Below are 72,089 nucleotides of genomic sequence, written 5' to 3'. Positions count from 1 at the left end.
GCAGCTCAATTCCAGAAAAATAAACGACCTAATAAAAAAAATAGGCCAAAGAACTAAACAGACATTTCTCCAAAGAAGAACTACAGATGGCTAACAAACACATGAAAAGATGCTCAACATCAGTCATTATCAGAGAAATGCAAATCAAAACCACAATGAGGTACCATCTCACGCCGGTCAGAATGGCTGCTATCAAAATGTCTACGAACAATAAATGCTGGAAAGGAACAGTGTGGAGATGCCTTAAAATACTCGAAATAGAACTGCCATAAGACCCAGAAACCCCACTGCTGGGCATACCCACCGAGGAAACCAGAATTGAAAGAGACACATGTACCCCCAATGTTCATCACAGCACTGTTTATAATAGCCAGGACATGGAAGCAACTTAGATGTCCATCAGCAGATGAATGGATAAAAAAGCTGTGGTACATATGCACAATGGAATATTACTCAGCTATTAAAAATGCATTTGCATCAGTTCTTATGAGATGGATGAAACTGGAGCCTATTATAGAGTGAAGTAAGTCAGAAAGAAAAACACCAATACAATGTATTAATGCATATATTTAGAAAGATGGAATTTAGAAAGATGGTAACGATGACCTTATATGTGAGACAGCTAAAGAGACACAGATGTAAAAACAGACTGTTGAACTCTGTGAGAGAAGGTGAGGGTGGGATGATTTAAGCAAATAGGAACATGTATATTATCATATGTGAAACAGATCACCAGTCCAGGTTTGATGCATGAGTCAGGGTGCTCAGGGCTGGTGCACTGGGATGACCCTGAGGCATGGGATGGGGAGGGAGGTGGGAGGGAGAGTCAGGATGGGGAACACATGAACACGCATGGCTGATTCATGTGAATGTATGGCAATAACCACCACAGTATTGTAAACTAATTAGCTTCCAATTAAAATTTTAAAAATAAATTAAAAAAAAATCAACTGGGTTGTCTGTTTTCTCATTATTGAGTTTTAAGTGTTTTGTGTGTTTTGGATAACAAGCTTTATCAAATAAATATTTCCTTTGAAAATATTTTGTCCCAGTTTGTGATTTATCTTTTTGTTTTGTTGACAGTGTCTTTCATAGAGCAAGACTTAAAAACTTTAATGATGTCTAGCTTATCAAATCTTTTTTTCATGGGTCGTACCTTTGTTGTTGTATCTAAAAATCATTGCCATATCCAAGGTTATTTAGGCTTATCCTATGTCATCTTCTAGAACTTTCATAGTTTTGTGTTTTACATTTAAGTCTTGATCCATTTTGAGTTAAGTTTTTTGAAGGGAGTAAGGTCCATGTCTAGATTTATTTTTTTGCTTGAGGTTGTCTTGTTGTTCTAGCACCATTTGGTGAAGAGATAATATTAGCTGCATCATACTACCTTTGCTCCTTCATCAAAGATCAGTTGATTGTATTTATGTGGCTCTATTTCTAGGCTCTCTGTTTTGTTCCATTGATCTAGTTGTCTCTTCCTTTACTGGTACTGTACTGTCTCAATACCTACTGTGGTAGGTATATATGTCTTCTCCTGTTGCTTTTGAGATCTGATGGAATCATAATTTTTCTGTGTTAGAACCAGGTCATGAGGCTGTTCTTGGGTCCGTGGGGTGGGGATGGGAGGCTCTGTAGTTTGCAGGCCTATTACCAGGAACCTAGGTGTTGATCTTATCACATCTTTGGGGGGATGGGACTGCCTCTAGGACCTTATTCAGTAGGATGGCAGTGGGTCAAGGGTCAACTCCAGTATTCACAGTTAGGTCCTAAGACTGTGGGCCTATTACAAATTGTTAAAGTTGGGAGTGGTCCTGCTGGGTCACTAAGTGTCTTCCTAGGCAGGCAGGACTTCTTGCAGACTGTGGCTTGGAGGGGCTTGGGGCTACTTCTAGGGCCCTTTGAGGATCTTCAGGCATGCACAGAAGTGTCTACTGCCAGGACCCTGGGCAGGCAGGACTGCTTCATTGACTGTAGCTGGGAGGGCCCAGAGCCCAGTTATAGGGCTGTTTTAAAATCTCCAATCAGATCAAGTTTAGCAGACCTACTCCTAGGGACTCCCAGGCTATTCATAAAGGGAGCTGGAGATGGGTCATAGGCCATTTCAGTGTCCACAGCTAGGACCAACGTCTGTGGGCCTTTTCCCTGAGACACAAATGGACATGACTCCTCACGGGTCCCTTGTTTCAGGGTGCTGGTGGCAGAACCAAGGACAAATGGGGCTGAGTCAGAGTCCACAGAGGCTGTGAAGCTGTTTCTGGGTCTGTAGCCAGGGTCATGGTTGGCAAGTCTGCTGCCTGGGAGTGTCTGACTTCTAATAACCACTCTGCTTGGTTGGACCCCATGAGGGATTTGCCACTTTCTACCTGGATCCCAAAGTTCCAACAAAGGCACCTTTGTCCATGAATGACTGTCAAGTTATTGTTGCTGAGGGAGGATATGTGTGGGACCTCCTATTCCACCATCTCACTGATATCACTCCTATTGTTTTTATTTTTTTAAATCTTTTGGTCATACCACAAGGCATGTGGGATCTTAGTTCTCCTAACCAGGTATCCAACCTGTGCCCCATGCATTGGCAGTGCAGAGTCTTAACCACTGGAGCACCAGGGAAGCCCAGCTCCTATTAAACAATAGCTTTATTTCACATAACCTAAATCTCTTGAGAAATCTGTATGCAGGTCAGGAAGCAACAGTTAGAACTGGACGTGGAACAACAGACTGGTTCCAAATAAGAAAAGGAGTATGTCAAGGCTGTATATTGTCACCCTGCTTATTTAACTTATATGCACAGTACATCATGAGAAATGCTGGACTGGGAGAAACACAAGCTGCAATCAAGATTGCCGGGAGAAATATCAATACCCTCAGATATGCAGATGACACCACCCTTATGGCAGAAAGTGAAAAGGAACTAAAAAGCCTCTTGATGAAAGTGAAAGTGGAGAGTGAAAAAGTTGGCTTAAAGCTCATCATTCAGAAAATGAAGATCATGGCATATGGTCCCACCACTTCATGGGAAATAGATGGGGAAACAATGGAAACAGTGTCAGACTTTATGTTTTTGGGCTCCAAAATCACTGCAGATGGTGACTGCAGCCATGAAATTAAAAGATGCTTACTCCTTGGAAGGAAAGTTATGACCAACCTAGTTAGCATATTCAAAAGCAGAGACATTACTTTGGCAACAAAGGTCTGTCTAGTCAAGGCTATTGTTTTTCCTTTGGTCATGTACTGATGTAAGAGTTGGACTGTGAGGAAGGCTGAGCACTGAAGAATTGATGCTTTTGAACTGTGGTGTTGGAGAAGACTCTTGAGAGTCCCTTGGACTGCAAGGAGATCCAACCAGTCCATTCTGAAGGAGATGAGCCCTGGGATTTCTTTGGAAGGAATGATGCTAAAGCTGAAACTCCAGTACTTTGGCCACCTCATGCAAAGAGTTGACTCATTGGAAAAGACTCTGATGCCGGGAGGGATTGGGGGCAGGAGGAGAAGGGGACAACAGAGGATGAAAATGGCTGGATGGGATCACTGACTCGATGGACGTGAGTCTGAGTGAACTCCGGGAGTTGGTATTGGATAGGGAGGCCTGGTGTGGGGCGATTCATGGGGTCGCAAAGAGTTGGACAGGACTGAGCGACTGAACTGAACTGAACTGAAAGCTTATGACTCAGTGTATTTAAAAATATTTTACAGGGTTATGAAACCATTACCACAATTTAATTCCAGATTATTACTGTGTGCATGTTAAGTTGCTTCAGTCATGTCCATTACCATCCCCCAAAGAAACCCCATACCTATTAGCAATTATCTCCTATTTCCCCCCTTCATCTAGCAGTTCCTTTTGACTGCCTTATTTCACATATAAATTTTTCAAAATTGATCTATATTGCAATACCAATCAGTAACTCATGTTATTTTTATTGTAGAATTATATTACATTGTAGGGCTATACGGAGAAGGCAATGGCACCCCACTCCAGGACTTTTGCCTGGAAAATCCTATGGATGGAGAAGCCTGGTAGGCTACAGTCCATGGGGTCGCTAAGAGTCGGACATGACTGAGCGACTTCACTTTCACTTTTCACTTTCATGCATTGGAGAAGGAAATGGCAACCCACTCCAGTGTTCTTGCCTGGAGAATCCCAGGGACAGGGGAGCCTTGTGGGCTGCCGTCTATGGGGTCGCATAGAGTCGGACATGACTGAAGTGACTTAGCAGCAGCAGTAGGGCTATATGACATTTTATTTGTCCATTCACCCACTGATGGACATTTGAGTTGTTTCCACTTTGGGTTTATTATATATAATGCTTCTATGAGTATTTGTTACATTTCTGTGTGAATGTATGGTTTTAATTCTCTTGGGTATATACTTAGGAAGGGAATTGCTGAATCATACAGTAGATGTGTGTTTAATGAGTGTTAAGTCACTTTAATCGTGTCCAGCTCTTTGCGACTCTATGGACTGTAGCCTGCCAGGCTCCTCTGTTCATGGGATTCTCCAGGAAGAATACTGGAGTGGGTTGCCATGCCCTTTTCCAGGGGATCTTCCTGACCCAGGGATTGAACTCATGTCTCTTATGTCTCCTGCACTGGCAAGCAGGTCAGTTGAAGAAAATGACCAAGTATTTTTGGAGCCATGAATATTAGAGGCTAAATATTTTTGAAAAAATATCATGGATCTTTAACTATAAATTAATATTTACTTGTAAAGTTGATACTGTATCTGGCAGGTCATTTTGTAGTGCTTGCTTTGTGTTTGCTCACTCCTTTAGAATTGATAGTCTAGTCATTTGTAGATACTGTCTCTTGTATACTCCATCTTTGGCTCAGTCTTTTTAGTAATGGTGGGAAGATACAAGTATTATAAAATCCCTATGACTTTTTGTTAGTGTAATGTCCATGCTTTCTATTACTTACCTGTTGAAATAAGTTTTATTTTAATCTATAGCATTTCAAATTTTATATTACTCTCTAAAATTTCAATCTATCCATATCTATATGGCACCATTGCGTATCAATTCACTCAAATCCTTTAAATTTATTAGAAAACTAAAAACTGGATTTTATTTTTGGATAGCATCCTTATACATTAAACAAAAATGATTTGGCTAGATGCTTGTCTTTAACCTCTTGTACTGGTATGTTTAAGTATATTGACAGAGAATGTTAAGAATTAATTCTAGAGTAGATTGTAGATTTTTTTTTTGTTGTTGTTGTTGTTCTGTACATAATTTTGTAAAGTGAGAACATAATGTATGTAAATTTATGGCATTTTGATCAACAATGAATAACAATGACATATAACAAGATATTCAGTATTCATAAACATGTTAGGAATTTAAATATAATATTTTTGGATAATTATTACTAGAAACATGCATTATTTATATATAATAACAAATAGAATGGGATATACTAATTAAACTTTGAAAAAGGAAAAAAAATCTACTTGTTATTTCTTGATTAATTCAATTAAAGGCTTTTGTAAATTAATGTTTGTTGTTTCACACTTTGTTTCCTATTTGTCTGACCTCCTTCACTGAAAACAAATTTATATTACAGTTTCCTCTTGTTAAAACTTTTCACCAAAGATAAAAGTAGGAATAGATTTATGGCAGCAGTAAGTGGGCCAATATTTGAGAAAATAGTAATGGCACTGAATCACATGATTCATCTGATGTATACTGTAAGATATACTTTTTCTACATAGAGCTAAATATCTCTTTTAAAAAGCCCCCTCTAAGTAATATTACTTTTTCTCAGGATTTACTCACTTATATCATCTTTAATATATTCTGGAACCTCAGTGAAACATTGTATCTCTCATGTCTTGTTTGGTTTCAATTTTACTTCTTAGCCTTTTTTCAATGTGTTTTTCTATTATCAATCTCAAATAAAATATGATAATTGCTCAGTATGTCTTGGAGTACAAGCTCATCTACAAGCAAACCCTTTTTATTATCATTGCTTGAGGATGTATATGTGTATTGGTATATGTAAAAGGTAACACTGAATGAAAGCGTTGAGTGTCTAATTGTTGTTGCTCAGTGGCTAATTGTGTCCAACTCTTTGCAGCCCCATGGACTGCAGCACACCAGGCTCCTCTCTCCTTCATTATCTCTCAGAATTTGCTCAAATTCATATCCATTGAATTGGTGATGCTATCTATCTCATCCTCTGCTGGCCCCTTTGCTTTTTGCATTCAATCTTTCCCAGCATTAACTTGTTTCAAAAAAATGATCAAAGTTTTGAAAATATTATTAATAACTTCAGAAACTATATAAAGGCTAATACAAATTATAACATTAACTATTAGAAAATTTGATATATGAAATATTCTGAAATGTTATTTTAAATATTGATATGGTCCACAGATTTGCTATTTTGTGGAAACAATCTTACCCTAGACACAAATAAAAGAAACATTAAGTCTTATGAGTCTCCATGAGCCACATATCCCAGAAAAAAAAGTGTGGATTTTATATTAATATTGCATTTAGAATCATTGGGCCATTGCTTTTGATGAATTGCATTAAGTTCATTGTTACCAGGGCCCTCAATCTGCGTCATCTGAATTTCAGAATTAAATTAAATTAAATTTCAGAATTTCTCCCATGTATCTATGCATCCATTCATACAGTCTTCCAACAGGTATTTATTAAATTTTTGTAAGTTCCAGGCACTATTATAGATGCTGAGCATAAAATTAAGAGCAAGAAGTTTGTGTACACTGTATATACAAGGAGATTGCATTCTTTTGAGAGAAGGGAACAGAAAATAGAGTAAACCCGAAGTAAATGTATTGAAAATTATTTTGGATGGTAGTGAATGGCAAGAAGAAAAGAAATAAGATGTCACAAACACATTTACTCAAGTTCTTCTCAATACACATAGTAAAATAATGCCCAACAGCTGTTTTAAATTTAAACAGTTTTATGCTTTTCCCAAATTCAATAAAATTAACATTAGAGAAAATTTGTTTTCCTTTTATAAAGCTTATGCATCAACACTTATTGTACATAATCCTCATTATAGTAGTAGAACTATGATTATAACTCTCCAGTGAACTGAATGAATTGAGCAGAATAACTCCTATGTAATCCTTAAAGTATGTAATTTAATACTGTAAGAAATATTTTTAATTGTTCACAAAAGATAAATGTAAATATAGCCTCCATTAAAATTTTCACTAATTGTAAATTGTATAGATGAGATGTAGCATGGTTCTGTTGTGTATCCATTTAAATTTTTCAAAACTTCCTTATTGCAAAAGAAAACCATCCCTATACATAATCTATGTGTAGAAACTGTACTGGTATTTCATTGTTCTCCTCAAAATAATATCTAATAGGGATATAACAACTTCGATTTTCAGACACTCTTCTAACTACTTTACATATATAAAGTTCTATAATATTCAGAATGACATTACAAAGTAGGCCCTACTATTATCCATGTTTTAAAGGTGTAGAAACTGAAGCCTTGAGAGATTAGGTAACTTGCTCCAAGTCACAATTAAGAAGTGTTGGACCTGGGATGCTACATCCTGCTTGGGAGGTTTCCTAATTCTGCCATTCAAAATTAATCTTTTTTTAAATTTTTATTGAAATAGAACTGCTTTACAATATTGCATTAGTTTGTGCTGTACAATGAAGTGAATAAGCTCAATGTATACATATATCCCCTCCCTCCTGAGCCTTCCATCTCCCCATCCCACCCTTTTAGGTCATCAAAGAGCACCAAGCTGAAGTCCCTGTGCTATACAAGAACTTCCCACTAGCTATCTGTTTTACACATGGTAGTTTGTATGTCAAACCTCTTACAAGCCATTTGTGCTTGTATCATTGTTGGGCAAGGGAGAAGCATGGAGAATTTTTAAAAGAGGTTATTATAGCAATATAGGCTACAGAAGTCCAGGCTAGAGATAATGGGGTATTGAACCAGGGTGATATGAGTGTGGGTAGTTATTAGAAATAATCAGATATAAATGAAAAATAGAGTCAAAAAGACCTCTGTCAAGGGGGGAGGCAGGGAATGAGAGGATGAAAGATTCTGTCAAAATGTTTGTCCTTGAGCATCCTATTCACAGAGTTGCCATTAATTAAGGTGAGAATGACTGTTGAAGGAGCAGGTTTGAGGGAGAAGAAAAGAAGGTCAGATTTGCATATTAGTAGACATCCAAGTGTGGAGAAGGCAATGGCACCCTACTCCAGTACTCTTGCCTGGAAAATCCCATGGACAGAGGAGCCTGGTAGGCTGCAGTCCATGGGGTTGCTGGGAGTCGGACACACTGAGCGACTTCACTTTCACTTTTCACTTTCATGCATTGGAGAAGGAAATGGCAACCCACTCCAGTGTTCTTGCCTGGAGCATCCCAGGGACGTGGGAGTCTGGTGGGCTGCAGTCTATGGGGTCGCACAGAGTCGGACACGACTGAAGCGACTTAGCAGCAGCAGCGGCAGACAACCAAGTCGGAGAAGGCAATGGCACCCCACTCCAGTACTCTTGCCTGGAAAATCCCATGGGCGGAGGAGCCTGGTGGGCTGCAGTCCATGGGGTCGGGAAGAGTCGGACACGACCGAGCGACTTGACTTTCACTTTTCACTTTCAGGCATTGGAGAAGGAAATGGCAACCCACTCCAGTGTTCTTGCCTGGAGAATCCCAGGGAGTGGGGAGCCTGGTGGGCTGCCGTCTATGGAGTCGCACAGAGTCGTACACGACTGAAGCGACTTAGCAGCAGCAGCAGCAGACATCTAAGTAGGGGTGTTGAGTAGGCCATTAGATTTATGAGACAAGAGTTCAGTTGAGGGGTATATGCTCAGGATACATGGTGTTAAAAACTATAACACTTGCTGTGATTACTAATTGAATGAGTATAACTAGAAAAGGGAAAAGATCCAAGTTCTGAAGTTGAGAGATCCGGAAGATAAGGGAAAAGTAGTACAAATTAATGAGAAAGATTTTACTGTAAACTAAAAGAGTTTTTTGGAAGCCTGCTAGAGAAAGCATTTCAAGGATAAGATAATGATCAATTGTGTTAAATGCTATTAATATGTAAAGTAAGATAGGCATCACATTGGGCTTAGCAATTTGGGGGTCATTGCTTTATAAAAGCGGAGAAGGCAATGGCACCCGACTCCAGTACTCTTACCTGGAAAATCCCATGGATGGAGGAGACTGGAAGGCTGCAGTCCATGGGGTCACTAGGAGTCGGACATGACTGAGCGACTTCACTTTCACTTTTCACTTTTCACTTTCATACATTGGAGAAGGAAATGGCAACCCACTCCAGTGTTCTTGCCTGGAGAATTCCAGGGACAGGGGAGCCTGGTGGGCTGCCATCTCTGGGGTCGCACAGAGTTGGAGACTGAAGTTGTGCTAAGTCGCACGACTGAAGTGACTTAGCAGCAGCAGCAACAGCAACAGCAACAGCTTTATAAAAGCAGTTTTGGTCAAGGGAATGGATATGAGAGTGGATTCAAGGGGAATGAGAAGAGATGAAGACAATGACTATAGACCACATATTTGAGCTGTTTACTGTAAAAAGAGACACTGACTAACAGCTACATAGAGAACTGTGTGTTAAGAGCTTTTAAGTGAATTTGGGAAAGGGATAGAAGAAAGAGGGGGAAGAGGATAGAGAAGTGAGAATTGCTAAATATAATCAAGAAGTGATAATCCAGTGCCCAGTTGTAGTGATTGGCCTTTGCGAGGCACACCATTATTTCAGGTACTACTGTAACAGGAGAGACAATATATATAGGTTCAGATATGAGTAGCAAATTGTGATAGTGGGGGCTTTTGGAAATTCTCTTCTGATTTCTTTACTTTCCTTAGCTAATAGGAAGTGAGGGAAGGAAATAAGCATTATAAGCAGATGATGAGGATGGGGGATGGTGTTGGGGATTTTAAGAGAAAGAAGATAAAAATAATTTTATGAACAGTGACTGTGAATATGTTAATATTACTGCTAAGTTTCATTATATGCCCACTTGAGATAGTGATTCTCACCTTAAAGTGAGACCACTCACCAAAATTCTGTGTCCACCAGAATAAGCTTCATGGGGAAAGGGGAGGGCAGACAGAGTTCAATTTAATCAGGACATGAGTTTTGCCCAACATGTAAGAAAAAGAAAGAAGATGAAACAGGTGAAGTCTAGGAGAGCTGAGAGCATAGGTACCCAAATGATTGTATTGATGGACCATGAATTTTAAATGGATTAAGGATTAAAATGATGACATGATGATGATAAGGGACAGTGAAACTCTAGTCATTTCAGTGAAGTGTATGTCCTCATGGGAGTCAAAAGATTATTGGACTTTGAGTATTAATTAGATTAAGCTGCAACTATGTAGATGGTGATTGGAAAATGCGATGCTCTAAAATGAGGTGATGGAGGGACTCCAGATGTTGGGAATTCTAAGGCCTAGGGTATGCCTAGGCCAGGGAAATAGGTGGCCTCACCTATATATAGGTAGGCTTTTGTTGTTTAGTTCCTTTATAGCTCAGTTGGTAAAGAATCTGCCTGCAACACAGGAGACCCTGGTTCAATTCCTGGGTCAGGAAGATCTGCTGGAGAAGGGATAGGCTGCCCACTTCAGTATTCTTGGGCTTCATTTGTGGCTCAGCTGGTAAAGAATTTTCCTGCAATGTGGGAGATCTGGGTTCAGTCCCTGGGTTGGGAAGATCCTCTGGAGAAGGGAAAAAAAATACCCACTCCAGTATTCTGGCCTGGAGAATTCCATGGACTTTATAGTCCATGGGGTCACAAAGAGTCGGACATGACTGAGTGTTCACTTTCTCTCACTTTCTCTAAGTCATGTCTGACTCCTTTATGACCCCACAGACTATAGCCCACCAGGCTCCTCTATCTATAAGATTTCTCAGTCAAGAATAGTGGAGTGGGTTACCATTCCCTTCTCCAGGGGGTTTTCCTGACCCAGGCATCGACCCCAGGTCTCCTGCATTGCAGGAGGATTCTTTACCACTGTGTCGCCTGGGAAGCCCTATATGGGTAGATAGGGAGGAATAAAGGGCATCCAGGAGAAGTTAAATGGTTTGAAAAGTTTGAAGGATCATTTGGGTAGATGATGAAATAACCATTGTTCATTACAAGACTAGTGTTAGAGTATGTGTCAGTGAGACTGCAGTTAAAGCCTCAAGAGATGAAGAGGAGTGCCCAGGGATATGGAGACTGTTCTAACGAGGAGGAAGAGTAGGTGGCTTTGTCTAAGAATGTGTGATTCTAAACTGAGTATTTTAGGGAAGTGGGAGGAAGAATAATCTGGAAGCAGTAAAGATCAAGAAGGACCCCTAAAACATCTTCAGGCCTAATAGTAGTAGGGCTGTGGGAACAACATGCATAGGGTTAAGTGATGTCCTAGAGAGAAATCCAAGATTCCATAAAGAAAGATTCAAAATCATTAAAGAAATTGAATCAGCAGTTAAAATTTGCTCTTAACTACCTTGCTATTCCCCCTTTGCCATACAAATATATGGAAATAGACTGGTGGCTTTATAGCCGATTTCAATTAAATATTCAAGAAATAGTTCTGTCAGTTCAGTTCAGTTGCTCAGTCATGTCCGACTGTTTGTGACCCCATGGATTGCAGCACTCCAGGCTTCCCTGTCCATCACGATCTCCCAGAGCTTGCTCAAACTCATGTCCATAGAGTCAGTGATGCCATCCAACCATCTCATCCTCTGTCGTCCCCTTCTCTTCCTGCCTTCAATCTTTCCGAGGATCAGGGTCTTTTCAAATGAGTCAGTTCTTTGCATCGGGTGGCCAGAGTATTGGGGTTTCAGCTTTAGCATCAGTTCTTCCAATGAATATTCAGGACTGATCTTCTTTAGGATGGACTGGTTGGATTTCCTTGCTCTCCGAGGGACTCTCAAGAGTCTTCTCCAACGCCACAGTTCAAAAGCATCAATTCTTCAGCCTTCAGCCTTCTTTATAATCCAACTCTCACATCCATATGTGACTACTGGAAAAATGATAGCTTTGACTAGATGGACCTTTGTTGGCAAAGTAACATCTCTGCTTTTTAATATGCTGTCTAGGTTTGTCATAGCTTTTCTTTCACGTAGCAAGCATCTTTTAATTTAATAGTTAATATCAATCTTATATGAACTGTTATGGAATTTTTACTATTTTGCTTACTATATACAAGGTGAAGATATTTCTTGGACAATAATAAACACATAAATCAGGATAGGGCTTCCCTCGTGGCTCAAATGGTAAAGAATTCTCCTGCAATGCGGGAGACCTGGGTTTGATCCCTGGATTGGGAAGATCCCCTGGAGGAGGGCATGGCAACCCACTCCAGTATTCTTGCCTGGAGATTGCCCATGGACAGAGGAGCCTGGTGGGCCACAGTTCATGGGATCACAAAGAGTCGGACTTGACTGAATGACTAAGCACAGCACAAGTTAGGATATACGGGATGGGAGGTGGAGGGCCATGGGATCAGGTTGGTACACACAGCATACTTTAACCATTGTGATATTTTTAGCTTAGTCTAGTTGGTGAGTATATGGGTATGTTTTACTATTTTTATGCACATAATATATTTCAAATATATATATATATATATATTTCAATATATTTCATAAATTATATAAAAAAACCTTGTTGCTGAGAAAACTGATATGTCATTTGCAGAATATTCTTTTGAAGACCTTAACTGTGAATCAAAGACAAGAGAGGAGAGCAGTAATTTAAAGGGCTATATAGTCCAAAAAGATGTACAATGTGTTATATTTTTTTACAGTAGGAGGTTCTTGAACATGCCTAGTTTTTATAAGGAAAAGCTAAATAAAGGGAAAATTTGAAAATACATAGGGAAAGTCTTCCAACATGCTGGATGAGATGGAACAATACTGAACAATGAGGGATGTTTCTCAAAACAAGGGAATGGGAACCTCATACTCTGAAGTATGAGGTAATTAACAGGTGGTTGGATACGAAGTTAAAGAAATGTATGTCTAATATTTTCAGATTTCTCTATGAAGTGGAAGGCATCCACGTTATAAGACAGTTCTTATGTGCATCCATGTGTGAATGTTCAGTCACTAAGTCGTGGCTGACTCTTTGTTACCCTATGGGCTGTAGCACACCAGGCTCCTTTGTCCCTGGAATTTCTCAGGCTAGAATACTGGAGTGGATCGCCATTTCCTTCTCCAGGGGATCTTCCTGACCAGGGTTCAAACCTGTGTCTCTTGCTTGGCAGGTGGATTCTTTACCACTGAGCCACCTGGGAAGCCCCGTAAAAATTGTGAACCTTTGCTCAAATCACCTGTAGTCATTAAATGATACTACTTCCTGAGTGGCCTAATCAGTGTTTAGATACTTCTGGGTCCTGAACCTGTTTGTATTTTTGCTCTAAGCTGTAGCATCTGATAGCAGTTCTATGTCTGTTCTTTGGAACATCACATAGGAACAGGCCATCACTTTCTGCAAACTAGTATCTTACTTGTCACATCTTAAAATATTCATATTTTCTTTCTCCAATAACTCTTTGTAGTGAACAAAGAAAGGAACATTTCCTCTCATTAATTTTAATCACCTTAAACTTGAAAGATTCCTTAGCCTTTGTTACATCCCTGGAAGTTATATTGAATTTTATAATTTGATATGAATTGCATATTCTAAGTATTTTATTTCAGTTGCATCTATACTAAAATTATCAATTGGTTTTGAAATTCCTTGAGCTATAATGGTTAAGTTTGGAATGCTTTTATGGATTTCAGTTAACAGAACTAAAATTTTTGAATTTGTTGAAATAATTTTTAAGTGATTTCAAAGCTATTGCATTCAATAAAAATGACTTCACATGAAAAATACATTTTTAATATATTCAAGTACCAAGTGCTAGTACTACATTTATGTATATATATCAATTGTCACCACATTTCTATATAGTTTTGCTGTTACCTTAAAGATTTAGAAACAACTGCATTTCCAGTCTGTAGTACCATCTGAGCCACCAGGGAAGTCCATTTATTATATTACTTTCTACTTTTTGTGGGGTTGATATTCTGAGATCTCTATTGTTATTCTCTTTCAATAGTGTTTTACTGTTTTGCTTAGAAAACTAATTTAGAGTCATGAAAAACCATTTGACTCCTATGGAATCTAAATACAATTTATGGGAGGCAATAAAATAATAGATTAACAGAAGAAAAGTACAAGACCATTTTTGCTCAAATATCGCTGTGTTTATTTGAATATACACATTTATTTCCCTAAAATTAACCTTTAAATTTACTTCCTTCCACATCATTATCTCGTTCTGCCTTTTCTCCCTCCATATTTGTTCTTTTGCTGTACGGTTGCTTACATCTGTTTCCTCATTGCCATCATCACTGTCACTGCCCTATTTCAGAATAATAGTACTTGATATCCTACAGGATCTCTGTCTTTAATCACTTCCTCCCTCCTCAATATATTTATTTTTTTACAATACCATGGATGCTTTCTTTAAAAACAGGTAAATTGATAACATTCCACTGCTCTAAAACCTTCAAGAAAATGTCCTCAATCTTTCAAATAGGGTTCTTTACTATTTTGCACAAGCTTGCCTTGCCAGCTTTACCATCTGTTACATCGTCCAATGCAGTATACTTTCTCTGTAACCCAGTATATTAGTTTTTCTCCCAAATCAACTGTAACACTCTGGCTTCTGTGACTTTTCTCAAGCTTTATTCCTCTTGTTTCTCACAGATTCCTGTTAAGTCAACGATCTTTTTTAAGGCATGGCTTTGATTCTGTTTCTCCCAGAAAGACCATAAAGTATAAATATTAGTGTAGCTACTAGTGTCACACTGGGAGAAGGCGATGGCACCCCACTCCAGTACTGTTGCCTGGAAAATCCCATGGATGGAGGAGCCTGGTAGGCTGCAGTCCATGCGGTTGCTAGGAGTTGGACACGACTGAGCGACTTCACTTTCACTTTTCACTTTCATGCATTGGAGAAGGAAATGGCAACCCACTCCAGTGTTCTTGCCTGGAGAATCCCAGGGAGCAGGGAGCCTGGTGGGCTGCCGCCTATGGGGTCACACAGAGTCGGACACGACTGAAGTGACTTAGCAGCAGCAGCAGCAGCTACATTTTTTACCTGTATACTTTTAGATAAACCACTTACTTATTGCCTATGATGGTTATTGAGACTCATTTAAATTGCTCTTGCTCAAAGACAACTTGGGAAAAAGCAAAACAAAATTTTTTTCTCTCTTTTTTTTTTAATTGGAGGAAAATTTCTTTACAATATCATGTTGGTTTCTGCTGTACAGCAACACGAATCAGTCCTAATTATATTTATATATCCCCATCTGGCTTTGAGCTTCCCTGGCAGCTCAGCTGGTAAAGAATCCACCTGTAATGCAGGGGACCCTGGTTCAATTCCTGGGTCAGGAAGATCTGCTGGAGAAGGGATAGGCTACCCACTCCAGTATTCTTAAGCTTCCCTGGTGTCTCAGCTAGTAAAGAATCTACCTGCAATGTGGGAGATCTGGGTTTGATCCCTGGGTTGGGAAGATCCCCTGGAGAAGGGAATGGCTACCCACTCCATGGGGTCACAAAGAGTCAGACAGGACTGAACGACTTTAACTTCACTTCACAGTAAAATTCATGGTAAAAACCATATCTAGTCAAAAATTACAAGTCATAACAACAACAACAAAACAATTAAAACCAACTCAGAAATGACAGTTTTGTTTGGGGAGGTCTGTCGTGTGTTTTTGTGGGGCCACAAATTGACACCCTTGTTTTAAAGTTCATATGGAAATCTAAAGGGCCTAGAATAACCAAAACAAGTTTGTTAAAGTAGAACAAAGTTGGAATACATACACCACTTGATTTCAAGATTCAGAAAAATACAGTGTGATAGTGGTATAAATGTGTAGACTGGTGGAACAGAATAGAAAACCCATGGAAAAAACCCTACACATATGGTTAACTGATTTTCTGCAAATGTTCCAAGGCAATAGAAGGAATAAAATTATTTTCAGGAAGTCATGTCATAATGAGTGTCTTCAGTTCAGTTCAGTCCAACTCTTTGCAACCCCATGGACTGCAGCACAACAGGACTCCCTGGCCATGAGTGTCTATCCCCATGCAAAAAATGAACCACAGCCCCATATAAAAATTGAGTCAAAATGAGTCAAGACATAAACATATAACCTATAATTGTAAAACATTTAGGAGAAATTTTGTGTGACTTTCATTAAGGGAAAGATTTATACACCAAAAGCATACCATAAAAGCCCAACTCACATGAGCTATTGGGAACACACCACAAAAAGTTAACACACCTGTTAACAGTTGATCTGTGGCCTTATTTTAAATGGATGGTAAAGAGCATGTCTTTGTTTGGTTTTATTTGTTTTGCTTTAACTCTGGGAGCAATTGGCAGATAGTCATTTACCATTTTAACTGAACAATATGATAGATGAAAATGCTACCCTGAGATCAGAATGTAGAGGAGATTTTTATGATTGGCTAATAAATGTGAACATTATAAGTACCTTGAGTTATTTTGGGAAAAAATACAACTTTATTGTATCAATGGGCCCTAAGTCTAAAATAACTGATAGAATTCCCTAAGACTCCAATAGATCTCTGAGCTTTACACTAAGCAGACTTTACACACCTTAAGTCTACTTGGGAAGAAAATGTGGCCTATTTAATATTAGCTCATACCTACTGGTTGTTTGCAAACCAGAAGCTGTAGATGCGTGATGAACACAGGCACTGAGCTAATAACATGGCCCTGGTTCACTTGTGGGCTTCCCAGGTGATGCTACTGGTAAAGAAACTGCCTGCCAATGCAAGAGATACAGATTTGATCCCTGGGTCAGGATCAATTGGTTCAACGATCTTTTTAAGTATAATATGCCAGCCACTGAGTTGAGGGTTCTTGGTGTGCATCAAGGATGAATTAAAAAGTTTCTTTCTTTTCTTTGAGTTTGCAATAAAGCAGATGAGACAAGTATGTAAACAACTAGGAAAAATACAGAGCAGAATCAAAGAACACACTAAGCAATACAAGCAATTTTCTGTGGGAATATAGAAGGAATAATTCTCATAAGATCATAGTAGTTCATGAAGCCCAAGAAAATATATTTCTCATTAAATATGGCTATTATTTTATTTCACTAGTCATGAAACAAAGACAGCTGTCAGGTGAATGAAATGGCATGGCTTTTTTGTTGTTGTTGTTGTTGTTGTTTTGTTTTTACTTTCTCTACTATTGCCACTGGAATAATATTCATGAACTCTGTCTCTGTCTAGGTTCTTTATTTTTAGTAGGGAAAATAATATCAGTGCCTTTCAAAGAGCTTTTATGATATGAATTTTTATCACACAAATGACCACTGAATGCCAGAGCACAAAGGACAGTAGCTAGGGAAAGTTAAACATCTATAACCATGGGAAAATGACTTTCAAATGTCTTCTGTCCTCATACTTGAAATTAGTCATAAATCACATAAGAAGCAAAGAATAGAATGATTGTTGCCAGGTATTAGAAGAGAGGGTGAAATAGGGAGTTGCCAGTCAATATGTATATAATTTTAGGTATGCAAGAAAAATGAATTCTAGAGATCTGATGTATAACCCCATGCCTCTAGATAACAATACTGTATTTTATCCTTAAAAATCCATTAAGAGTGTAGATTTCACATTAAATGTTTTCACCATAGTAAAAATTTAAGAAAATTTGGTAATTAGATGCATAGAAGTTAATGTCTGTGATTGCATCCTGATGTGTTATACCATTTATTTTGAAAGATATAATTGCTTATCCTTTCTGTGTTTTTTAACCTTGAATCCTATTTTGTTGAGGATGTATAACAGCCCTTTGCTTTGATTCTTTTAGCATTTCATTGATAAATCTTTTTCCATTCTTTATTATTAAGCTATCATTAAGCTTTAAGAGTGTTCTTTGTAAACAGCTTATGGATGTTTTATTTTCATATGTTTTGCTTTTACTTCTATTTTTTTAAATTTTATTTTATTTTTAAATTTTACATAATTGTATTAGTTTTGCCAAATATCAAAATGAATCCGCCACAGGCATACATGTGTTCCCCATCCTGAACCCTCCTCCCTCCTCCCTCCCCATACCATCCCTCTGGGTCGTCCCAGTGCAACAGCCCCAAGCATCCAGTATCATGCATCGAACCTGGACTGGCGACTCATTTCATACATGATATTTTACATGTTTCAATGCCATTCTCCCAAATCTTCCCACCCTCTCCCTCTCCCACAGAGTCCATAAGACTGTTCTATACATCAGTGTCTCTTTTGCTGTCTCGTACACAGGCTTATTGTTACCATCTTTCTAAATTCCATATATATGTGTTAGTATACTGTATTGGTGTTTCTCTTTCTGGCTTACTTCACTCTGTATAATAGGCTCCAGTTTCATCCACCTCATTAGAACTGATTCAAATGTATTCTTTTTAATGGCTGAGTAATACTCCATTGTGTATATGTACCATAGCCTTCTTATCCATTCATCTGCTGATGGACATCTAGGTTGCTTCCATGTCCTGGCTGTTATAAACAGTGCTGCGATGAACATTGGGGTACACGTGTCTCTTTCCCTTCTGGTTTCCTCAGTGTGTATGCCCAGCAGTGGGATTGCTGGATCATAAGGCAGGTCTATTTCCAGTTTTCTAAGGAATCTCCACACTGTTCTCCATAGTGGCTGTACTAGTTTGCATTCCCACCAACAGTATAAGAGGGTTCCCTTTTCTCCACACCCTCTCCAGCATTTATTACTTGTAGACTTTTGGATCGCAGCCATTCTGACTGGTGTGAAATGGTACCTCATAATAGTTTTGATTTGCATTTCTCTGATAATAAGTGATGTTGAGCATCTTTTCATGTGTTTGTTAGCCATCTGTATGTCTTCTTTGGAGAAATGTCTATTTAGTTCTTTGGCCCATTTTTTGATTGGGTCATTTATTTTTCTGGAGTTGAGCTGTAGGAGTTGCTTGTATATTTTTGAGATTAGTTGTTTGTCAGTTGCTTCATTTGCTATTATTTTCTCCCATTCTGAAGGCTGTCTTTTCACCTTGCTAATAGTTTCCTTTGATGTGCAGAAGCTTTTAAGGTTAATTAGGTCCCATTTATTTATTTTTGTTTTTATTTCCAATATTCTGGGAGGTGGGTCATAGAGGATCCTGGTGTGATGTTTGTCAGAGAGAGTTTTGCCTATGTTCTCCTCTAGGAGTTTTATAGTTTCTGGTCTTACGTTTAGATCTTTAATCTATTTTGAGTTTATTTTTGTGTATGGTGTTAGAAAGTGTTCTAGTTTCATTCTTTTACAAGTGGTTGACCAGATTTCCCAGCAACACTTGTTAAAGAGATTGTCTTTAATCCATTGTATATTCTTGCCTCCTTTGTCAAAGATAAGGTGTCCATATGTGCGTGGATTTATCTCTGGGCTTTCTATTTTGTTCCATTTATCTATATTTCTGTCTTTGTGCCAGTACCATACTATCTGGATAACTGTGGCTTTTGTAGTAGAGCCTGAAGTCAGGTAGGTTGATTCCTCCAGTTCCATTCTTCTTTCTCAAGATCGCTTTGGCTATTCGAGGTTTTTTGTATTTCCATTCAAATTGTTAAATTATTTGTTCTAGCTCTGTGAAGAATACTGTTGGTAGCTTGATAGGGATTGCATTGAATCTATAGATTGCTTTGGGTAGTATACTCATTTTCACTATATTGATTCTTCCAATCCATGAACATGGTATATTTCTCCATCTGTTAGTGTCCTCTTTGATTTCTTTCACCAGTGTTTTAAAGTTTTCTATATATAGGTCTTTAGTTTCTTTAGGTAGATATATTCCTAAGTATTTTATTCTTTCCGTTGCAATGGTGAATGGAATTGTTTCCTTAATTTCTCTTTATGTTTTCTCATTATTAGTGTATAGGAATGCAAGGGATTTCTGTGTGTTGATTTTAAATCCTGCAACTTTACTATAGTCACTGATTAGTTCTAGTAATTTTCTGGTGGAGTCTTTAGGGTTTTCTATGTAGAGGATCATGTCATCTGCAAATAGTGAGAGCTTTACTTCTTCTTTTCCAATTTGGATTCCTTTTATTTCTTTTTCTGCTCTGATTGCCGTGGCCAAAATTTCCAAAACTATGTTGAATAGTAATGGTGAAAGTGGGCACCCTTGTCTTGTTCCTGACTTTAGAGGAAATGCTTTCAATTTTTCACCATTGAGGATAATGTTTGCTGTGGGTTTGTCATATATAGCTTTTATTATGTTGAGGTATGTTCCTTCTATTCCTGCTTTCTGGAGAGTTTTTATCATAAATGGATGTTGAATTTTGTCAAAGGCTCTCTCTGCATCTATTGAGATAATCATATGGTTTTTGTTTTTCAATTTGTTAATGTGGTGTATTACATTGATTGATTTGCAGATATTGAAGAATCCTTGCATCCCTGGGATAAAGCCCACTTGGTCATGGTGTATGATCTTTTTAATGTGTTGTTGGATTCTGATTGCTAGAATTTTGTTAAGGATTTTTGCATCTATGTTCATCAGTGATATTGGCCTGTAGTTTTCTTTTTTTGTAGGATCTTTGTCAGGTTTTGGTATTAGGGTGATGGTGGCCTCATAGAATGAGTTTGCAAGTTTACCATCCTCTGCAATTTTCTGGAAGAGTTTGAGCAGGATAGGTGTTAGCTCTTCTCTAAATTTCTGGTAGAATTCAGCTGTGAAGCCGTCTGGACCTGGGCTTTTGTTTGCTGGAAGATTTTTGATTACAGTCTCAATTTCCGTGCTTCTGATGGGTCTGCTAAGATTTTCTATTTCTTCCTGGTCGAGTTTTGGAAAGTTGTACTTTTCTAAGAATTTTTCCATTTCTTCCACATTGTCCATTTTATTGGCATATAATTGTTGATAGTTGTCTCTTATGATCCTTTGTATTTCTGTGTTGTCTGTTGTGATCTCTCCATTTTCATTTCTAATTTTATTGGTTTGATTTTTCTCCCTTTGTTTTTGATGAGTCTGGCTAATGGTTTGTCAATTTTATTTATCCTTTCAAAAAACCAGCTTTTGGTTTTGTTGATTTTTGCTATGATCTCTTTTGTTTCTTTTGCATTTATTTCTGCTTTAAGTTTTAAGATTTCTTACCTTCTACTAACCCTGGGGTTCTTCATTTCTTCCTTTTCTAGTTGCTTTAGGTGTAGCGTTAGGTTATTTATTTGACTTTTTTCTTGTTTCTTGAGGTGTGCCTGTATTGCTATGAACTTTCCCCTTAGGACTGCTTTTACCGTGTCCCACAGGTTTTGGGTTGTTGTGTTTTCATTTTCATTCATTTCTATGCAAATTTTGATTTCTTTTTTGAGTTCTTCTGTGATTTGTTGGTTATTCAGCAGCGTGTTGTTCAGCCTCCATATGTTGGAATTTTTAATAGTTTTTCTCCTGTAATTGAGATCTAACCTTACTGCAATGTGGTCAGAAAAGATGCTTGGAATAATTTCTATTTTTTTGAATGTACCAAGGCTAGCTTTATGGCCCAGGATATGATCTATCCTGGAGAAGGTTCCATGTGCGCTTGAGAAAAAGGTGAAATTCATTGTTTTGGGATGAAATGTCCTATAGATATCAATTAGGTATAACTGGTCTATTGTATCGATTAAAGTTTGTGTTTCCTTGTTAATTTTCTGTTTAGTTGATCTATCCATAAGTGTGAGTGGGATATTAAAGTCTCCCACTATTATTGTGTTATTGTTAATTTCTCCTTTCATACTTGTTAGCATTTGTCTTACATACTGCGTTGCTCCCGTGTTGGGTGCATATATATTTATAATTGTTATATCTTCTTCTTGGATTGATCCTTTGATCATTATGTAGTGACCTTCTTTGTCTCTTTTCACAGCCTTTGTTTTAAAGTCTATTTTATCTGATATGAGTATTGCTACTCCTGCTTTCTTTTGGTCCCTATTTGCATGGAAAATCTTTTTTCAGCCCTTCACTTTCAGTCTGTATGCGTCCCCTGTTTTGAGGTGGGTCTCTTGTAGACAACATATGTAGGGGTCTTGTTTTTGTATCCATTCAGCCAGTCTTTGTCTTTTGGTTGGGGCATTCAACCCATTTACGTTTAAGGTCATTACTGATAAGTATTATCCGGTTGCCATTTACTCTATTGTTTTGGGTTCGAATTTATACACCATTTTTGTGTTTCCTGTCTAGAGAATATCCTTTAGTATTTGTTGGAGAGCTGGTTTGGTGGTGCAGAATTCTCTCAGCTTTTGCTTGTCTGAAAAGCTTTTGATTTCTCCTTCATACTTGAATAAGATCCTTGCCGGGTACAATAATCTGGGCTGTAGGTTATTTTGTTTCATCATTTTAAGTATGTCTTGCCATTCCCTCCTGGCTTGAAGAGTTTCTATTAAAAGATCAGCTGTTATCCTTATGGGTATTCCCTTGTGTGTTATTTGTTGTTTTTCCCTTGCTGCTTTTAATATTTGTTCTTTGTGTTTGATCTTTGTTAATTTGATTAATATGTGTCTTGGGGTGTTTCACCTTGGGTTTATCCTGTTTGGGACTCTCTGGGTTTCTTGGACTTGGGTGATTATTTCCTTCTCCATTTTAGGGAAGTTTTCAACTATTATCTCCTCAAGTATTTTCTCATGGTCTTTCTTTTTGTCTTCTTCTTCTGGGACCCCTATGATTCGAATGTTGTAGCGTTTAATATTGTCCTGGAGGTCTCTGAGATTGTCCTCATTTCTTTTAATTCGTTTTTCTTTTATCCTCTCTGATTCATTTATTTCTACCATTCTATCTTCTAATTCACTAATCCTATCTTCTGCCTCTGTTATTCTACTATTTGTTGCCTCCAGAGTGTTTTTAATTTCATTTATTGCATTTTTCATTATATATTGACTCTTTTTTATTTCTTCTAGGTCCTTGTTAAACCTTTCTTGCACCTTCTCAATCCTTGTCTCCAGGCTATTTATCTGTGATTCCATTTTAATTTCAAGATTTTGGATCAATTTCACTATCATTATTCGGAATTCTTTATCAGTAGATTCCCTATCTCTTCCTCTTTTGTTTGGTTTGGTGGGCATTTATCCTGTTCCTTTATCTGCTGGCTATTCCTCTGTCTCTTCATCTTGTTTAAATTGCTGAGTTTGGGGTGTCCTTTCTGTATTCTGGCAGTTTGTGGAGTTCTCTTTATTGTGGCGTTTCCTCACTGTGTGTGGGTTTGTACAGGTGGCTTGTCAAGGTTTCCTGGTTAGGGAAGCTTGTGTCGATGTTCTGGTGGATGGAGCTGTATTTCTTCTCTCTGGAGTGTAATGAAATGTCCAGTAATGTGTTATGAGATGTCTATGGTTTTGGGGTGACTTTGGGTAGCCTGTATCTTGAAGCTCAGGGCTGTGTTCCTTTGTTGCTGGAGAATTTGCTTGGTATGTCTTGCCCTGGAACTTGTTGGCCCTTGTGTGGTGCTTGGTTTCAGTGTCGGTATGGAGGCGTTTGATGAGCTCCTGTCAATTAATGTTCCTTGGAGTCAGGAGTTCCCTGGAGTCAGGGTTTGGACTTAAGCCTCCTACTTCCAGTTATCAGTCTTATTTTTACAGTAGTTTCAAAACTTCTCCTTCTATACAGCACCATTGATAAAACATCTACATTAAAGAGGAAAAGTTTCTCTACTGTGAGGGTCACTCAGAGAGGTTCACAGCATTGCATGGAGAAGAAAAGTGGGAGGAGGGAGTTAGAGGTGACCCAAATGAGATGAGGTGGAATCAATAGTGGAGAGAGTGGGCTAGCCAGTAGTCACTTCCTTATGTGCACTCCAAAACTGGACCACTCAGAGATGTTCATGGAGTTATACAGAGAAGAGAAGAAGGAGGTAGGAGACAGAGGTGGCCAGAAGGATAAAAGGGGGAAATGAAAAGGAGGGAGACAGATCCAGCCAGTAATCAGTTCCCTAAGTGTTCTCCACCGTCTGGAACACGCAGAAATTCACAGAGTTGGGTAGAGTAGAGAGGGGTTAGGGAGGAGATACAGGCGACCTGGTGGAGAAAATGGAGAGTCCAAAGGGAGAGAGAGCAGTCAAGCCAGTAATCTTGCTCCCTAGTGAAAAATGGGTCCTGAAGATTGGGTTCTTAAAGGTACAAAATTGGTAACAAATACATAAAAGCAAAAATTAAAAATCTAGAGTTTGGAATTTCAAAAATATGATGTTAATGAAAAGAAGAAGGAAAAGAAAGGAAAAATGAACAAAGAAAAACAAACAAGGTCGTGAAAATTATAAAGAAACTACAGGTACAAAATTGATAACTAATACCAAAAAGCAAAAAGGGGAACACATGTATACCTGTGGCGGATTCATTTTGATATTTGGCAAATCTAATACAGTTATGTAAAGTTTAAAAATAAAATAAAATTAAAAATAAAAAATAAATAAATAAATAAATAAAAATCTAGAGTAGAGTTTGGAATTTCAAAAATACAATGTTAAAAAAAAAGAAGAAGAAAAATAAAGAGAGAAAACAAACAAACCAACACAAACAATGTCGCAAAAATTATAAAGAAAATACAGGTACAAAATTGATATCAAATACCAAAAAGCATAAATTAAAAATCTTGAGTAGAGTTTGGAATTGCAGGTATACGATGTTATATAAAAGAAGAAGAGAAAGAAACAGAGGGGAAAAAAGTCACAGAAATTATAAAAAAAACTATAGGTACAAAATTGATAACATATACCAAAAGGCTAAAATTAAAAATCTAGAGTAGAGTTTGGAATTTCAAAAATACAATGTTAAAGAAAAGAAGAAAAAGAAAAAAAAAAAAACACAGTCAAAAAATTATAAAATATATATATGAAGTTTGCTGAAGAAGAAAAAAAATAGGGTCTTTTTTTTTTTTTTTGCAAAGTAATAGGTTATAAAAGTGGAAATTAAAGGACAATAGAGGACTTAAAATTAAAAAAAAATTTAAAAAAGAAAGAAAGAATGATTGTAAAAATAGTAAAAATATATCTAGGTCTTTCTCTGGTTTTGTTGTGAGTATTGTGGGTTCAGTTCATTTTTGGCTAGTTCCTTGGTCCGACTTATATTTCTCAAGATCTATAGGCCCCTTCCTATGTAGTCTGTAGTAACCACAGGGTTTTAATCTATGGCCTGTAGCTTCCAAGGCGTTTCCCTCTGTTATAGCTTCTGTTTGCTGGTCTCTTCAGTGTCTGGTTCCCGCCCTGACACAAAGGGGACGGTGGAGGACACTTTTTTTTTTTTGGCTCACTTGTTCAGTCGCGCTGTGAGGAGGCAGGGAGGGATGCTGCAAACAAATAACACTGGCGTGCGCTCGCAGTGCCTCAGCCACACTGGGTCTGCCCCTGCTCACGGGGCGTGTAGCCTCCCTGCCCACACTGCTCGGGCTCTAGGTTGTTCCGCCGGGAACAATCAGAGGCCGGCCCTGGGCTGACATCCCAGGTCCAAGCCGCTCAGGTTCAGGCACTCGGGTAGTCCTCAGAGGCGCAGACTCGGTTGGGCCTGCGTTTTGTACTTTTCCCAGGTCCGAGCAGCTCAGGTGATGAGGTGTTTGGCGAGTGCCAATGCTGCGACTTATCGCCTCCCCGCCACTCGGTTATCTGGGTGTAAAACCGGCGCACCTTCTCAGGCAGATGTTGACCGTCCAGACCCCCAAGAAGTTTTAGTTAGCAAAGAAGCCTGCTTACAGTTTTATAGATAGTGTCTCTCTGGGGCTGCGATGTCCCCCTTCCGGCTCTGGCTGCCTGTCACCGGAAGGGGAAGGTCTGCAGCCGGCTATCTCTGTTCAGTCCTTTGTTCCGTGCGCGGGCCTGGTGGTGTCTTAGGTTAGGGCTGGCTTTTCGCGTGGTAGATATCCCACAGTCTGGTTTGCTAGCCCAAATTATTTTGCTCAGATAGCGCTCAGGACATTCGGGCCAGATTCTTACTCTAAACAACGCAGCCCGCGCTGCGCTTCCCTGCCCAGCCCCCGCTTGCTAATGGTGTGTGCAGGCGTCTGCGCTGCTTCTCTGCTGGGGGAGTTACCGTTGGACTCGCAATTTGCGAGTTTTAATTGTTTATTTATTTTTTTCTCCCTGTTATGTTGCCCTCTGTGCTTCCAAAGCTCGGCACAGATTTGGCAGTGAGAAGGTTTCCTGGTGTTTGGAAACTTCTCTCTTTTTAAGCCTCCCTTCCCGGGACGGAACTCCGTCCCTCCCTCTTTTGTCTCTTTTTTTGTCTTTTATATTTTTTCCTACCTCCTTTTGAAGAGTTGGGTTGCTTTTCTGGGTGCCTGATGTCCTCTGCCGGCATTCAGAAGTTGTTTTGTGGAATTTAGTCGATGTTTAAATGCTCTTTTGATGAATTTGTGGGGGAGAAAGTGTTCTCCCCATCCTACTCCTCTGCCATCTTGGCTCCTCTTCCTTTTTCTTCTATTTTGAAATCTCTGAATTTAATAGGGGAATTTAATGCATTCACATTCATTATAACTTCTGGAATCTTTGGTTTTAATGCTTATTTAAAAAATTTATTTATTTTTAATTGAAGCATAATTGCTTTACAATATTGTGTTGTGTTCTGCCATATATCAACATGAATCTGCCATAGGTGTACATATGTCCCCTCCCTCTTGAACCTCCCTTTCACCTCCCACCCCTTCTCACTCCTTTAGGTTGTCACAGAGCCCCAGAATGAGGTCCCTGAGTCATACATTAATGCTGCTATCTTATGTTACATACTTATTATGTTCATGTTTTCGTGTCTTAACAAATTCTTGCTGAATTAATGGACTTTGCTTTGTTTTTCTTCTAATGGTTTAGAATTTATACATCTTACATTGTTTGATAAAGTACCACTTAAAAATGACATACATATTTAACTCATACTTTTTGTCAGCATCTAGAATTAATTCTTGTATCTTATTCCCAAAGACAAGACATCATGAGATCATTTTCCTCTGCTATATTTCCTTGGTGATAAATCCATGTATATGGACAGGTTAATTATAAAAGTGATTGTATATAAAATGCTTATATCTTTAAATATCAGTGAAGGCCAAATTAAACTTTTGCATCTGTAAGTATTAACACAGATCTGATTAAAGCACAAGTATCCATGTAAGGAGCAAGTTGAAAACTACTCTGAATTCACTATTGTTAATAACATTATTTTGGAATTTATTTTCTCAGCAATTGTATGACTATACTATTAATTATTAATTTATATAGAAATATAATTTTATTACTGGTTTTGAAATACTACTCTCAATGGTAAGACTGACATACTCAGAGTTATGGAATAGCTTCTTTATCCTCAGTGAGCTTCTATAAGACTATTTAATATTCATGTATGTTCCAAAGACAATGGCCAATGATTTCTGCTACCTTACAAATGGCTGAATTCATGCATATGTTGAATATAAATATGAGATTTGTTACATCTCTAATCAAGAGGAGCAAATGTTCACTTTAAGACATAAATCTGATGTACCAAAATATGCTAAAAATATGTACAGCATGAAGGCTATAAGTATGCATTTTAATTTTCTCACTTGTAACAATGATTGTGCTAAAGGACCAGTAAGAAATTTTAAATAGATCTAAAATAAAATGAATGAATGGCCATATGTATAATTTGATGGACTAATCGAAATTTATCTAAATCTGCTATTTGTAGAATGTTATAAATGGGATCAAAGCTTTTCCTATATTTTAAAGCATGCTTGCTTATAGTTTCCTTTGTTGTACAGAAGGTTTTAATTTTAATTAGGTCCGATTTGTTTAATTTTTATTTTATTTCTAATATTCTGGGAGGTGGGTCATAGAGGATCCTGCTGTGATTTATGTCAGAGAGTGTTTTGCCTATGTTCTCCTCTAGGAGTTTTATAGTTTCTGGTCTTATGTTTAGGTCTTTAATCCATTTTGAGTTTATTTTTGTGTATGGGGTTAGAAAGTGTTCTAATTTTATTCTTTTACAAGTGGTTGACCAGTTTTCCCAGCACCACTTGTTAAATAAATTGTCTTTTCTCCATTGTATATTCTTGCCTCCTTTGTCAAAGATAAGGTGTCCATATGTGCGTGGATTTATCTCTGGGCTTTCTATTTTGTTCCATTGATCTATATTTCTGTCTTTGTGCCAGTACCATACTGTTTTGATGACTGTGGCTTTGTAGTAGAGCCTGAAGTCAGGCAGGTTGAGTCCTCCAGTTCCATTCTTCTTTCTCAAGATTGCTTTGGCTATTCGAGGTTTTTTGTATTTCCTTACAAATTGTGAAATTATTTGTTCTAGCTCTGTGAAAAATGCCGTTGGTAGCTTGATAGGGATTGCACTGAGTCTATAAATTGCTTTGGGTAGTATACTCATTTTCACTATATTGATTCTTCCAGTCCATGAACAGGGTATATTTCTCCATTTATTAGTGTCCTCTTTGATTCCTTTCACCAGTGTTGTATAGTTTTCTACATATAGATCTTTTGTTTCTTTACGTAGATATATTCCTAAGTATTTTAGTTTTTTTTTTCTTTGTTGCAATGGTGAATGGAATTGTTTCTTTACAGCCCTCAGAATGGGAGAAAATAATAGCAAATGAAGCAACTGACAAAGAATTAATCTAAAAAATATACAAGCAACTCCTGCAGCTCAATTCCAGAAAAATAAAAGACCCAATCAAAAAATGGGCCAAAGTCCTAAACAGACATTTCTCCAAAGAATACATACAGATGGCTAACAAACACAAGAAAAGATGCTCAAAATCACTCATTATCAGAGAAATGCAAATAAAAACCAAAATGACATACCATTTCACGCCAGTCAGAATGGCTTCTATCCAAAAGTCTACAAGCAATAAATGCTGGAGAGGGTGTGGAGAAAAGGGAATTCTCTTACACTGTTGGTGGGAATGCAAACTAGTACAGCCACTATGGAGAACAGTGTGGAGATTCCTTAAAAAACTGGAAATAGAACTGCCATACGACCCAGCAATCTCACTGCTGGGCATACACACCGAGGAAACCAGAATTGAAAGAAACACGTGTACTCCAATGTTCATTGCAGCACTGTCTATAATAGCCAGGACATGGAAGCAACCTAGATGTCCATCAGCAGACGAATGGATAAGAAAGCTGTGGTACATATACACAATGGAGTATTACTCAGCCATTAAAAAGAATACATTTGAATCAGTTCTAATGAGGTGGATGAAACTGGAGCCTATTATACAGAGTAAAGTAAGCCAGAAAGAAAAACACCAATATAATATACTAACTCATATATATGGAATTGAGAAAGATGATAACGATGACCCTATATGCGAGACAGCAAAAGATACTCAGATATCTAGAACAGTCTTTTGAGCTCTGTGGGAGAGGGAAAGGGTGGGATGGTTTGGGAGAATGGCATTGAAACATGTATCATATGTGAAACGAATCACCAGTCCAGGTTCGATACATGATACAGGATGCTGGGGGCTGGTGCACTGGGGTGACCCAGAGAGATGGTATGGTGAGGGAGGTGGGAGGGGGTTTCAGGATGGGGAACACGTGTACACCTGTAACGGATTCATGTGGATGTATGGCAAAACCAATACAATATTGTTAAGTAATTAGACTCCAATTAAAATAAATAAATTTATATTTAAAAAAATCTGTAAATAAAAATAAAAAAAATAAAGCATGTTTGTGGTACCTATTACTTACATGGCTAAGAAGTATCTGTTTATAAATTTATAAATTTTTTATTATATCATAAGGAGATCCAACCAGTCCATTCTGAAGGAGATCAGCCCCGGGATTTGTTTGGAAGGAATGAAGCTAAAGCTGAAACTCCAGTACTTTGGCCCCCTCATGCGAAGAGTTGACTCATTGGAAAAGACTCTGATGCTGGGAGGGATTGGGGGCAGGAGGAGAAGGGGACGACAGAGGATGAGATGGCTGTATGGTATCACTGACTCGATGGACATGAGTCTCAGTGAACTCCGGGAGTTGGTGATGGACAGGGAGGCCTGGCGTGCTGCGATTCATGGGGTCACAAAGAGTCAGACACGACTGAGCGACTGATCTGATCTGAGCTGATACTTTTATTTTTGTGATATGCTTCATTTCCTCTTTTTCTCACTCCCATCGTTAGTATATTTAAAATTTACTGAGAACTTCCATATGTGTTTGGCCTGAAAGTAACAGTGAAAATGAGTTACTGCTTTTGAAGAAGGCATTCTAACAAGTTCTTCCAAGGATATTCTCTTCCTCCTCTTAAGTTTAACCCATTCCTTCATTCCTACTCTTCCAACAGAATTAAAACTACCAAAGTAATGAATTTGGAAGGGGGAGATACTTTGAGTCTATGCAGATATCTTGTTTCTCTTAAAACTTTTGCCAACTAATGTTACTTTTCATACTGGATTGCGCCTAACACAATTATCACTGTTGTTCTAATGGTGAGTATCTATACTTTGCATTCCTTCTACATTTATTAATTGGAATTGCTTTGTAAGCAAGAGTTGTCTTTTCACCACCATTCGTTTGTGATTCAGTCATTTATATCAGCATGCCTCATGAATATTAACTTTATTCTTTGGGCTTTAATCCAAAACTACCATTATTTTATTTTTCATACTGTTCCACCTTTGGTCATTTGGATCTCTTCTAAATTGGCACCTTTGTCCTTTTGACGTTACCCCTCATCCACTCCCCTCTCCTTTTTTGTTTATCTGTGCTTTCTGGCATCACAACATGTTGTCTAGGTGTACCACCAAGCCCTGGAATTAACCATCACTCAAGAAACCCTGGCTTTTTAAATTAGGAAATGGTGTTTTAAAGACCAAAACCTGGGAACTAGGTACATGTATTGCTGCTGGTGTGTCATTGTTTCTGGGTCCCATAGGCAGACAGAGCTGTGAATTAAATGTATGTAAACTGATTCAAGTGTACAAAATATATATTTATCTATGTATTTATGTAGCTGTATACATACTGAAATAAACATGAGTTTCTTAATGATATTTTCAACTCTAATCCACCACCACACAAATCATTATAGCAATTCCTTCTTTGACAATGAGAAACTTGGCTCTCATTACCTGTTTTTATGTATTTATTTTTGGCTGTGCTGGGTCTTTGCTGCTTCCTGGGTTTTTCTCTAATTGAGGTGAGCAGAGGCTACTCTCTGGTTGTGGTGCTTGGGTTTCTCATTGCAGTGGCTTCTCTTGTTGCTGAGCACGGGCTCTAGGGTGCATGGACTCAGTAGTTGTGGCACACAGGCTTAGTTGCTCTGCGGCATGTGGGATCCTCCTGGATCAGGGATCAAACCTGTGTCTCCTGCATTGGCAGGCAGATTCTTTACCACTGAGCCACCAGGGAAGCCCCACTTATTTTTTTAAATCTAGTATAATGTACAGCAATTTCAGATGTGAGAGTACAAGGCTTGAGTGCATATGTTTTCTCTTTAACTTTATGATATCTAGCCAAAACATTGTTTTCCAAGGCTTCTTAAGTCAACTCCTTTCTTCTCTGCCTCCTTCAGTATGGTTAATATAGTTAGGTTTGTTTATTACAGTTTTCATTCCATTTAAAAAAATATTTATGTATTCTTTATTTATATTGTTGCATTGGGTCTCAGTTGTGGCACATGGGATCTTCAATCTTCACTGTGTCATGCAAACTCTTAGTTGTGGTATGTGTGAGCTTGTTCCCCAACCAGGGATTTAACCCAGGTCCCCTGCATTGGGAGCTCAGAGTCTTACCCACTGGACCACCAGAGAAGCCCTGCATTCCATCTTGAGTTCCTACAACATCTTGGCTTTGATTTTTAAAATTGTTTTCACTAAAGTTCAATTTTTGTAGTGTATGGTTCTAAGTGTTTTGACAAATGCACAGATTTGTGTATCCACTCTGATATTATTATAAAGAACAGGTCCCATGCCACAAAAAAAATAAAAAAATAAAAAATAAAAAAATTAGCCTGTGCTAACCCATTGTAACCTACCTCCTTTCCCCAGTCCCTGAAAGTCCTTGGTGCTGTTTTGCATACCTACACATTTGCCTTTTTCAGAATGCCATCTAAATAGAAAAATACCCTATGCGGCTGTTTTGTATGGCTTATTTCAATTAGAAAAATGCATTTGAAAACCATCCATGTTGTTGCATAGAACAATGGTTCCTTCCCTTTTATCTCGGAATAGTTTTGTATGTTATGAATATACTATAGTTTGGTCATACATTAACTTGTTGAGAGACATTTGGTTTGTTTTCACATTGTGGCAATTATGAATGAAGCTGCTATAAACATTCATGTACAGGTTTTTGTGTGAACATAAGTTGTCAATTCCTTGGGTAAATGCCTAGGAGTGGGGTGCTGGGTCGTATGGTAAGTGTTTGTTTTACTTTGTAAGAAAAAGCTAAATTTTACATTACCCACCAACTGTGTGTTAAGAATTACAGATACTCCACATCCTTAAAAGTATTTCTTTTTTTTTTTGTATTTTAATCAATGTGTGTGTGTGTGTGTGTGTGTGTGTGTGTGTGTGTGCACACTCAGTTACTAAGCAGTGTCTGACTCTTTACAACCCCATGGACTGTAACCCACCAGGCTCAGACTCTGTCCATGGGATTTCCTAGGCAAGAATATTGGAGTCGGTTCCCACTTCCTTCTCCAGTAAACATGTAGTGATACCTTGTTATGGTTTTAACTTTCATTTCCATAGTGAATAACAATGCTGAATAACTTTTCCAATGCTCATTTTCAATCCATATATCTTCTTTGGTAAAATGCCTGTTCAGATTTTTGACCCATTTATGGGTTTTGTTGTTATTTTGTTTTCTTAAGATTACTCCACCATCCAAAATTTTAAATTGAAGTATCGATGTACACTATTATGCTAGTTTCCAGGGTACAATATAGTGATTTTGCATTTAAATACATTATGAAATGATCGTCACATGTCATTGTTGTATTTTAACTGAACTCTCTATTACTTAGGTAATATGTAATCACATGCTGCTGCTGCTAAGTCACTTTAGTCGTGTCCGACTCTGTGCAACCCCACAGACGGCAGCCCACCAGGCTCTGCCATCCTTGGGATTCTCCAGGCAAGAATACTGGAGTGGGTTGCCATTTCCTTCTCCAATGCATGAAAGTGAAAAGTGAAAGTGAAGTCGCTCAGTCATGTCCAACTCTCAGCAACCCTATGGACTGCAGCCCACCAGGCTCCTCCATCCATGGGATTTTCCATGCAAGAGTACTGGAGTGGGGTGCATTGCCTTCTCCGATGTAATCACATAATTAAATGCCATTTGCAAATTTTCTTCTCAATCTTCAGCTTGTCTTTTTATCCCATTATCAGTAATTTTTGCAGAGCAAAAGTTTTTAATTTTCATAAAGTCCAATTTATCAATGTATTATTTGATGATTTTGCTTTTGGTATTTTATCTAAAGGCTCTTTGGCTAACCTGAGGTCCCACCAAATTCTAGTTGCTTTTCATGTATTTTGCACAGCATGTGGTAATGTTCATTTTTATACTTATAAATGTTCTATTGCTCCACCAACTTTGTTGAAAAGATTATCTATTAAGTTGCCTTTGCACTTTTGTTAAACATCAATTGATGTGTGTGTCCCTTGACACTGGGATTTTCATTTGTTACTTTGATAAAAATGTGGATCCTAGTGCCAATACTATAGTGTACACTGTAGCTTTATTGTAAGTCTTGAGATTGAATAGCTTGAATCTTCAAACATTGTTCTTTTCCAAAAGTGTTTTGGATATTCTAGTTCCTGTGCCATTAAACATAAATTTTAGAATCAAGTTGTCAATATCTGCTGAAAGTTTGCTACAATTTTGATGGTTTAAGTTGTACCTATTTAGATCAAATCAGACAGAGCTAGCATTTTAACAATATCATCTTCCAATCTATGACAATTGTATATCTCTCCATTTACTTATGCTTTCTCTAATTACATCATTATGTGTTTTGTAGACTTCAGCAAAATTATCTGGTGTCTATTTTGTTAAATTCATACCTAATTACTTATTTTTATCTTGTGTTAGTGTCAGTTATATTGTATTATTCATTTCAAACTCCATTTTTTCATTCCTATTATAAAAACATGCTTTACTTTGTATTTGACTATGTATCTTACATAGGCAATAATGTTATCAGCTACTAGAGACAATTTGCATTCTTTATTTGAAATTATTTTTTCTCAACATGAAACAGTTTAGAATTTAAATCAGTAATGAAAGAAGACAACTTTGCTTTGTTCCCTTGAAGCTGAAGATAGCCATATGTCATCAATCCAAAGAAAATTCAGATGTAAAATGAGGATGTGGGAGGAAATTTTGTTTCTCTAATGCAGGCACAACTTCTTTTGATCTTTATTCTTCACCCTAGAAGAAGATATAATGCCTGGAAATACAATGGTATTCTTAAGGTCACTAGTAACTAAACTAGTAACTAAAGTAGTTATGAACAGGAAAGTGTAAGAATGATTTTTGATGACCTCTTTGAGCATTTATGCCAACTCTTGTTTGCCTACCTCCATACTTTTGGTTGTCTGAGGGAAGCAAATTTGTCAAAACTAATACAATTATGTAAAGTTTAAAAATAAATTAAAATTAAAAAAAATGAAATGAAACTTTAGATTTTCTTTTATTTCTTATAGAAGAGTCCAAACAAACCTCACACACAGGTGCTGTTTTCAATTTCCTTTTACAATTGAGGACCTGATCACAAAAATCTTTGTTCCTGGTTACACCTTTAAAAAATAGAACAGCTGAGGTTAAAACCAAAGCACTTTTCTTATATGTTGCCCATGCATATTCAGAACTCTTCCTGGGCTTGAAACTCATTTTCACTAAGGTCTCTGTTAATTCCTGTTAATTCCAAGAATGTGCCAATGCCACAGTCTTGATTTAAAGTGCTTTATATTGTATATTTTAATTCCCTTGCTATTTTTTTTAAATTCTTCATGTTTCTCATAAATATCCTTTCATATTAGCTCTAAATTATGACAATGAATGAGTCTACATATAAATTTCAACATTTAGGTGAAATAAACCAATATTTAAGAAAACATCCACTTCCAGAACTCATTCAGTATGAAACAGATAATCTGAATAGTCCTATAACTTTTAAGGAAATTTAATTCATAATTTTATGGCTACTTTTCTTTCAAGGGCCTATAATGAACAAGCATAAGAAATAAAACGGCCAGCTTAAATGAGATGTACATTAATGAGGTCACAGTCTGTTGGAAAGTCGTAGATTGTCTGGAAATAATCAGCATTGTTTATTGATAGACTCGTATTTGTGTTTTTGAGAGAGTGTGTTGGGGCATCACGTAAGCTAAGAAAAGTTAGAAAATCCAAATATCTATTATACAAGGTTTTCCTTGATTACTGATACATTTTATATACATCATTTGATAGCTTTATATTTATCATTTCATTTGTCTCCCACAATCCAACAGTGTAAATCACCGTTTTTATTGTCTCTGTTTTATGCTGCTGCTGCTGTTGCTAAGTTGCTTCAGTTGTGTCTGACTCTGTGCGACCTCACAGATGGCAGCCCACCAGGCTCCCCTATCCCTGGGATTCTCCAGGCAAGAACACTGGAGTGGGTTGCCATTTCCTTCTCCAATGCATGAAAGTGAAAAGTGAAAGTGAAGTCGCTCAGTCATGTCCGACTCTTCGCGACCCCATGGACTGCAGCCCACCAGGCCCCTCCGTCCATGGGATTTTCCAGGCAAGAATACTGGAGTAGGGTGCCATTGCCTTCTCCAGTTTTTTATGCTAATGATAACATATTCTTATATAGTGCTTATCATTTCTCAGGTACTATTCTAAGCCTTTACATGTATGTTAATTTAATCCTGAGAGCAAGCATTCCATTCAGTACAGTTCAGTTCAGTTCAGTTGCTCAGTTGTGTCCGACTCTTTGCGACCCCATGAATTGCACCACGCCAGGCCTCCCTGTCCATCACCAACTCCCGGAGTTCACTCAAACTCATATCCATTGAGTCGGTGATGCCATCCAGCCATCTCATCCTCTTTCATCCCCTTCTCCTCCTGCCCCCAATCCCTCCCAGCATCAGAGTCTTTTCCAATGAGTCAACTCTTCGCATGAGGTGGCCAAAGTACTGGAGTTTCAGCTTCAGCATCAGTCCTTCCAAAGAACACCCAGGACTGATCTCCTTTAGAATGGACTGGTTGGATCTCTTTGACGTCCAAGGGACTCTCAAGAGTCTTCTCCAACAACACAGTTCAAAAGCAGCAATTCTTCAGCGCTCAGCTTTCTTCACAGTCCAACTTTCACATCCACACATGGCCACTGGAAAAACCATAGCCTTGACTACATGGACCTTTGTTGGCAAAGTAATGTCTCTGCTTTTGAATATGCTATCTAGGTTGGTCATAACTTTCCTTCCAAGGAGTAAGTGTATTTGAATTTCATGATTGCAATCACCATCTGCAGTGCATTCCATTAGGTACACCAAAAAATTCTCCTGTGTGGAAAGATAGACAGAAGAGAGGCAGTGGAAGGATATGTTTTTTTTTTTTGTTTGTTTGTTTGTTTTATAATCAGCATGAGCATGTCCACCAGGGAACCAATTTTTACCTCCCAGGAGGATTCCAGGGTTTAGGAATTCAGCCTAAGCAGATATTTATTCCACAGTCATTTTCATGGCCTTCCCTCATATACCATTTATGAGATGCTTTCATTTTGAAATGTCTACGTAAGCTCATTCATCTGTGGATATGTTCACTGGCCAATTTAAAAAATATATCCCTTTAGAATCTTACTGCAAATATCTGAGTAGTTTTTTTTTTTTTTTTTAACTCTCTAATGTACAGCCCCAAACCAGTAGATGATGTGCCAAGACTCTACTCACCAGCACTTTTCAAAAACACTTTGTGTGTGTGTTCAAGAGGCTAACGGGGAACTGCTAGGCATCTAAACATCAGAGTCCAAAGTGAACTTTGAAGGACTTTCCTGATGGTCCAATGATTAAGACTCTGTTCTTCCAAGGCAGGGGGTGTGGGTTTAATCCCTGGTTGGGAAACTAAGATCTCCTATGCTGTGTGGCCAAATAAATAAATAAAATATAATTTAATAACATAAAAAAACAGATTTAAAAAATAATAATTGTTAAAAACAAGCAAAAATGAACTTTGAAATTGAAGGAGCTATTGCTATCAGAGAGGTTCCAGGGTAAAGGATAGGACAGCAAGGGAACTTGTACAAGGAGGAAGAGTGCTTTTTATCTTCATGTCATAGGAAGGGCAGGCGAATCTAGGCTGTTCCTTTAGAGGAAGAGAGAGTAAAGAGCTGATAAAGTCGACCAGGTGGCAGAGTCTGACAGGAGGGCACGCTGAGTAAGAATGGGGGAAGGGTGCTGCAGATCAGAAAAGTGCTGATGGTGGACAGAAATCCAGTCTGCTTTCAAGGAAGCCTGGGGGTTGGAGAGGAAAACACTAGGTTCACGAAGACCAAAGACAGCACCCAAATCGTGTTTGATGTGTGTTGTCATTTTTTCTTCTTTAGGCCTCTTTTTGATATCTTGGTGCAGAGAGCTTCTTTTCAAGGCCTGAGAGACACGGTGGAGAACCAAGATGAGAAAGGAATTAAGAGATGGAAGGTCGACTTCAGGCTGGGAGGCATGGGAACAACATGGGCTCAAGGTGAATTTAGACTAGAAGTCTGGTCCCAGCCCTGTCATTTACTAGCCATGTGAGCCTGGAGACACTGTCCAGTGCTGTGAGTCTTAGGTTCTTGAGCTTGCTGAGCCCTGTCTTGTAGGACTGTTGGAATGGAAAGTGTGTCAGGCTCCTGGGGTAGTCCCTGGTATATCTGGTTAAAAATCCTAATGTGTGATTTCCTAGGCCTGACCATGAGCCACTGTAAAAACTTTGTTTATCTGGCAGGTCTCAAGGAGAAAAGCTGTCCTCCCCACAGCAGACCTGGTACACAACCCGTTGAACTGAACTCTCTAAAGAGGGTTGCAGTCAAGGCCGCAGGCCCCACTGGCAGGCCATTCTAGTCTCCTTTTTGCATTCTTACCTCTATGCTTTCACTCTCATGTCTTTATCTGAGGCCTTGGGGAGAGGTCTACTTTGGGGCCTCTGCTGAGGCCTTCCAATGAGGGCAGAAGGGAAGAGGTTTGAAGACACTTTTCTCACCCATTTTCCCCACTCCTCGCCTTTCCTCTTTGCCTTCCTCTCATTCTAGGATCCATAAAACTGCCACAGTCATTTGTTCTAGCTCCCTCAAGAGGGAGTTGACCCTCACCCACATCTGTGCTGATCTATCTGACCCTTGACTGCTGTTCCGTTCACCAGAGGACAATGAAACAGGAGGGTTTGGGACTTTTTCTTGTTTTACAAACTTGCTTATATTAATTATCACAGAAAGTGACCAAAGGCTTAACTCTACTGTGTTTGGCTTGTTGCTTTAAGTCAGCTACTCTAACACCTTAGCTCTCACTCCAGCTCAGCCAAGCTCCTGACAAATAGCAGTTGTTTCTAATTTATTATTTTGACCCTAGAACCTTCCATCCTCTCCTGTGGAAATTTGCTTTTATCCAGGACCTCTCAGTGCATACCAGGACCCAGGAGAAAGGAGCAGGGTCTGTTCTCCCCACACCAGACCTGGTACACAACCCATTGAACTGAACTCTCTAAAGAGGGTTGCAGTCAAGCAGCAGTCAGAGACTGACCCCGACTTGCCTGAGAGTGTCCAGGAGTCTCTGGTGGAGATGTGGGTTGGTGGTGGCCTGCTGCAGGGTCAGGTGCACTGAGTGCAGCAGTGCATGCAGGGGACCTTTGGAAGGAGGTCACTATTATCTTCATTACCTCCACCATAGTTTGTCCTCAGGTAAACAACAGGGAGGGAACACAACCCCACCCATCAACAAAAAGTTGGATTAAAAATTTAGGGAGCATGGCCCCGGCAATCAGAACAAGACCCAGTTTCTCCCTCAGTCAGTCTTTCCCATCAGGAAGCTTCCATAAGCCTCTCATCCTTCTCCATCAGAGGACAGACAGACTGAAAACCACAATCACAGAAAACTAACAAGTCTGATCACATGGATGACAGCCTTGTTTAACTCGATGAAACTATGAGCCATGCTGGGTAGGGCCATCCAAGATGGACAGGTCATGGTGGAGAGAGCTCTGACAAAACATGGTCCAATGGAGATGGGAATGGCCAACCACTTAAGTATTCTTGCCTTGAGAAATCCATGAACAGTATGAAAAGGCAAAAAGATGGGACACTGAAAGATGAACTCCCCAGGTTGGTAGGTGTCCAATATGCTACTGGAGAACAGTGAAGAACTAACTCCAAAAAGAATGAAGAGATGAAGACAAAGCAAAAACAACACCCAGTTGTGGATATGACTGGTGATGGAAGTAAAGTCTGATGCTGTAAAGAGCAATATTGCATAGGAACCTGGAATCCATGGAACCTGATCCATGAATTGAGGCAAATTGGAAGTGGTCAAACAGGAGATGGCAAGAGTGAATGTTGATATTTTAGGAATCAGTGAACTAAAATGGACTGGAATGGGTGAATTTAACTCAGATGACCATTATATCTACTACTGTGGGCAAGAATCCCTTAGAAGAAATGGAGTAACCATCATGGTCAACAAAAGAGTCCGAAATGCAGTACTGGGATACAATCTCAAAAATGACAGAATGATCTCTGTTCATTTCCAAGACAAACCATTCAATATCACAGTAATCCAAGTCTATGTCCCAACCAGTAATGCTGAAGAAGCTGAAGTTGAATGGTTCTATGAAGTCCTAAAAGACCTTCTAGAACTAACACCCCAAAACAATATCCTTTTCATTATACAGAAAAGGAATGCAAAAGTAGGGAGTCAAGAAATACTTGGGGTAACAGGCAAATTTGGCCTTGGAGTACAGAATGAAGTAGGGCAAAGGCTAACAGAGTTTTGCCAAGAGAACGCACTGGTCATATCAAACACCGTCTTCCAACAACACAAGAGAAGACTCTACACATGGACATCACCAGATGGTCAATGCAAAAATCAGACTGATTATATTCTTTGCAGTCAAGGATGGGGAGAGAAGCTCTATACAGTCAGCAAAAACAAGACCAGGAGCGGACTGTGGCTCAGATCCTGAACTCCATATAGCCAAATTCAGACTTAAATTGAAGAAAGTATGGGGAAAAAAATAGACCATTCAGGTATGACCTAAATCAAATCCCTTATGATTTTACAGTGGACATGAGAAATAGATTCAAGGGATTAGATCTGATAGACAGAGTGCCTGAAGAACTATGAACGAAGGTTTGTGACATCATACAGGAGGCAGGCATCAAGACAATCCCCAAGAAAAATAAATGCAGAAAGGCAAAATGACTGTCTGAGGAGGTCTTAAAAATAGCTGTGAAAAGAAAAGTGAAAGACAAAGGAGAAAAAGAAAGATATACCCATTTGAATGCAGAGTTCCAAAGAATAGCAAGGAGAGATAAGAAAGTCTTCCTCAGTGATCAGTGCAAAGAAATAAAGAAAACATTAGAATGGGAAAGACTAAATATCTTTTCAGGAAAATTAGAGATACCAATGGGGAATTTTCATGCAAAGATGGGCACAATAAAGGACAGAAATGGTATGGACCTATGAGAAGCAGAGGATATTAAGAAGAGGTGGCAAGAATATGCAAAACAACTATACAAAAAAGATCCTCATGACCAAGATAATCACGATGGTATGATCACTCACCTAGAGCCAGACATCCTGGAATGTAAAGTCAAGTGGGCCTTAGGAAACATCACTATGAACAAAGCTAGTGGAGGTGATGAAATTCCAATTGAGTGATTTCAAATCTTAAAAGATGATGCTGTGAAAGTGCTCCACTCAACATGCCAGAAAATTTGGAAAACTCACCAGTGGCCATAGGACCTAAAAAGGTCAATTTTCATTCCAATCCCAAAGAAAGACAATTCCAAAGAATGCTCAAACTACCACACAATTACACTCATCTCATGTGCTAGTAAAGCAATGCTCAAAATTCTCCAAGCCAGGCTTCAACAGTATGTGAACAGTGAACTTTCAGATATTCAAGTTGGATACATAAAAGGCAGAAGAACCAGAGATCAAATTGCCAACATCTGTTGGATCATAGAAAAAGCAAAAGAGTTCCAGAAAAAAAAAAATGTACTTTTGCTTTATTGACTATGCCAAAGTCTTTGACTGTGTAGATCACAACAAACTGTGGACAATTCTTAAAGAGATGGGAGGATCAGACCACCTGATCTGCCTCTTGAGAAATCTTTATGCAGGTCAGGAAGCAACAGTTAGAACTGGACATGGAACAATAGACTGGTTCCAAATCTGGAAAGGAGTACATCAAGGTTGTATATTGTCACAATACTTATTTAACTTATATGCAGAGTACATCATGAGAAATGCTGGACTGGATGAAGCACAAGCTGGAATCAAGATTGCTGGGAGAAATATCAATAACTTCAGATATACAGATGATATCACCCTTATGGCAGAAAGCAAAGAACCAAAAATTCTCTTGATGAATGTGAAAGAGGAGAGTGAAAAGCTGGCTTAAAACTCAACACTGACAAACTAAGTTCATGGCATCTGGTCCCATCACTTTATGGCAAATACATGGAGAAACAGTGGAAACAGTGACAGACTTTATTTTTGGGGGGCTCCAAAATAACTGCAGATGGTGACTAGAGCCATGAAATTAAAAGACACTTGCTCATTTGAAGAAAAGTTATGACCAACCTAGACAGCATATTAAAAAGCAGAGACATTACTTTGCCAACAAAGGTCCATCTAGTCAAAGCTATGGTTTTTCCCGGTAGTCACATATGGATGTGAGAGTTGGACTATAACAAAAGCTGAGCACCGAAGAATTGATGCTTTTGAACTGTGGTGTTGGAGAAGACTCTCGAGAGTCCCTTGGACAGCAAGGAGATCCAACCTGTCCATCCTAAAGGACATCAGTCCTGAATATTCATTGGAAGGACTGATGCTGAAGCTGAAACTCCAATACTTTGGCCACCTGATGTGAAGAACTGACTCTTTTAAAAAGACCGTGATGCTGGGAAAGATTGAGGGTAAGAGGACAAGGGGATGACAGAGGATGAGATGGGTGGATTTATCACTGATTCAATGGACATGAATTTGAGTAAGCTCTGGGAGTTGGTGATGGACAGGGAGGCCTGGCATGCTGCAGTCCATGGGGTCGCAAAGAGTCGGATACAACTGAGTGACTGAACTGAACACCTCTCAGAATATGTAGTGCTGTAAGACATCAGAGACCTAATAAGTCAAATATGCTGCTTTGTAAACAAAATTCCATAAAATTCCCCTTGGATAATATGTAATTAAATCAGGTGTGGGTTAGTCTTCCACAAATGAATTCCACTCAAAAGTCTTAGAATTCAAGTCAAAGACTAAGTCTTTTTTTCCATCCCAGCTGTTCTCCCATCCAAAAATGGTATTCTCATCCATTTTCCCCTGATCGAAAATCTAGTTCTTGTTTAGATTTGGCCACAGTGCACTCAAGATAACCTAATTACAATGTCATCTTAATGTAGAAGTCTCTGGGTCTCTCAGGCAAGGGAAAAGAATGCCAGCCTAGCAACTTCTTGGCATCACTTCCAGAGAGTATTATCCTATTTGTCAGGAAATACTTGCTGATGATTTGTATAGAATACCTAGTTCATACATGGGGGTTTTACAAGAGTTCAGGACACTTTCCATACTTGCTTGGGTAGGGATTGCCCTCTGATTTATCCAGGATCCAAAAGGAACTGCTAAGAACACCTCCATTCCAGACTTTTCTCTCAATTGTGCTTGTGCTTAGTCACTCAGTTATTACTGACTCTTTGTGACCCCATGGACTGTGTAGCCTGCCAGGCTCCTCTGAGCATGGAGATTCTTCAGGCCAGAAAACAGGAGTGGGTTGCCATACCCTCCTCCAGAGGATCTTCCTGACCCAGGGATGTAACTCAGGTCTCCCGCACTGCAGGTGGATTCTTTACCATCTGATCCACCAGGGAAACCCTCTATAAATTGTGAGACACAGCTTTTGAGAGTTAGGCCCCTGCCAACACCCAGCATAACTGAAAATGAACCCCTACAGAAGCGACTGTGGTTTCCTAAAGCCTCAAGCCATCTTGGCTCAGGGCATTTATACTTACCTGCTCTCCCCTGGAACCCCACCTTCTCACCTGTTCTTTTACCCTAATGGCTCCTAGAGGATGTCTCACCATCTCTTCATCTGATTGCTGCTCCTAGACCCTGCCAATCTCTGGGAGGGATGTGTCCTGCTTAGGCTAGGATGACCATCTCAAACACAGGACTTTCCATCAATTCATGTTTGGCAAAGAAATGAATCAGTGAGAAAGATTTAAGATTTACTTTCTTTCATGTTCTTGAATAAGCCAAGCATATCCAGGTATGTATCATTTAATAAAAACTACAGACTAGAAGAGATAAGTGAACCTAACTAGCCATCCTTTATACTTTTCTTGTATTCCTGCATGCATGCATGCTAACTGCTTCAGTTGTGTCTGACTCTTTGCAACCCCACAGACTATAGAACACCAGGATCCTCTGTCCATGGAATTGTCCAGGCAAGAATACTGGAGTGGGTTGCCATTTCCTTCTCCAGAGATCTTCCTGACCCAGGGATTGAATACACCATCTTCTGTGGTTCTGCATTGCAAGCAGATTCTTTACCACTGAACCACTTAGGAAGTCCCCTCGTCCTTAACTTTTCTGCTGGGTACTTTCACATTTCCAAGCAAATCCTATTCTAATGCCTTGTTTCAGATCACAAGGAAAGTTGGGGGGTTTCTCAGTGTGTTTGCAAAATTGTAAAACTCTTATATGTGATAAACAGCTATAACTGTGTGATCATTGTCACTCATAAGCTTAGATTCTGGAGCTAATTAAACTTTATTAAACAATATTTGGGGGAGAAAAACAAGTAATAAAAAAAGTTATATGTCCAAATCACCCATATACAATAGAAACATGAAAATGCTAATATACTGTTCCACCCTAGCCCTCCATTACATGGAACACTGACTGTTGTCTTCAGATGAAGACTGAAGAAACTGCTTTGGACTTCACTCAGGGCAGAAGAGGTTGCTGGACATGACACTGGAATTTTCACTGGCCATGGCAGTAGTTATCATCCCCGGGGACAGTTCTGGCCTGGGCTCTCTCATCTCTCAAAGCTTCCTCATACCAGAATAAGAAGGAAGTGGGGTCAGTCCCACTGATCTTGGCAAAAAACTCCAGGACTTTCATCTTGCTGGTTTCAGCATAGGCTCTTGGACCCCATAGGAATTCATAGCGTGGAGGATCACTGTGAGGCACCTGCCGATACTGTAGATATTGTTCCTCCACCAAATCTTTGGTGATGAGTTTCCTGGGCTCCCCATAAATGAAATCCTCCTGCCCAGCATATACCCCCATCGTATTCAATGCTTTCCAGATTTTCTCCTCAGGGGCACAGTTGCCCTCCATGAAGATCATACCCAGGATAAGTATCAGGAAGCCAGTCTTGGGCATTCCCCCATCATTACTCAGCATCCCATCATAGGTGAGGTTGAGCGTTTTGACAAGCTCATAGGAGTGTCCCGTGGGGTCCACTTCTTTCACTTCAATGCCAAAGACAACCTCCATGCACTCACAGACTTTGCTGAAGATCTCAGGGAAGTTGTCCTTGTGTTCTCTGATGACACTCGTCAGCATTTCTGCTTTTGTGATGGGTTCCTTTGTTACATATTTGACACACAAGAACTGCATCAGTTCAGCCACCTTGTTGTTTAGCTCACCACTGAGTGAGGACTCAGGATCTGGCGGAGTCTGGGAGATGCTGGGCTCCTCCTCCAATTGGCTTCTGGAATTCTTATCAGTTTGACTCAGTGGAGTGGCTGAGGTGGCAGTGGGTGAGAAGCAGGCTCCCTGAGAACTCTGGACAGCACTCAGTGCCCCAGTGGCAGGCACCTCCTCTGTAGTTCCAGGGATCAATGGGGTAAGGGAAGAGGAGATGGTGGACTTGGGGCAGGAGGTGGCCTCTTCCTTCTGAGCCATGGGAGCCTGCACACATTCTAGGCCCTGTGCCTCTTTTGGGGCCTGAAGGTCTTCCTCAAGCTTGTAGCACTCACTCTTCTGACCCAGAGACATGATGGCTGGTATTGGAGGCAGCCAGCAGGACAGTGGGACCCTGGGGGAGCAAGAGAGATGGTCAGTGGCCTCAGCTGAGAAAATTCCCCCACCCAGGATAGCTCTGACAAAGGAAGCTTACAGGTCTCCTCTTTAGGGGAGCTCCCAGGTGTCACGGGCTGCTGTTCTTGTCAGCCTAAGAATGAAAGAAGTGAGATAGTTCCTAAAGGTAGAGCCCAAGGATTCCAGGGCTGAGAGTAGGCCAGGTGGGGTCAGGCACTGTGGATTCTGTTTTGGGGTGGGCAGGACCTTGGGAGACATTCAGGGTGTGCACCTCATTTTGACTGCTGCAGCTGTCCGGGCCTTCTCCCATATGCTGACCTGAGAACCCAGGCCTCAAGAGTATGGCTGTCACCTCCCAGATCTTAGAACTCTTGAGGAGGGAAACTGAAAGGATTCCTCAGGATGCAGACTACAGACACAGTTGTGGGCCCCACAGTGTTGACAGCAGTGGTGGGGCCAAGCTCTGTGATGTCCCTACTGTCGTGGGGTGGATGGTTCCCTCAGTGCTCCTTCAGAGTCCCAGCACTTTCCCCTGCCAGCATCTAGGCCCTGTCACTCTGCTGATGTCCCCCAGAGGAAGAAGAGAAGGGGCGCCACATCGGACTCCACTTGCCCAGGGTCTCCCAAGGCTGCTAGCAGGGGCTGCGCAGGTTTCAGAGGCGGGAGAGGGGGGCCGCCCATATCTCAGCTAGGAGGGCCCATCACGATTCATCTTTACACCTGACCAAGCCCGCCTCACATCCTCCACAGCTGAGCAGACTTGGCATCCTCAGGTTGCAGCCTTGCTTCTCTGTGAGGGACCCAAGCCCCATGATGGGAGCACAACCTACCACTACCGGCCACCTCTGCCCAAGGCCTCTCCGGTACCACAGCAGGGTAGAGGCCATCTGTTCTGGGGTAGGGGGTACCCTCCGATCTGCCTTCCCATGTGGGCAGGTTCTCAGCCACCCCTCACCTGACATCTCCTTGAGCCTGCCCTCCCCGACACCAGAGTGCCTAGAGTCCACACCCAGTGGCTCCTACCTGAGGTCTCCCAGACTGGAGCAAGGAGCAGGGCAGGTTTCCGTGGGCCACCCTTTCTCTGCAGTGAGGACCCCTCAGTTCTGCTCAGTGTCGTCACAGCTACTCCTGACAGGGTACAGTTGGGTCAGGGAGCGGCCCAGGGCTGAGCACAGCCTCTCGGTTTTGCTGGGGCTCTGAATGTCTGCACGGAAAACCTTTCTTTGCTGTCCCTCAGGGTCCTCACGTCAAGGTGGGGCCACCCCTAGGACTTTGCCCTCTACTGGCCCCAGGCCATCCCTGAGGAAGCCTCACCCCTTTCAGACTCTGAAAGCTGAAGTAGGAAACATTACATCGGAAACCCTTCCTTGGGCAGACAGTAAGGACGGGGCTGGGCCCACCTTTCTGCAGTGGGCTCTCCCCTTCACCAGTCTTTTATGGGCCTTGCTATCATGCCTAGTGAGGGGGTCTGGGCCTTCTTGGCCTGCCGACCTGATGCCCCATCAGACCGATCATCTCGCCTCCCAAGATCCCCGACCCAGAATGGGGAGAGGGCTTATCCTGCCAGCACTTGCCCGGGTCTCTGGGGCTGACACCACTGGTTGGGGTGAATTTCTGCGAGGATCCCCCTCTGGCTCTAAGGTGGGTGACATCTCAGTCCTCAAGGTGTTCCTATTTACTCCTGTCAGGGCCTGGGTCCCCTTTCTTCTTCTGGTCTGAGATGTGCCCTGCAGGCCAAGAGCACCATCTCCATGAGGTCTTGACAGTGAAGTGTGGATGGAAGGGGTCATCTGTCAACCATACCTGGGGCCTCATGAGGCAGATGGAAAAGGCAGGTGTCTGCCGTTTCTTCAGGATCCTCCCTCTGACAACTGGCAGAGTCTGGGCCTCCTCCCTTTGCTGACCTGAGTGCAATCACTGCAGTTGAAGCCTCGTCTTCAGATTCCCAAGGTTGAAGTCGGCAACTACATCCAAGGACCCTGCACAGGGCCTCCGAGAGCTGAAAACGGGCTCAGAAGAAGCGGAGGCCCATTCTCTTCTGTTTGGCAGGCAATTCAGTCATCCCACGGGATCAGTTTGACTCTTGGAATTGCCGGCGCCCCCTCCCCCTGAGGGCCGCTTCCCTTAATCACGGGTCACCTTGGAGTTCGCAAGAGTCAGAAAAGAGGAGGGCAGTGCAGATCCCAACAAACCTACTGGGAGTCTCCCAGGATTGACATCAGGGATGGAACAGGGTACTGCAGGGACCACACAGTTCTGGGGGGCGGGGGTTGGACTCCTCAGTCCTCACTCATAAATGTACTTCTCTTGGCTGCTGCCTTCCTGATTAAATGCTCTCTGGTAGGTTCCTTCTTTTCTGCCAGCTGAGATGCATTTGCTCAGCTGCAAACCTTCCAGAGAAAGGTTTCGGTTCCCAAGCTAGATGCTAGATGGGAGAGGAGCACTGCCCCATGACAGGTGGTGGATATTCAGAAAAACAGCTCCTCTTCCTGTGGGTCTCTTCACCAGCCAGACATAAAACTTTGGAAACATTTTGTTCTAATACTTTATTTCCTACACTGAAGTGGGAGAGCAGTGTGATTTGGGGGAGATCCTGCTCTTTTGAAGTTCTCACACTGAATTATCCAGTATAGTGATTTCCATTTTTCTTAAGCTTCGTTGATATTAAGGAATATATTTTATGAATATATTTTATTTTTATATTTTATGAAGCATCTTTTTATGAAGGATCTGTTTGTGTCTGTGTCTCACCCTTATAGTTGCTATTCCCCTTTTAGAACATTCTTTTTATCAAAAATATGTTTTCACTTATGGACACGGGAAGAGGGGAGAAGAGGGTGAGATGTATGGAGAGAGTAACATGGAAATTTACATTACCATTTGTAAAATAGATAGCCAATGGGAATTTGCTGTATGCCTCAGGAAACTCAAACAGTGGCTCTGTACCAACCTAGAGGGGTGGGATGGGGTGGGAGATGGGAGGGAGGTTTAAAAGGGAGGGGATATATGTATACCTATGGCTGATTCATGTTGAGGTTTGACAGAAAACAACAAAATTCTATAAAGCAATCATTCTTTAATTAAAACATAAATAAATTAAAAAAAAATATGTTTTCAAGGCCAGGCTTCACTCACTCAAGTGATTTCAGGTGGTGATTAACACAGGCTCTGGAGTCATACTGCATCAATCAACCTAATTTTTCCTGAAACTTCCCTGGGCCTACTGGCCTCTGTGGGCTGAGGTGGTATGTTTAAAAATATTCCTCCCACCTCCCTTCATTTGAGGTGTATTTTTGGCTATGGACCTTCACAAACTTGTCTGCCACCTCCCACCCTCTCACCAAGTACCACGTCTTTTTTCTCCACCAAGGGTTTTTCATGTTTTTTTTGTTTAGACTTAGTTGTTGATATTTTTGGTGGGCTGAAAAATGGCCCTCCCAAAGAGCTCCTATTCCAATCCCTAGAGCCTTCTTTGGGAAAAGGGTCTTTAAAGACATAATTAAGAATCTTTCCATGGGGGGATTAGCCTGGATTATCCAGGTGGGTCCTAAATAGAATCACATGTTTCCTTACAAGACAGAGGCAGGAGAACTGACAAGCTGAGAAGGCAATGTGAAGATGGAGCAGAGAGCTATTTGGAGATGTTGACCTTGAAGATTTCAGTCATGTTCCCATAAGCCAAGAAATGCCAGAAGTTACAAGAAGCTAGAAAAGGTAAGGAATGGGCTTTCCCCTAGAGCAGGGGTCCCCAACCTCTGGGGTTTAATGCCTGATGATCTGAGGTGGAGCTGATGTAATACTAGAAATACAGTACACAATGTCATGTGCTTGAATCATCCTGAAACCATCCCTCCCTCTGTCCATGGAAAAATTTGTCTTCCACACAACTGATCCCTGGTGCCAAAAGCTTGGGGACCGCCAGCCTACAGTTTCCAGAGGGCATGTGGCCTTTCCAGTAGCATCATTTCAGCCTAATGGAATTGATTTTGGGCATCTGGCTTTCAGAACTGTAAGAGAATAAATTTCTGTTACTTAAGACACCCAGTTCATGGTAGTTTAATACAGCAATCCTAGGAGACTAATACAACATTTTTTATTTTCTTTCATTCTCCCTTCTGTGGTTTTCCAGGTTTGATTTTGGGAGTGGAGGACAGCAGCCCAAACTTGATTGACATTTTAGCAAGTATACGTAAGTCACTAAATCTGTAAGTAACTCAAGGAGAATTGACGCCTTTACCGTATTTTGTTTCACATTAGTGAACATGGCGTATTTTGATTTTGAGGGGACTTAAAAAAAAATCTTAATCTATCAGGAAAGTTTTATGTTTGCCTTCTTAAAGATATCATATACAATTTTTGTGTGATTTGTAATTCCTCTTAGATGGATTCTGGATTTTGTTGCTGTTACATGTGCTAATTTGTGAATGGGATTTTGTCTATTACATGGGGTAATTAATTATGGCCTTTGTGTGCCAAGGCTTTTCACTTAATTGTATTGACTGATCTCCCATACATGTTCTTTCTGAAGTCTTTTATTTATTCGGATATTCTACACAGTGATTCCTTTTAATTTTCTAGGCAGATGATGATATTGTTACAAGTAATCTCTTTACAATATTTATATACCTTATTCATTTTGGTATCTGTATCTCTGGCTTTGTGTTCCAGTGCAATTTTGATCGGTAGATGTGAGAATATATGTCTTGTTCATGACTTGAATGAGAATACTTCTAACATTTTACACCTGAGTATATTTGGTGTAGAATTTAGGAAAAGCAAGTTCTTTCTAAGTTTGCTAGAAGTTTGTACCATTAACTCATGTTGGATTTCTCTCAGAGGCTTTTTCTATATCCATTGGCACAATCATTTTTTTTTTTCTCTTTTAATTTGTTATTGTATGGAACTACAACTGAAAATATTTTCTAATGTTAAATCATATTTTCATTTCTTGGGCACAGCCCATTTGCTCATTGAATTCACTACTTTGTTGACTATGCTATTTTATGCTATTTATTACTACGTGAATGAGCTTTGCTCAAGTATTCTTTTCATGGGGATGGAGGGCAATGTCCTCATTTGGTTTCTGAAACAAGGAGAGCTGGCTGGGGAAAATGAGTTGCATAATTTCCCCTCTCCCTTTTTGTGGGTATGCCTTAGAAAAGTTTGTTTTCTTTCTTTCAGAAGACCACTCTCTAGGTTGTGTGGTATACTTCCATTAGGAGGTGTATAATGCCTGGTCTTTCTTTGTGAAGATGTCAGCAGTCCATGATTATTACGTTTATCAATCCTTTAGGGGTCACAGAATGTTCATTCTCATTCTTTCTTACTCTACTAGCTGAAATAACCTCTATATGTGGAAACATTTCTTTGTCCACCGTGTGGTTATCCTGAGGGAACTTATGTTCCCTTGTATTAAAATCTCTTCATCTAAATTTTGTACAAGTCTATGTCATGCTTTTGTCCTGATCTTTTTTTAGTAACCATATTTGCAAATATGATCATCTTATAAAAACTTATGTTAATTGGCTCTGCTGTTTCTATTTCATTTTTATGCATTTATCTTCATTATTTCCTGGTTTCTATTTCTTTAGATTGAATATGCTATTAACTCTGTACATTCTTGAGGTATTTATCTGTTCTAAATATTTCTTATTTTCTAAGACATCTATTGAAAACTATACATTTCTCACTGAGCATCACTTGAGCTGTATCATACAGATAGTATTATATAGCTTCATGTGTACTGCTTAAAAATTTTGCAAGTTGAATATATCATTATTACTTATGCTATTATAATCTATATATGTATATATATATATATATATATATACACACACACTAAAGTGTGTAAAAACATTTTTGAGTAGGATTTAAAGAGGACAAAAGAGAATATTAAGAGGAGGTTTCATGATCCAGGGGTGTTTGGTTTTGGGTTATTAATTATAACAGACATGAACATATTTGACTATCAGTGACTGAGTTGGGTTTATCCCATGAAGGTGAATAAGTTTAATGCTAGAAAATCTGTCACTGTGATTGGTCACACATGTTAAAGCCAGGGATTGTCCAGGCAAATAGAAACTACAGTAAAGATATAACACAGGGAATTTAATGTAGGGGATCAGGTTCACAACTGATAGAAAAACCGAACAAGGGAGAATTGGGGAACTCAACAATTAGCAACTTGAGGAAGTCACTCCCACCTCTATCCTGAGAAGAAAAAGAAAGATGGTAGTATTACTGGAGTCTAATTGTTGCATTCAATAGGACCTGGAGGCATGGTGGGCCAGTCTTAAGGGAGTTGAAGCCATGGAGAAAATGTAGCCATGGAATGAGAGCCACCTGATCTAGAGGAAAAAGGAGAAAAACTCTAGCTGCTTCATTCATCTGCATTGTAATCTCCTGCTGGTGCCTACAGTTGGCTGAACCAAGATGGCAGCAAAATGTTAGTGAGTTTACAAATTACAGGCTGCGGGTGTCAGCCACTACATCATAGAGAGCAGGGCAGCGGATGAGGGAGGGATAGTCAGTTCAGTCACTCAGTCATGTCCGACTCTGTGTGACCCCATGGACTGCAGCACACCAGGCTTCCCTGTCCATCACCATCTCCCGGAGCTTACTCAAACTCATGTCCTTTGAGTCAGTGATGCCATCCAACCATCTCATCTTCTGTCATCCCCTTCTCCTCCTGCCTTCAATCTTTCCCAGCATCAAGGTCTTTTCCAATGAGTCGGCTCTTCCCATCAGGTGGCCAAAGTATTGGAGCTTTAGCTTCAGCATCAGGCCTTCCAATGAATATTCAGGACTGATTTCCTTTAGGATGGACTGGTTTTATCTCCTTGTGGTCCAAGGGACTCTCAAGAGTCTTCTCCAACACCACAATTCAAAAGCATCAATTCTTTGGTGTGCAGCTTTAAAAAACAAAATTTATTCTTTTTTTAATTGAAGGATAATTGCTTTACAGAATTTTGTTGTTTTTTGTCAAACCTCAACATGAAACAGACATAGTTATACATATATTCCCTCCCTTTTGATCCTCCCTCCCATCTCCTGCTGCATCCCACCCATCTAGGTTGATACAGAGCCCCTGTTTGAGTTTCCTGAGACATATAGCAAATTCATGTTGGCTATCTATTTTACACATGGCAATGTAAGTTTCCATGTTACTCTCTCCATACATCTCACCCTCTCCTCCCCTCTCCTCATGTCCATGTATAGTCTCTCTATGTCTGTTTCTCCACTGCTGCCCTGCAAATAAATTCTTCAATACTATTTTTCTAGATTCCGTATATATGCATTAGTATACGATATTTATCTTTCTATTTCTAACTTACTTCACTCTGTATAATAGGTTCTAGGTTCATTCACCTCATTAGAACTGACTCAAATGTGTTCCTTTTTATGGCTGAGTAATATTTCATTGTGTATATGAATCAAAACTTCTTTATCCATTCATCTGTCAAAAGACATCTCGGTTGCTTTCACATTCTAGCTATTGTAAATAGTGCTGCAATGAACAAGCACTCAGCTTTTTTTATGGTCCAACTTTCACATCCGTACATGACTGCAGTAAAAACCATAGCCTTGACTATACAAAACTTTGTCAGCGAAGTGATGTCTCTGCTTTTTAATATGCTGTCTAGGTTGGTCATAGCTTTACTTCCAAGAAGCAAGTGTCTTTTAATTTTATGGCTGCAGTCACCATCTACAGTGATTTTGGAGCCCAAGAAAATAAAGCCTATCACTGTTTTTATTGTTTGCTCATCTATTTGCCATGAAGTGATGGGACCAGAATCCATGATCTTAGTTTTCTGAATGTTGAGTTTTAAGCCAGCATTTTCACTCTCCCCTTTCACTTTAATCAAGAGGCTTTTTAGTTCCTCTTCGCTTTCTGCCATAAGGGTGGTGTAATCTGCATATCTGAAGCTATTCATATTTCTTGTGGCAATCTTGATTCCAGCTTGTGCTTCATCCAACTCAGCATTCCGCATGATGTACACAGCATATAAGTTAAATAAGCAGGGTGACAATATACAGCCTTGACATACTCCTTTCCCTCTTTGGAACCAGTCTATTGTTCCATGCCCAGTTCTAACTGTTGCTTCTTGACATGCATACATGTTTCTCAGGAGGCTAGTAAGGTGGTCTGCTATTCCCATCTCTAAGAATTTTCCACAGTTTGTTGTGATTGACACGGTCAAAGGCTTTGGCATATTCAATGAAGCAGAAGTAGATGTTTTTCTGGAATGCTCTTGCTTTTTCTATGATCGAACATATGTTGGCAATTTGGTCTCTGGTTCCTCTGCCTTTTCTAAATCCAACTTGAACTTCTGGAAGTTCTCGATTCACATACAGTTGAAGCATGGCATGGAGAGTTTGAGCATTACTTTGCTAGCTTGTGAAATGAGTGCAATTTTGCAGTAGTTTGAACATTCTTTGGCATTGCCTTTCTTTGGGACTGGAATGAAAGCTGACCTTTTCCAGTCCTGTGGCCACTGTTGGGTTTTCCAAATTTGCTGGCATACTGAGTGCAGCACTTTCATAGCATCATCTTTTAAGATTTGAAATAGCTCAGCTGGAATTCCATCACCTCCACTAACTTTGTTCATAGCAATGCTTCCTAAGGCCCACTTGATTTCACTGTCTAAGGTGTCTGGCTCTAGGTGAGTGATCGATCACACCATTGTGGTTATCTGGGTCATGAAGATCTTTTTTTGTATAGTTGTTTTGCATGTTCTTGCCACCTCTCCTTTTTTTTTTTTTTTTTTTTTTTTGGCCACCTCTTCTTAATATCTTCTGCTTCTGTTAGGTCCATACCATTTCTGTCCTTTATTGTGCCTATCTTTTCATGAAGTATTCCCTTGGTATCTCTGATTTTCTTGAAGTGATCTCTAGTGTTTCCCATTCTATTGTTTTCCTCTATTTCTTTGCATTGTTCACTGAGGAAGGCTTTCTTATCTCTCCTTGCTGTTCTTTGCTACTCTGCATTCAGATGGGTATATTTCCTTTACTCCATATACCATATGTTTATACTATATTGTAGTCTATGAAGTATGCAATAGCATTATGTTGAAAAAATGTACATATCTTGATTTACATAATATGTTGTTTCTAGAAAAATGCTATCATCCAACAATTCTGGATTGCCAGAAACCTACAACTTGTAAAAAACTCCACTATATCTACAAAGCACAATAAAATGAGACATGCCTGTAACACAAAAAAAGGAGAAAAGACTTGAATAGTTATCCAGTGAAGATATAAAAATGGCCAATAAGCACATCAAGGATGCTCAACATCACTAGTCTTTAGAGCAATGCAAATCAAAACCACAATGAGATACCTTTTCACACCCACTATGTGGATGTAATTTTTAAAAACAATGTTATTCCATTCATTTTAATGGCTGAGTAATATTCCATTGTATATATGTACTGTGTCTTTTTTATTCGTCTGTTAATGTACATTTAGGTTGCTTCTGTGTCTTGACTATTGTAAACAGTGTTGTAATGAACATTACAGTGCATGCATCTTTTTGAATTATGGTTTCCTCTGGATATATGCCCAGAAGTGGAATTCCTGGGTCATATGGTAGTTCTGTTCCTAGTTTTTTAAGGACTCTCTATACTGTTCTCTATAATGGTTGTACCAATTTACATTCCCACCAACAGTGTAGGAGAGTTCCCTTTCTCCACACCCTCTCCAGCATTTATTGTTTGTAGATTTTGGGATGATGACCATTCTGACTGGTGTGAGGTGATATATCATTATAGTTTTGACCTATATTTTATTGATCATCTTTTCATGTGCCTCTTGGCCATCTGTATGTCTTCTTTGGAGAAATGTCTATTTAGGTATGCCTATTTCTTTTTCTTTATTGGGTTGTTTGTTTTTGTGGTGTTGAGCTGTATGAGCTACTTGTAAAATTTGGAGACTAATTCTTTGTCAGTCACATCATTTGCAAATATTTTCTCCCATTCTGTGGGGTGTCTTTTCATTTTGTTTTTGGTTTCCTTTTCTGTGCAAAAGCTTTTGAGTTTACCTCGGTCCCATTTGTTTACTTTTGTTTTTATTTCCATTACTCTTGGAGATGGATTGAAAAAAAGATAGCCCTATGATTTATGTCAGAGAGTGTGGATGGACCTGGATATTATCATACTAAGTGATGTAAGTCAGAGAGAGAAAGACAAATATCATATGATATTGCTTATATGTGGTATCTAAAAAGCAGTGATAAAAATGAACTTATTTACAAGATAGAAACAGACTTAGAGAATGAACTTATGGTTACCAGGATGAAAGGGTAGGGGAAGAAATAGATTGGGAGTTTGAAATGACATGTATACACTACTGTACTTAAAATAGATAACTAACAAGGACCTACTGTATATAGCATGGGGAACTGTGCTCAATACTCTTTAATAACCTAAATGGGAAAAGAATTTGAAAAGGTATAGATTCATGTATATGTATAACTGAATCACATTGTTGTACATCTGAAACTAACACAACACTGCTAATCAGTTATACTCCAATATAAAACAAAAATTAAGGAAAAAAATAACAAACAAAAAAAAGAATAATGACAAGTGTTAGCATGGATATGGAAAAACTAAAAACACCTTGCATTGCTGGTGAAGATGTAAAATGGTGTACCTAGTTTGGAAATTTATTGACTTTATTTGTTGACCTTGTATTCTGCAACCTTCTTATGCTTACTTATTAGTTCTAGGGTCCATGCACAGATTTGAATATAGATATTGGTCTTGTGGACACAGGAATATGTGTTCAAAGAGAGCACATAACACTGTGGTCCTCTGCACAGTGTAAAGGTTCTCTGCACAGTAAAAAGGCAAGCGAGGAAGCTATTTTTTAATGACACCATGAACCAATTCTATAGGCTGAGGATTGAAGAAATTCTGGAAGTTAGAGGTTCTCAAATTCATTTGCACAAGTATCACTATTCCATATTTCAGCTTCCAACTCTTTACCTTTTAGAGCTTTGACTTGGACAGGCCACTTGCCCAGCATAAGAATCCATTCAACATTTTTCTGAAATTGTGGTGATTGCAGCAATTAAGTCCTGAGTCTGATCTTTAGCTCTGTCAGACCTGTGGTAGCAGATGAGAGTCTCTTTACACACTGCTAAGGAGAGGGGCATGGTAGCCCACTCCAGTATTCTTGCCTGGAGAATTCAATGCACAGAACAGCCTGCTAAGCTACAGTCCCTGAGGTCACAAAGAGTCAGACATGACTGAGCAACTAACAGAAAAGGAGCCATCTAACTTATATTGTGCCTTCATTTGGTGATTGATTGTACAGAACTTGATTGATTGAACAGAACTTGTTATTTTTTTCTTTGCAAAGTATCACCTGCCCTGAACAATGACCACCACATTGTACAAATGTTATTACAGTTTCTCCCTTTTTTCTTAAATGCAAGAGAGATTGCATAAGCCAATACATTCCCTTTCACTTGGACCCCCTCTAAGTTCACCACAGATGAATAACTACTTCAACATTCCAGGGAATATTAACATGCAACCTACAACTAGTGATTTGCCCTCCAGTTGGGAGTGGCCAAACTCTATATCTCCCATTCTTAGAATCTGCTTCCTAAGAACATTCCTGATACCAGTTGTCTTAGCATGTATTTCTTTCTCTTTTCTGTCTTTTTTTTTTTTTTTTTTTTTTTTTTAAGCCACGTGGCTTGCAGGAGCTCATTAGGTTGGTGCAAACGTAATTGCGGTTTCAGACTGTGAACTTGAAATAATTATAACAAGGCTTAAACACATCTTTATGAATAAAAATAGGAACTATTAAAATCAATGTGTTTTTGCCAATGAGAAGTAAGTTTGTTTATTCCTGTAGTGAAAAATTCCGTACTTCGGGATTCGGCAAACTCTTTGAAAGTATTTTCTGCCTCCTGCTGGTTGGTTGTGGAAGCATTTTCCCTGCAAGAAGTTGTCAAGATGCTTGAAAAAATGGTAGTCAGTTGGCAAGAGGTCAGGTGAATACAGAGGAAGAGGCAAAACTTTGTAGCCCAATTCATTTAACTTCTGAAACATTGGCTGTGCAATGTGTGGTCCAGCGTTGTCATGGAGAAGAAGTGGGCCTTTCTATTGACCAATGCCAGCTGCAGGCATCACAGTTTTCAGTGCCTCTCATCAATTTGCTGAGCATACTTCTCATATGTAATGATTTTGCAGGGATGTAGAAGGTTGTAGTGCATCACACCAGCAGCAGACCACCAAACAGTAACCATAAATGGTTTTTCCATGCAAGTTTGGCTTTGAGAAGTGCTTTGAAGCTACTTGGCCCAACCACTGAGCTGATCATCACCGGTTATCATATAAAGTCCACTTTTCATTCCACATCACAAACTGATCGAGAAATGGTTCATTGTTTGTGTGTAAAATAAGAGAAGATGACACTTCAAAAATGACAATTTTTTTTATGTTTTAGCCAGCTCATGGAGCACGTACTTATTGAGCTTTTTTCACCTATCCAGTTTGCTTCAAATTCCAAACAACTGTAGAATGGTCAATGTTGAGTTCTTTGCCAAGTTCTCATGTAGTTGTAAGAGGATCGACTTTGATGATGGTTCTCAATTGGTTGTTGTCAACTTCTGATGGCTGGCTACTGTGCTTATAATCTTCAAGGCTCTTGTCTCCTTTTCAAAACTTCTTGAACCAGCAGTTCCTGGGCCAAATGCTTTGTTGATATTGTGAGTTGTCTGTATTGCTTTACCACCCATTTTGGACCGGAATAAGAAAATTGCTCAAATTTGCTTTTTGTCTAACACCAATTCCCTAGTCTAAAATAAATATAAAATATGCAGCAAGTAATGTCACTAGCAAAAAACAAACAAACAAACAAAAAAACATAAAGCAAGAAATGTGCCTTAAAATGATGTATAGCATAACCACATTTAAGAATGTATTCCAATATCAAATGGCAAATTTCAACAATGCAAAATCATAATTACTGTTGCACCAACTTAATAGTTCCCCAACAAGAGATTGGACCTGGGCCGTTGGTGGAGTCCTAACCACTGGAGCACCAGGGAATTCCCTTGCATGCATGTGTTTCTTTTCTTAAAAAAAAAAAAAAAATGTCCTTCAAATAATTTTGTCTCTTTATTTGTGCAGTATAAGCTCTTCCTAAAATATATCCTGGTTACTAGTTGCTTAAGATCTTAAGTGTCTAGTGAATATCTTACACAGATTGGATCCCCAATGTTTATGCATACCATGGGTGTGTGCTCAGTTGTGTCTGACTTTTTGTGACCCTTTGGACTGTAGCCCACCAGGCTCCTCTGTCCACGGGATTCTCTAGGAAAGAATACTGGAGTGAGTTACCATGCCCTCCTTCAGGGAAGCTTCCCAATCTAGGGATCAAACCCACATCCTCCTGCATTGGCGGGTGGATTCTTTACCACTGAGCCGCCTGGGAAGCCCATCCTTATCATTGTTGTTCAGTTAATAAGTTATGTCCGATTCTTTGTGATCCCACAAACTGCAGCATGGAGCTCAATAAAAACTGTCGAACTGAATAAATGTAGAACAACTACTACTCTGACAGCTGCTGCTGCTGCTGCTGCTCCTAAGTTGCTTTAGTTGTGTCTGACTCCGTGCGACCCCATAGATGGAAGCCCACCAGGCTCCACTGTCTCTGGGATTCTCCAGGCAAGAACACTGGAGTGGGTTGCCATTTCCTTCTCCAGTGCATGAAAGTGAAGTCGCTCAGTTGTGTCCGACTCTGACAGCACCATCTGGCAATACTGTTCTATATTTATCCTTGTTATGCTCATCTATCAACATTCTGGTCATTGTTCCCTCACTTTTGAAGACTGGTACCTTATCCCATCTTCCTTTCTGCCTTAAGCTTTGCCATTATCCAAGGAATGTTGTGTCCACTTTGAAAGCCTCCATAACACTGTAGTTTTCACTTATTTGAACTCCTTCACACCACTGATAATCTGTTTCTCTAAATATTACCCATCAGATTAGTACATGTTAGTACATGTTCAACAACCTAATCCTTATAATCTCTCAGAACAGATTATCCTGCAATTTAAATTCCTGTTCAATCCATCATGTGTCATACTTGCTTAACTTTCCAGTTCTTTTATACTTTACATTTACATATTACACAATCCATCATTTCATTGCCTATCTTTCTAATTATTATTCTCTACTCCTTGGCCCTTTGTCCTTCTGTTTCATGAGCTCAGCATGAAAGTTTAATCTATCCAGATGCTTTCTTTCTCCACTTTGAGGTCTAAGATGTTCATCCAGAATTGCTACAGAAGAAATCTGCAGGGGCTGAACTGCACTTTTGTCTCCTTTCCTCCTTTCCCAGACATTGTCTCTTGTTTTCCTCTTAACCCTTTCCTTTTATACCCATGTGGAAGTCTTTCCAACCCAGTTTTCCACTTCTTTTTTATCTATTACTCTCTCTTTACCATTATATTAAAAACCTTTAACATTCTTTTCCTAAAACCAAAAATGCTTACTTTCCCATTTAAGTCCTCTATGATCTTTCTTCTTGTGTAGAGGGCAGGTCTATAAAAGAGTCACCCTCATTTGTTCAATATTCATCTTTAATTCCCATGGGCTTCATAGCCCACTACATTCAGGCCTATGCCTACACCATTGTACTGAATATACCTTGCATTGGATCATACACTCCTGATTGTAATAGGCTTTCTTTAGCCAAAATTCATTTTTAAATATTGTTTGATTTTGAAGTTTTTTCTCATTTTCTCCTATTAGAAGTAAACCTGCAAAGAATAAAAAACATTATTTTTGTTTATGAAACTTTTTTGTTTGAGTACTTACATCATTTCAGGTTAGTATCACAAACTGTTTGCAAACACAACAATGATTGTTTTGAAAATTTGGCAAAAATCTCATGCTTCCTTTTGCTACATGAGAGATGTTACAAATCTCTGAAATTCAAAGGAAGATTTGTCTCCGAGGCAATTCAAGACTTTCCCACTTGTCATGCTCAAGAATATTCTTCTTTTAAAAGTTTCTTTTTGTTTATTTTCACAATAAATTTTAATTTCCGAACATTTCCTATTATGTTATATACGTTTAGAGGTAGAGATTTTTCAAGGAAAGTCCATTTTTTTATTTTATAATTAATCTTTCAATAACAAAAACCAATAAATGGCAGAAAATATGAGGAAAAATGCTTTAATAAGAAGTTTTGTAATATGCTAATTTTTTCTTCCTGTTCCCTGGTGGCTCAGACGGTAAAGCATCTGCCTACAATGTGGGAGACCTGGGTTCGATCCCTGGGTCAGGAAGATCTCCTGGAGATGGACATGGCAACCCACTCCAGTACTCTTGCCTGGAAAATACCATGGACAGAGGAGCCTGGTAGGCTACAGTCCATGGAGTTGCAAAGAGTCAGACACAACTGAATCACTTCACTTCACTTCACTTTCTACAATAAGATACCTCTATTTTCTCAATCTGAGCAGGTAGTTATATTTCAGTGTATTGTAAATATGATGCTGGTGCTGGCTCTTCTCCATCCACATCCATCCTCTGCCTTTGTTTTCCTTGATCTATTCCTCAGCTCTGTATCATTTCAACTCTGTAGCCACCAGTGGGTGGCACTGGTAGGAGGTAGGAAGGCAGGAGGGAATAAAGGCCACTTCCTCCCTGCTGAGGTTCTGGCAACGACTGGGTCTTTTTAAACTTCTAGCTCCAGTCAGGTGTCCATGTTCTCTGGACCTAGTTCTCACTAGACTTCACCCCCACCACTTTTTCCTCCTTTTAAATTTAGAGTTAAGAACAGAAAGTTAAGAACCAGTCAATTCTAAAGGAAATCAGTCCTGAATATTCATTGGAAGGACTGTTGATGAAGCTCCAGTACTTTGTCCACCTGATGCAAAGAACTGACTTCTTGGAAAAGACCCTGATGCTGCGAAAGATTGAAGGCAGGAAGAGAAGGGGACGCAAAGGATAAGATGGTTGGATGGCATCACCAACTCGATGGACATGAGTTCGACCAAGTTCCAGGAGTTGGTGATGGACAGGGAAGCCTGGCGTGCTGCGGTCCATGGGGTTGCAAAGGGTCAGACACAACTGAGCAACTGAACTGAAGAACAGAAAAGCTTCCAACTTTTATTTCTTGTGTGCCTGTATTGTTTGTCTATTGCTGTATAACATGTTACCAAATATATAGCAGATTAAAATAACAAATACTTAATATCTCATTTTCTGTGGGTCAGGAATCTAGGCAAAGCTTACTTGAATGCCTCTGGCTTGAGGTCTCTCAGGAGGCTTCTTTCTTTTCTTTTTATTATGGGGAAAGGAGGTGTCTGTTGCCAGAAGTACTTATCTTATTGTTCAGAGATCTCAGTTTCTTACTACAGGAAGTTCTTCACAGGCCTGCCTCATGATGGGGAAACTCGATTCCTGCAAAATAAGAGATTTAAGAGACTGAGAGTGGTGAAGATGGAATCTAGAGACTTTTTTTTTTTTTAAGAACTATTTTTTTCCCAGCTTGACTGAAATATAATTGACATATAGTATTGAGAAAGTTTAAGGTGCACAACATGTTGATTTCATACACTAATATATTGCAGTATGATGACCACCGTAGCATTATAGCTAACACTTCACACACGTCACACAATTACTATTTCTTTTTTTGTGGTGAGACCATTTAAGGTCTACACACTTAGCAACTTTCAAGTATTTAATACAGTACTCTTAACTATAATTACTATGTTGTACTTTAGAGCCCCAGAATGTATTCATCTTCTAAATGGAAACTTGTACTCTTTAGCTAGTATCTCCCCATTTCCCTCAGCCCCAGGTAACCACCATTTTACTCTCTGATTCTACAATGTCAACTCTTTAAAACTCCACATATAAATGAGATCATACAGTATTTGTCTTCTCTGACTTACTTCACTTAGCATAATGCCTTTAAGGTCCATCTATGTTATCTCAAATGGCAGAATCTCCTCCTTTCTCATAGATAAGTGATATTCTATTGTGTAAATATGCCACATCTTTATTCATTCATTTGTCGATAGACTCTTAGATTGTTGTCTTATCTTGACTGCTAGTAATAATGCTGCAACAAACATGGGAGTGCAGATATCTCTTCAAAATTCTCTTTTCATTTCCTTTGGAAATATACCCAGAAATGAGACTGTTGAATCTTATGGTATGTCTACTTTTACTTTTGGGAGAACTTCCATGCTGTTTTGAATTACTGAATACAGTTTGTTAATATTTGATTGAGGATTTTTGCATCTATGTTTATCAGTGATACCAGCCTATAATATTTTTTCTTGCAATGTCTTATCTGACTTTGGTATCAATGTAATGCTTGCCTTATAAAATGAGTTAGGAAGTGCTCACTACTCTTCTATTTTTTTTGGAAGAGCTTGAGGATTATTGGTATTAATTCTTCCACAAGTGTTTGGAACAGTTCACCAGTGAAGCCTTCTGGTCCTGAACTTTCCTTGTTGGGAGATTCTTGATAAATTGTGTAACTTCCTTACTAGTAATTGGTCTGTTCAGATTTTCCATTTCTTCATGATTCATCCTTGGTAGGTTGTAGTTTCCAGAACCTTGTAGGTTCTGAAATGTATCTTTTTTTTCTGGCTTATCCAATTTGTTGGTGTATAACTATTTATAGTATTCTCAGGTTCCTTTATTTTTCTTTGTTATCAGGTATTGTATCTCCTGTTCGATTTCTAATCTTCAGTACTTGATATTAACATAATAAAAGTGTGGAATTTCAACTTACACCAACCCAGTTAAAGGTGTGATATGTTATGTACTAGCATCATTGTAGTTTTATGTGCAACAAAGTATAGTTTATATGAAATGTATGAGCTTATTTCTTCATATACACAACAGTGGTTAATTCATCAAGGGAATTGTAGTCAAAGACTGAGATCTCCCTGGTCCATCATTGATTATATGCAAAGCGGCATTTCTAGCCCTCTGCCTCTATTCAGAGACTTTATTACAAACCTTAATGGGTTTGTAAAGCAAAAAAAGCTTTACAAAGTGCCTGAAGCACTTTCCAAGTCCTTGGAAAAGATCTAATCTTGGTGTCTTGGCTGAGGCACTTTTCTCCACCTTGACTCAGTTCTTTACCATTTTTAGTCCTTCCCTTTTCTCCCAGGCCCTGGGTTCATAAAGAGGCAGGAACTCTTAGTTTGGGGCACCTTAGCAGTGAGACAATTCCCCTGTGTGTCCTTCATGTCATCTACCTTCACCTGGTGCTATTCTGTGAGGGAAAATGAAAAACTAGGGAGCTGGTACCTCCTTTTTACTTCTTGCTTGTACTGTCACAGTAAGTGAATAGAGGTTTAATTGTTACTTTCAGCTTGGCTCATTGTTCTAATTGAATGTCCTAATTGAATACCTTGATTTGTGGCAACTTAACAATATTCTTGTGTGCATGTGTGTGTATAAAACCCTTGTAGTCATCATTCATGATGGTGAAATCTTGGACTATTCCCCTTTAAGATAAGTAATAGGACAGATCTGTGCTATCAACACTTCAAACTAATTACTAGTGCAATTAGTAAGAAATTAAAATAAAACATAAAATGGAAGATGATATAATTGTTTATTTAGAAAATGCAAATATTCACATAGAAACTATTAGAATTAAGTTAATTTATCATGTTTTCTTGTATATAAAGTTAATATGTGAAAGTTTGTCTTGATTCTATATACTTAAATTATTTAAAAACAGTTATTAAATTATTAAAATAAATTCTAAAATAAAAATTATAAAATAAAAAATTATTAAAAATAAATATCATTTACAACAGCATCAAATATCAAACACCTAGAAATAACTCTAATGCAAAATGCATAAGTCTTCTAGACAGGATGGTGGAAAATATGACTAAAGTAAGTTGAAGACCTAAATAAATGAAGGAATAAACTTTGTTCATGGTTTTAAATGCTCAATATTGTAAAGATATTTTTTCCATATTGATAAGTAGAGTCAGTTCAATTCAAAGTATAATATGAACATGTTTCTTTGTGATATTGACAAAATAACTCTAAAACCTATTGGCAATGCAGAGGCTAAGGACAGGTAAGACAATCATGAAGATCAAAATTAGAGAACTTTTACTACCAGATATGCATTTATAAAACTAAAGTAATATTTTTTTTTTATTTTGGTATAAAGATATACTTACAGACCAATGGAAAATAATGGATGTACCAAAAGAAGAACCATACACAACAATCACCTGATTAATGACAAAGGTTCCACTGTGATGAACTGAAAGATAGATGATCTTTACAGTAAGTGGTATCAGATCAATTTAACATACATATGGAAACAATGAAGCTTGAGCCCTTCCTCATCACATACACAAAATCAAATCTAAATATAAAAAGTGAATTAATGATCTTTCTTTAAGGAAAATATAGGAAAGCATATTTTTGACCTTGGGGTAGGAAAGGATATTTTAAAGAGGTCACAAAAAGATCTAACTATATAATAAAATTTAAATTGAACTGTGGTAAAAATTGTGAATTGTTTATCAAAAGACATCAAGAGCAAGATGCAAGTGACAGAGAGATGTTTGCAATATATATATATATACTTGACAAGGGCCTTGTATCCAGAATATATAAAACATCTGTGCACAGCTTTAAGAAAGATACAGCACAATAAGCAAAATACTTGAACAGGTACTTGAGTCAAAAGAATATACATATGGACAATAAATGCAGGAAAAAGTGTTCAAGCCCATTTGTCAAAAAAGAAATGCAAATTAAGTCCTTGATATAATACCACTATATAGATACTAGACAGTTGAAATAAAATAACAATATGGAATACTGATACAGATATATAGAAATAAGACAATTCATGGTTATATGACTATATATCATTAAAATAAATATATAAAATTATTTTGAAATGTCTATGAATGCTGAACATATGCATTCCTTATGACTCAGTAATTCCAGTGTTATGTATATATCCTAAAGAAATGTGTACATATGCACTTAAAGACATGTTCAAGAATGTAGAAGCATTATTTATAAAAGTCAAAAAGTGGAAGCAACCCATATATATGCAATAGTGGAATGGAATACATAAATTACAAGATATTTATATAATGGAATATAACATAACTAAGAGAAAAAACTAGTACACACAGCAACATGTGTATAGAATATTAAAATTGTGTAATATAGCACAAATGAAGCTAGACACAAAAGAATACAAGAATAGAGAAAGGCATTTGATTTATTAAAAATGCAAACTTTGTTCAAAATGTTCAAAATACAACAGTTAAAATGAACAAACAAGAGCTACATGAAACCATAGGGATAGAAACAATTACAAACATTATATTACCTAACCCTTACAACACTCTTAAAAATTAAATGTTACCTAGTATACAAACTACAGATAAGAAAACTAAAACTTAAAAAGTTTAAGTTGCCTTGAGTTATAACCTGAAGCCAGATTTGAATTCTGATCTAGAGCTATGTGAATGTCAAGTTCATATTTTTTGCACTACTATATAGAACTTTCAGAATTTGTCCTCAGTCATGATGGAGCAAGTGAAATGATGAAATATGTTCTCTTCTGCAGTTCAGTTCAGTTCAGTCACTCAGTTGTGTCCAACTCTTTGCGACCCCATGAATTGCAGCACGCCAGGCCTCCCTGTCCATCACCAACTCCCAGAGTTCACTGAGACTCACGTCCATCGAGTCAGTGATGCCATCCAGCCATCTCATCCTCTGTCGTCCCCTTCTCCTCCTGCCCCCAAACCCTCTCAGCATCAGAGTCTTTTCCAATGAGTCAACTCTTCGCATGAGGTGGCCAAAGTACTGGAGTTTCAGCTCTAGCATCATTCCTTCCAAAGAAATCCCAGGGCTGATCTCCTTCAGAATGGACTGGTTGGATCTCCTTGCAGTCCAAGGGACTCTCAAGAGTCTTCTCCAACACCACAGTTCAAAAGCATCAATTCTTTGGCGCTCAGATTTCTTCACAGTCCAACTCTCACATCCATACATGACCACTGGAAAAACCATAGCCTTGACTAGACGAACCTTTGTTGGCAAAGTAATGTCTCTGCTTTTCAATATGCTATCTAGGTTGGTCATAACTTTTCTTCCAAGGAGTAAGCGTCTTTTACCGGTCTTCAATTCCATTTGTCGTTAAAAGGCTATTCATTTCTGAAGATCTTGCATAACTAAAATGGAAGACATATTTCTAGTTTGTGATATATAATGTAGACATCAATATTTTTCCTGCAGACTTCAGTCTATTTTTAATTATACTGATACAACTACTGATGCATAATTTATATTTCTATGTAGATCAATACTAAGAATGATATTGATCCTTTCCGTAGTCTCATCCCCAAACTTTTAAACACTGCAATTCTATATAGTATTGATGAATGTCAGCTCCAACCTGCACTTACAGCAATATCATCAGTATATTCTATGATTTTCTGATTGAACGTTTTTCCAAAGCTCTTAATGTAGGAATTTAATATATAATAATACTTTCCTATTTATAGAAGCTCCATAACTAAACATTAATAAAAATTAGCTTTATGTTTATAAAATGCTTAGAGTCAGCTGTACGACAATACTGGTTCTTAACAGACTTTTGACTGGCTGTCTTACCAAGAAACCCTGTCTATTCTGTAAATCAATAGTTGACTTCCCTGCATTTCCTTTATTAAAATTATTTTTAAGAAATAAGGTCCTCCTCAAAGAGCAAAACAAGTAGAATATTTTCCATAGGTGTATCCTATATATAGGATGTAGCCTATGTATACTATTATGACTTACACAGAGATACTTATAAATTTATATATTGGCATATATGTGGAAAAACAAACATACATAGAAAATGTAAAAATATATATTTCTAGAAGAAAACCATAAGAAAACTAATATTTCTCAAATTTAGGCCAAATTCATTGTATCTGAATGCCTAAACATAAAATATTAGTAATTTTACATGTGAAAAACTGCAATAAATATAATTGTATGGAAACTAATTGGGAAGGAAAAACACTTATGAAAAACTCTATAAAGTCATCAAGTAAAAACAGACACTCATTAGAAAATGATCATGATAATTGAAAGACTTGAACAAAAACTTGGCCAAAGAAGTTACAGAAATGGCAAATAAGTATAGGAAAAGATGTTAAGCATATTAGCTATTATGGAAATGCAAATTAAAACTATAAGGAGTTCTAATCACTCTATATCTATCAAAGTGGCTACAAATTTTTAAAAAGTGACCACACAATAAGCTGGCAAGGATGCAGAGAAACTAGATCATTCACACATTTCTTGTGAGAGTATAAAATGGTATAGCTATCCTGGAAAACAGTTTGATACTTTATTATACAACATGCTATAAGCATGCAAGTATAATTTGACCCAGAAGTTGTACTCCTGCATATTTATTTTAGAGAAATGAAACTTTTACATGAATTTTCATTGAAACTTTGTTTGTAATAGCTAAAAGCATAAACAGGCTAGATGTCCTTCAATGAGTGAATGGTTAGGTTTAACCATAGTTATATAACCATAACACCATACCAGTAACACTACTCATCAATAAAATGGAAGAAAATATTATTACACATAACAACTTGGATGAATCTCAAGTGCATGCCAAAGTAAAAAAAGGGCCAATCTCAAAAAGACATATACTTTATGATTCCATGTATATATTATTCTCAAAATGACAGAATTAGAGACATGGAAAAGAATTCAGTAGTCGTAAGGGGTTATGGAAAAAGAATGCAGTTACAAGACTGTGGTATTAGGGAATTCCTTTATGGTTACAGAATAGTCCTCTATCTTGATGTAGTTATGCAAATACATGTATATTATATATATATAATATATAAATATATAATATATATTATAACCATAATATATAAGAACTCCCAAAGTCATTAATAAGAGAACAAATAAACCAATAAAAATGTGGACAAATATTTGAATAGCAATCAGTTGACATAAGATATGACATAAGATATACAGATGACTCATAAACACATAAAAATGAATTAATTAGTAATTAGTACTTAATGCAAATTCAGTATGCAAATCTCAGATAAAAGAAAGTAAATAACTGAGAACATAAACTACTATCAGGAAAAGAGAGAAACTTAAACTCTCACAAATTGCTCATAAGGATGCAAAATTATAAAGACACTTTGGGAAATGTTTTTCATTACTCATAGATATCTACACACTGTAAAGCTGTATAATCCCATTCCTAAATAATTCCCATGTAAAACATAAATTTCTGTTCACATAAAACCCTTCATGCCAATGTTTATTATGGATCTATTAATAATAGCCCCAAACCGGCAATAACTCAAATGTTATTCAACTGGTAAACCAATATACAAATGGTGCATCCATACAATGGAAAACTATTCAACAATAAAAAGGAACATGCTATTGATGATTGTAAGAACTTGAACGTTTTTCAAATTAACTTAAAGAACCAGATCAGAAAGACTTCTTACAGTATGAGCTAATAGGCATTTGGAAAAATGCTGAACATCACTAATAATCAGAGAAATAGAAATCAAAATTACTAGGAGATATCACCTCACAGCTGTCAGAATGGCTATCATCAAATCAAAAAGTCTGAAAATAACATATGGTGGCAAGGATGTGGAGAAAAGGAAGCCCTTGTACATAATTGATGGGATTATAAATTTGTGCACTATGGAAAACAACATGGAAGTTTCTTAAAAAATAAAAATAGAACTACCATGTGACCCAGCTATTCCACTCCTAGTTATATATCAGAAGAAAGTAAACATTAATTTGAAAAGATACATGAACCCCAATGTTTATTACAGCCTTATTTACAATAGAAAAGATATGGAAGCAACCAGTGAACGAGACACACATGGTTCCTCTCTTCATAGCACTTGCATGGAGTATGGGATAAGCAAGCATTTGAACACTATAGTAATCCTCAGAAATAGTGGCAGTTACATGTTTGTTGAGATGGAAAAATTCTCCCAGTATATTGTATAGAAAAGGAAGGCTACAATATAGCATATAGTTTGATTCAATTTGTATAAATTAAAAAAAAATCACTGATGTATATATGCTCATCCAAATATATGTGTATTATATGTATATATTTAGCATTATATACCATATATAATATATATGGTATAAACATTTAGGTAGAACAACAAACAGAATAAACAATATATATTTCTATTGACACACTTATTGGTGTTCTCTAATTTCATTTTTAAACTTATTTTTGCATTTCCATATTGCTTTGCCTCGAGAATATATTTACAATTAGAAAATATTAATAATGCTCTTTTGAAGCAGAATAACCCAGACATTAAATTAACATATGCCCAGGTGTCCCTTCAAGTTCTTCTCTTTTCCTCCAAGGCCATGTTTCTTCACAATTTCCCCATCATACCTTAGATTCCAGTCATATTTAATGCATGTATAAACAGCTTTCTTGGGCGTCGGTGCCTTGGTGCCTTTGTAGGTTCTCCCCCACTGTCTGGGAAGCACTTTCACACCTTTTCACTTGGTGATCTATCTACTTTAGGTGGTTCAGGCTTCAGCTCCAGCGTCTTTACTTAAAAGTACCCTTCCCCCACTTCCTTGCCATCAGACTTAGGACAAATGCCTCTCCTCTTTACCACCACAGCCCAGTGTGGTTTGTGTTCAGTTCAGTTCAGTTCAGTTCAATCGCTCAGTCATGTCCAACTGTTTGTGACCCCATGAATCGCAGCACGCCAGGCCTCCCTGTCCATCACCAATTCCGGGAGATCACTCAGACTCATGTCCATCGTGGTTTGTGTGCTGTAAACCAATTCATTATATAAGTGGAAAAATAGGTTTAATATTACATTCCTCCTTTTCCTGCCCTGTTCTCTCACACCAGCAACTCATCACTTCCTATTCTCGTCCTCCCTCACCTGGTCCCACTTGCACCAGCCTCCTTGTTCTATTGGAAGGACACAGACAATACCAATGGGGGTCTTTTGCACTGGCTATTTCCTCTCCCCAAAATTATTTCCCCAAGATAACCTGAGGTCAGTCCCTCATGTCTTTAATTAAGTCTTTGCTCAAAAGTCCTGGATTTAAAAGGCCTTCCCTCACTAACCTCTAGGGAGGAAAAACTCCCCATTTCTCATAACTCATAAGGTTCTCTCTATACTGTATATTTCACTATTTAGTCATTAATGTTAACATTCCATCTTCCCTGACTAGAATGTAAGCCCCATTAGAGCAGGATCGTGGATATTGGTTACTGATGTGTGACTTGTACCCACGACAGTGCCTGAAACAGTGCAGGGGGTGAATTAACACCTGTTAAGTGGGAAATAAACTTTACACCAAGGAATTTATGTCCATTTTTACAATTAAATAAAACAAATCCAGACTAATGTAAGAAGGAACTTGATTTTAAATGACTATGGGGATAGGGTAATCTCAACACTACATAAAAAATACTGAGAATTCTCCAAGCTAGGCTTCAACAGTACACAAACCAAGAATTTCCAGATGTTCAAGCTTAACTAAGAAAAGGCAGAGGAACAAGAGATCAGAATTCCAGAAAAAAAACATCTGCTTCACTGACTACACTAAAGCATTTTACTGTGTAGATCACAACAAATTATGGAAAATTCTTAAAGAGATGGGAATACCAGACCCCCTTACCTGCCTCCTGAGAAATCTGTATACAGGGCAAGCAACAATAATTAGAACCAGACATGAAACATCAGACTGGTTCCAAACTGACAAAGGAGTATGTTAAAGCTGTATATTATCATCCTGATTATTTAACTTAGATGCAGAGTACATCATGAGAAATGCAAGACTGGATGATGCACAAGCTGGAAGATTGCTGGGAGAAATATCAATAACCTCAGATATGCAGATGATACTACCCTTTAAAGCAGACAGCAAAGAGAAACTAAAGAGATTCTTGATGAGGGTGAAAGAGAAGAGTGGAAAAAGTAAGTTTAACTTAACATTCAAAAAAACAAAAGTCATGGCATCAGGTCCCACTACTTCATGGCAAATAGATGGGGAAACAATGAAAACAGTGACAAACTTTATTTTCTTGGGCTCTGAAACCACTGCAGATGGTGACTGCAGCCATGAAATTAAAAGATGCTTGCTCCTTGGAAGAAAAGCTATGAACCACATAGACAGTGTATTAAAAGGAAGAGACATTAATTTACCGACAAAGGTCCATATGTCAAAGCTAAGTTTTTCCAATAGTTATGTATGCATGGGAGAGTTGGACCATAAAGAAAGCTGAGCACTGAAGAATTGATTGTTTTGAAGTGTGGTGTTGGGGAAGACTCTCGAGAGTCCCTTGGACTGCAAGGAAATAAATGCAGTCAATCCTAGAGGAAATCAGTCCTGAATATTCATTGGAAGGACTAGTGCTGAAGCTCCAATACTTTGGCCATCTGAGGCAAAGAACAGACTCATTGTAAAAGACCATGATGCAGGGAAAGATTGGAGGCCACAGGAGAAGGGGACGACAAGGATGAGATGGTTGGATGGCATCACCAATTTGATGGTCTTGAATTTTAAGCAAGCTCAGGGAATTGGGGATGGACAGTGAAGCCTGATGTGCTGTAGTCAATGTGGTCTCAGAGAGTCAGAAATGACTGAGCCATTGAACGGAACTGATTGCAATAGGGAAAATGTTTTGAGCACAGATCCTGACATGTCTCAAAATAGAACAGAAAAAGAAGTTTCTTTAACATGGAAGGATGAGTAGGACCAACAGGAACTGTGTGTGTGTGTGTGTGTGTGTGTTGTGTGTGTGTGTGTGTGT

General features: G+C 38.7%; 1 long non-coding RNA gene and 1 pseudogene across 6 annotated transcripts; one reads left to right on the top strand and one right to left on the bottom strand.

Moving 5' to 3' along the window:
• Positions 1-43,927: 43,927 nt before the first annotated feature.
• Positions 43,928-47,523, bottom strand: LOC102391647 (annotated as a pseudogene).
• A 131-nt stretch (positions 47,524-47,654) lies between these two features.
• On the top strand, positions 47,655-71,144 carry LOC123331751. Of its 6 annotated transcripts, none has more exons than XR_006640615.1 (5): positions 47,655-47,718; positions 48,804-48,941; positions 49,357-49,432; positions 64,422-64,540; positions 71,086-71,144. It is a non-coding gene; the product is annotated as an uncharacterized LOC123331751 (long non-coding RNA). The 6 variants fall into 6 exon arrangements; XR_006640614.1 differs by lacking the exon at positions 47,655-47,718 and adding an exon at positions 47,720-47,854; XR_006640613.1 differs by lacking the exon at positions 47,655-47,718 and adding an exon at positions 48,368-48,472.
• The last annotated feature ends 945 nt before the right edge of the window (positions 71,145-72,089 follow it).

Source organism: Bubalus bubalis, chromosome X (assembly GCF_019923935.1).
Source record: "Bubalus bubalis isolate 160015118507 breed Murrah chromosome X, NDDB_SH_1, whole genome shotgun sequence".
NCBI lineage: Eukaryota > Metazoa > Chordata > Mammalia > Artiodactyla > Bovidae > Bubalus > Bubalus bubalis.
This window is presented reverse-complemented; position numbering and strand designations above follow the sequence as displayed.